Below are 72,089 nucleotides of genomic sequence, written 5' to 3' on the forward strand. Positions count from 1 at the left end.
TTCATGACTTAATAGATACAGGAGCTGACATCATGAAAACTTCCTGCTCTGATTGGCTAAAAGAATGGCCCCTGGTTCCAGCTGCTGGGGTAATTTTAGCCATTGGGAGAGCCACTACCAGCTTCTGGAGTCAAGGTACCATCTGCATCAAGGTCCTGAGGGCACAGTTGCTACAGTAAGATCATTCATCACCCAGGCACCAATAACAATTGGAGATAAAGACCTCTTGTCCCAATGGGGAACAGGGCTAGAGATCCTATCAATACCTCAGCATTTCTAGACGGGGCCACTGAGTAGTGTGCCACCCTTCAGTCAACCTGGAAGACCAACAACCCCATATGGGTGGATCAGTGGCCCCTCCCAGGCAGAAAGTTGAAGGCCCTGCAGTCCCACGTGCAGGAGCAGCTGTCTGTGGGCCACATTGTACCATCTACCAGCCCCAGCAATGCCCCTGTCCTTACCGTATGAAAGCCTGGCAAAGACAAGAGGCGGCTGCTGCAGGACCTCAGGAAAATCAACGAGGTCATTGAGGACATGGGTGCCCTCCAGTCCAGCCTGCCCTCAGCCTCCATGATACCCCGAGACTGGTAGATATGTGTTATACTTCTAAATGACTGCTTTTTTGACTTCTCCTTGCACCCCAATGAAAGCCCCTTGTTTGCTTTTTCCGTCCCCAAATCGACAAGCACCCTAACAGAGGTACCAGTGGACTGTATTGCCTCAAGGGAATGAAGAAGAACCCAACTACATGTCAATGCCTTGCAGCCCAACTTCTTTCGCAAGGCCGGAAAAGATGTCCTAATGCTATCATTTTTCATTACATGGACCATATATTAGTTTGTGCAGAAGCTGTGATCATTTTGGACTTTGCAGTACAGGATGTCATCACTGCGGTACAGCAGAAAGGTTTTGAGATTGCAACAGATAAAGTCCAAAAGACAGCCCCCTGGAAGTATCTCGGCCAAAAATGCTCAGAGAGAACCATCACAGGCTAAAAACTGCACATGAAGGACAACCCAAAACTCTGCATGAATTCCACCAGCTCTGTGGAAGCATCAGTTGGGTATGCTCACTGCTGGGAATCACCACAGAAGATCTAACGCCACTGTTCCTGCTGCTCCTTAAAGGCAGTGAAGGACTCGATTCCCGTGATCACTGACACTGGATGCAAACGCAGCTGTACGAAAGTATCCTGGGCGATTCAAACTAAACAGGTACACAGATACCACACTACTTTTCCTTTCTCCCCGGCAATCCTTGGTGTGAGTCCAAAATTCCATTCAGTATTGTTTCAGGGGGACTCAACTATCTCAGATCCCCAAATACAAATTGAATGTGTCTTCAGAGCACACCAACCTACTACAATGATAACAATCCAACAGAAAGGTATTACACAATTAGTCAGGAAAGCTAGAAAACATCAGTGCTCCCTTGCAGGAAGAGACCTTGTGAATATATACTTACTTCTCACTCCAGAGCACCTCAATTGACTACTTCAAACATCTGAACCACTGCAATACGCCTTAGACAGTCTTTAAACAGGCAAAGATCAGCCACCAATTCTACCATCAAACCATTTCTGTGCTGCACAGGATGTTCAAAATTACCCGAGACCTGGCAAGATCCATTGTAGCCACCGGCCCAAATTGTCAGGAACATGGCCTTGTTCTGTCAGAGCTGCAGTCAATCCAAGAGCACTAGAGCGTCTCCACATGTGGCAATCAGATATCACACACTAAGTCCCTTTCGCCAGATTGAAATACATCCACATCTCAATCGACACCTGTTCCACTGGGATTTTTGCCTATGCCCATGCTGGTGAAAAATCAAAGATGCTATAAAACATTACTTTTTAGTTTTTTCCACCTTAGCAGTTCCACAGGAAATTAAAACTGATAGTGCTCCTGCATATACCTCACACTGATTCCAACAAGTTTCTGTCCACTGGGGTATAAAACATGTCACAGGCATGCCACACTCCACCACACGACAGTCCATTGCCGAAAGGGCCCAATGTTCCATCAAAAGGATCCTTGATCAACTAAGCTGGGGAGTCCAGATATTATCTTCCATTGAGAGACTGGCCAAGGCCTTTTACGTATTCAACTTTTTTAACCAACTCAATTATGGGGCCAACTCCCCCAGTCATCAGGCAGTTTACTAATTCAGGTGCAGCCCAATTAAAAGAACAGCCACCTGTGTTGAGCAAAGACCCTGAATCTAAACAAATTTATGGGCCCTTTCCCATTAAATACTTGGGGAAGAGAAGATGCCCTTGTCTTTACAGCAACACTCCTAGGATCGATCCCAGCAAAATACAGAAAAACTCTTTCTGGGAACGGTGAGGAAAACACCAGAGCCACCATCAGAAGAACAGAATGGAAGCCTAAGAGGGACAGCAGCAGCCTGGAAAAGAACAAGGAGAAGGACAGAAGAAGATCTCCTAAGCAGCGCTGACCACACACACCAAGACCAAGATAGCTCAGACACCACTAACCAGGATCTATGTCTTACATTTGTAAAAATTATATTTTAGCATTGATCCATGATTCTTCTAATAAGCTGTGTTCACACCCTTGGCTTACGGGAGAGAAAGTTTAGTGGCACCAGAACTTAAATTTCATCTCCTGATCACTTTATCTGTTTATGTTTTGGCCACCAATGCCTCCAGATACTAAATTACCAAAGTCAGAGGATGCTGCCGTTGGTTGCCGCTGCAGCAAGAATCTGGATGCTCCTCACTGAGCCACATGCCTTCAGAGGGGTGCTTCCACAGACAAGCCACAATTTCTTGTCCATGGCCATGCCTGTCAGGCATTTGAAGGCATGTGCTTTTTCTACCTGTTCTCACATAGGGAGTCAGTATACCAGGGCATCCAGCTCCTAAAAGATCAAGGAAAAAAGATCCAGATGGAAGGCAACAACGACTGGTTTACTAGACTTTCCAAACAAAGGGGGGATGAAAGGCTGGCTTTCATCTTTAGTTAAGACTCTTGTGTGGACTTTGTTTATTGTATTCATTGTGTTGGTTATTTCGTCCTATTTTGCTAAATGCCTCCAAAATTCTAGGGTAGAAACCTTCTTTATAGACAACAAAAAGAGGGGAGTTGTGAGGGCCCAGGGGCCTACCACTGGAACTGTAATACCTCAGGGCAAAGTGACCAAGGAAAAAGAGAGACACCGCTCTGAATGCAATGGTGCCACCCATGGGCATTTGCAGGCTCCGGATGATACAGCTCGTTTGTTTCGTATTACCGAGTTAAACTGCTGTGTTTTCCTTATATGTAGACCCCCTGGAAGGTTCTCCCCTCTCTTCTACAGTTTTGGTCCTGGCTCACTGCAATGCTACCCTGATTTTTCTCCCATTTTCCATCTGTGTGCCCAGCCCCAATTTGTCACCTTCCTAGGCCCTCTTCAGGGCAATCCACAGTGTTTGCAGTTCCACACAAAGATCCCTCACTCGCCTTGTTCACCAGCAGTTTAAGCAAGTGTGCTCCCAGCTCGGGGAGTGCAGGTCCCTCACAGAGGCTGGCTGTGGGCAGGCGGGAACACAGAAACTGAGTGCACGAGGGAACGTTGCCTCTAATACAAGGCATGAATCCCGTTGCCCACCCCAACCAATGCCTTGCATTTTTCTACATTTTCCGTCTTCTCTCGTCTCACGTGTTATTTCCCCCATTTTCTCTTACTGGGAACTTGGCTTCCCTGTCCTTTCTGCAGGTCCAGCCACATGTGTGACCCTGCAGGAACAGCCTGACCCAGGGAATTAGGAGATGACTCTTGGTCAGGAACTGTAGTGACAGGACAAGGGGGAATGGGATCAAACTGCAAGAGGTAGAGGAGACTTGATGATGGGAAGAAGTTCTTTACTCTCAGGGTGCTTGTCCCTGACACAGGGACCAGTGCAGAGAGGCTGTGGATGCCCCATCCCCAGCAACATCCAAGGCCAGGTGGGACAGGGGCCACAGCAACCTGCTCTGCTGGGAACTTGCTCAGCTTGGAACCAGATCATCTTAAGGGTCCCTTCCAGGCCAAACCATTGAAGGATTTGATCATTCTGCCATCCCCACCTCCCACTGCACAGCGGCCCTGAAACTTCAGTGACATCACAGCTCACAGAGGGTTCCAGGTGGAACGTCCAGGACCCAGAAACGAGCACAGCAGACACTTCACCGGCTGCCAAGGGTCAGTTGCCACTCGCTCTGCGCTCTGACCCTCAGCGCTGAGGTTCTGTTGCTGCCTGGGCTTTCCCTGCCGCCTGATCTGGAGCACCAATCCCAGCAAGACTTGCTCTGCTGTGCCCATGGAGGTACAGTGCCATGCCAGGCAGGGGGCACCTGGCTTGGGCAGGCTGCAGCCATGTGGGAATGGATGGTGTGGGACAGGAAGCCCACTAGGAGATTGTGCTGCCCCTTGCAGGCTGCCAGAGACACTGTGGAGGAGATGGATGTGGACCAGGGGCTGGATGAGCTAGAAATGATGGAGGTGGACTCCTCCTCTACTTCCATGTCCTCCAATGTTGAGGACATGGAAGTAGACGAGGAGGAAACCATCGAGGAGATAGAAGTAGATGAGGAGGATGACAACGAGGACATGGAAGTTGACGAGGAGAACGAGGAGGAGCCCATGGTCCTTGGATGAAGATGCAGCCCCACAGGTAAGACAGGCAGATGCTTCCCACGCCCTGCCCACACACACATCGGGTCCCCTGATGCCAGGCTGGGGCTGGGCTGGATGGCCCCGCTCAGGGACACGGTGCCCGCAGGGGGCCTGGATTGTGCTGCCACAAGCACCAGCCCCGGCCTGCCCTGCGCTTGCCTGGGGCCACGCCAGCCCTGCCAGCCCCGGCCCAGCCCCTGGGGCCCAGCTGCCAGCCCTGCTGGGCCCAGTGCTGCCAGCTGAGTCCAGCTCTGCTGCTTCCTTTCTTCCAGGACTCATGCACATGATGGCACTGCTCCGATGCCTTTGTAAATACGTTTGAGAATTCAGAAGTTGCTTGTAAATATGTTCACGGCGTTGGAAGTTCTTTGTAAATATGTTTCGAAGATTGTTAGCCCATCAGATCCCATGTAAATATGTTCTGTACATTATTCCTGTTGTTGTAATAAAATTGTCACAACTAAACTTCTTCTGTAAATCTGAGATTTGCGGATCTTCGGCAAATAAATCCTGTTTTTTTTTAAAACCTGACTTCTCTTGGCCATTCCTTTGGGCAAAGGCAGCCTTTGCACACTTGTGGGTTCCACTTGTTCCGCGTTCCCAGGGATTCAGGTCCCTGGGGGTGCTGGCACGGCCACCCCGGGGCTGGGGGTCCCTGTGCACAGGGGCTCCCACTGACACCACTCCTGGTACTGGGCACTGCTGCTCTTCCTGGCCTGGGGCACAGCGCTGTCCCCAAGAGCTCAGCTCTCACCAGCTCTCACACAGGGGGCTCTCACAGCACTGGCCCCTGCAGCCATGCCACCAAAGCAGGCAGCAAACCTTCAGCCACCCTTCCTGCTGCAGCCACCGTCACTCCTGCGCCCATAGCCAGCAGCAGGCCACAGCCATGCAAAATCCACCTGCATGCTCTCAAGGCCACCACAGCCTTGGCAACTGGGCCACCTGCATCTGGGCTGCTGCAGGGGCTCATCTGTAAGCCTTGGTGCCTCCAAAGGCCCTGGGCTCTGCTTCCCAGCCTGCTCTGCTGCCCTGAGCCCGCATTGTTCCAGAGACAAAAGTCAGGCCAGGGCATCCTCACCCTGCCCGCATTCCTGCTGCTGCCAGCGGCCACGGGCCCCTGGGCCCCACTCGGCTGACAGCTGCAGGGACAGGGCAGCCTGTGCTGGGCAGGGGGCACGGGGCTTTGGGCCCTGCTGCTGCTGCTGCTGCTGCTGCTGGGGGCCATGGGCCCAACAGGGCCCCGAGCTCAGCCCCGTCCCGGGCAGCTGCCCCCAAAGCCCCACACTCCCCGAGCATCCCCATCACAGCTGCCAGGGGAAAATCCCATGGGCTTCAGGAAAGAAATTCCCCATAGTGACTAAACCAAAGGGTCCAAGGGGAAAGTCAGCAGCAGCTGAGGTTTACAGCACCTTGACAATGGTGGCTGCAGGGCAGGTGAGATCTCCATCGCCTCTGGCAGTGCCTGCTCTGCACGTGAGCCTGTGCGGCTGCTCCCAGGGGGACACAGCACCTAGATCAGGCCAGCCCTCAGCCCCTCACAGCTGATCCCAAGGAACAGGCTCAGAAAGCAGTTTCAGACCACTGCCTGCAGATATTTCAAAGGACTACATGTCATTCATGGAAGCCACATTGTACATTTAGTTTTGGTGTTGTGGCACGAGAAGCCATGAAGTTGCCTCTGAATGTGCACTCAGGGCACTTTTACTGCCATCCCACAGGGATCACAAAGGAAAGGCCTCTGCTTTCAGCACTGCTGAGCTCCTCACTACAATGATATCTCAGTAGGACGCAAGGTTGTGGAGGCCCAGGGGCCTATTACAGGAATTATAATACCACACGACAAAAATGACAAATTACAATAAAGTGAGGCAGCCCTTTGAATGCAATGTTTTATCAGTTTTACCAGGGCTTACTGAATGCAGCGCCGGCACCCTGCAGCAGCAACAGGGTCGGCTCAGCTGGTGAAGCCCAGGGGATATTTTGAAACATCTGCATGCAGCACCACCAGAGCAGTGAATGTGGGGACAGCCACCTGCAGTGCAGGATCCTTGGATGATTTTTTAGTCCTGTGGGTGGGCCACCCTTTACATCAGGGGCAGCTCTGGGTAACAAATTATCCAAAGCTGAGAGGGACATATATGTTGGAGTTAGGGATGTTCTCCTTTCACAGTGGAAGACTTTTACAAAGGAAAGTTGGAAGTCATTTGTTCATTGGCTGTTTACGGAGTTCCCAGACATTTCTGTGTATTCTGTTCATTTTATAGCATTCTGGGACTGAGTTAGGAAAAGTCTCTATTTTTAGAAAACTCAGGGAATGATAAGAGTCGCAACATTTTACCCAATTTTTCATATGATTTATGGAGTTTTCTCAAGGCTTCAAAGTTCTTATATTCAATCCAGTCTTTGCGTTCCACCTCCCCTCATTCCTGAACCGTCTGACACCAATAGGATGAGAGACGGAAACTGCTGTAAAGCACAGACAAGACAGCTGCTGTCTGCCATCTCCCCTCCTTCTCTACTCCCTGCCCAGGTCACACCGGCCTGGATTCTACCCTAACCCATTCTCCAGTACCTCTCCTCACTGGATCCCCCTCAGATAGCTCACAAAATGGAGTCCCTCCTCTGGAAGGGGTTGTCAATATCAAACTCCCTCCCACCCCCAGCTCTCTCATTGGGTCTTCCCCCTGTTTGGGTCCTACCCCTGCATCAGGAACCACCTGCGCATTGCGATCCAGCGCGTCCTTGCCTAATCCCGCTGCCCTACCCCCTCCAACTCAGCCCCTTGCGGATCCCACACTGTCGGAGCCGGAAGCGTGAGGGGCGGTAACCGGAAGGCCGCCATCTTGGCTACCAAAGGCCCACAACACCGGGCCTGGCCAGGCACCCCAAGGCCCCGCTCCTCTGCCAGAGACCAAGTTCCCTCTTCTGGAGAGGAGAGGGAAGGTTCATCCCACCTTCAGCATGAGCCTGAGGCTTCTTAGCAGAGGATGGAAAAGCTGGCAGCTAAAGAGGGGGACTGGGAATTGGTAGCTTAAATACAAGCAGCACCGGTGCAGTACCAGAGCGGGGCTAACACCTGATGGGAAGCTGTAACACACGGGGAGATGAAAGATCTTTGTAAAGCAGCGAAAGACCATGGGAGGTGCTCACCGTACTTTAATAATTTGTTAAATGCCATCTTCACTGCACATGTTATGGTGCCTCACAATCTGCTCCATTTTATGCACATCCTACTTTCTCCCACTGAAATTCTTCGGTGGGAAAAAATGGGGAAAATCTAGTAAAACAATTATTAAAAGACTATACTAGGGAAGACAGGTGGGCACACATAACATTATTCCATCTAGCCAGTAAGGAAGATTTCACTTAGACTCATTCAATAGACCTTCCCTGAGCTCTTTTAGAAGAGGTGAAAGTGCTGCAAAGACAGCTCTCATGCAGACACCCAATGGAGAAACACCTACTCTAGATTTCACAGACATTCTGCAGGGACCTTGGCAATACTTTCTAAAATGTATTGACCACCTCACACAAGCAATAGAGAAACAAGTTGAAAATCCAAAAGCCAGGAAGGTACTCCTTACTAAACTTGATGAAACAAATGCTAATAAAACCTGTAAAGACATTTTACCTTCTCTACCACTCAACCCAAAGCCTACCATTGCACAAATGGTCGAGGCATGCACACTTAGGGCATCCCTACACTGTCACGCCAGCCAAGCTAAGGCTACCAGTCAGGGTGTAGTAGAGGTGCTAGTAGCCTCCCAAGTTATTCCCTGACATATACATAAAAAAAGGACCTGGCTTTAAGAGAAGGGAGATGGGGTATTTTCAACAGAATTGTAAAAATAAAGCCTATTACCGGGGACCTTCTAGCTGTCACAGGCACTGTCCTCACTGCCCCCCTCGTCCACACGCTTTCCAACACCAGCAAAACCGGTGGCCTGCGGGAAACCCCACACAGACACAGAAAGGCCCCGCGGGATGACACCAAACGTGAGGCCGTTCCGCCCCACTCTCCCCAACACTGTGGAGAACCAGCACAGTGACCTTCTCAGATCCAGCGGGACAGCTCGATCACTGCAGAATACTTGACAGGAGACAGCTCTGCCCTGGAACCCAAAGGCAGCATGTAAGCGCCTTTTCAATTCCAATCCACGATATTTATGTTCACCATATTCCAACAGGCAAATACAGGCCTGAAGAACAGGCCAGAGACATTTTGATTTAAACCAACACCAGGGAAGGGATGGAGACACTCACTCTACTACCTGAGGTACTCGCCTTGACGTCTTTGCAGGAGATAACTCTCCAGGCTCTATGCTTAGACTTTCCCCTTTTTAATCCAAAAGGAACAGTTATAGCCAGAGCCGACCTCCTACGGGACATGATCAGCACACCAGTTGATCCAATGGTGATGTGGGCACATACAACATGCAGAAATAGACCCGTTCTAAAGTGTGCTTGGTCATTTAAAGCGAGAAAGAGATGTCTTTCAGGATTATTAGATACAGGAGTTGACATCACCATAATTTCCTGCTCTGATTCCCTAAAAGAAAGGCCCCTGGTCCTAGCTGCTGGGGTAAATATTAGCTAGCAGGGGAGCCACTACCAGCTTCTGGAGTCAAGGTACACTCTGCATGGAAGGTCCTGAGGGCACTCAAGTCACTTCCACTGCCATCCCAAAGGGATCACAAAGGACAGGCATCAGCTTTCAGCACTGCTGAGCTCCTAACCCAGCAATGAAATCTCAGGAAGAGGCAGGAATTATGTGCTCCAGAGATTCTGGACTCCAATAATTGGCATAAATTCCACAGGCTATCTAACCCAATGACCTGCATGTTTCTTTTTCCTCTTTCTCTCATCTCTCATGTCACTGTCCCCAAAACCTACCATTGCACAAATGGCCGAAGCATCAACCTTTAGGATATCCTTACACCATGATGCCAGCCTAGCTACGGCAACATTAGTTTGAGCAGAAGCTCAAATAATTTTGCATGTTGCAGTACAAGATGTCATCACCGCTGTACGGGAGAAAGGTTTTTAGATTGCAGCAGATAAATTCCAAAAGACAGACTCCTGGAAGTAGTTCGGCCTAAAAAGCGCAGAGAGAACCATCACACTCCAAACACAGCAAATCAAGGACAACCCAAAGACTTTGCCAGAACTCCACAGGCTGTGTGGAAACTGTTTTGGTGTCGTGGCCTGAGAAGCCATGAAGTGCTCTGAAAGTGCACTCAGGGCACTTCCACTGCCATCCCAAATGGAACACAAAGGACAGGCCTCTGCTTTCAGCACTGCTGAGCTCCTCACCCAGCAATGAAGTCTCAGGAAGATGCAGGAATTGAGTGTACCAGGGAACCTGGCCTCTAATAAAAGGCATGAATCCCACAGCCCACCCAACCCAAAGCCTTGTATAACTGTACCTTTTTCTTCTTCTCTCTTCTCTCGTGTCACCTTCCCCATATTCTCTGTCCGGGAGTTTGGCTTCTCTCTCTCCTGTCTGCAGGTTCAGCCGCACGTGTGACTCTGCAGGAACAGCCTGACCTGCAAGCAAAGGTCACGTTATTTCAGAGCACTGCACTGTTCCCGCTTGGGGAGGAACTGGGAACTGGAGACATGTGCTCCTCCTTGGGAGCAGCTCCTCCCCATCCTGCACAGTGAGGAGTGGGATATCTACCACTGACCTCCTCCCATGCAGCAGCACCCCTGAAGTGCTGCTTTTCCCTCCCAGAATTGCCACCCTGAGCCACCCAAGGTGTCCCTCCGCTGCCGGGCTGGCTCTGATCCACAGTGGAGGTGGAACCCTGAGCCCAGCAGACACTGATTCCTCCCCTTCTAGCCCAGGTCCTAGCAGAGCACTAAAACTCCACACCAGGAGTGGATTTGGAGGCTACATGGAGAAAGGGGAATTGTGTCTGATTGGGGCAGACAGAATAAAATGCAGCTGCCAAAGGGAAATCAAAGCATCCCAGAGAGTACAGCCAGGTACGCTGCACATCAAGGCTGTGCTGGTGTAGAAATACTGTATTAAAAGGAATTTATGATCACTACTATCTGCCAACAAAAATACACAGAATACATTAAGCTTCAGTTTTAAATGCAGAAAAGATACGAAATTCAGAGTGGTTTTCTCCACAAACACATCTCAATGGCCAGCCCAGCACTGGGGTCAAGGGGAGGCAATATTTTGTTGCTACCTCTTGATGGCATTTCTTCTTCTCCTAATGCAGGAATTCTGCCTGCCCAGGACAGCAAGGATGCAGGTGAACAGCCACAGAGCTGCTCACAGATGGACAGACAGACCAAAGCTTCTCATCTTCACCCTTCTGAGGAGGATTTCTTATTCAGCCTTTCCTTTCTCTCTTCCTTTTACCTAAAAAGATACCTGGGATAGAGTAACAACTTGCAGGAGACAGGGAGCATCTCTTACCAAAGGGAAGTGAAGGTAAGGGTAATTATTTTGTAGAATAAATGCATGTACTCACAGACAAAAAGCTCTGGTCTTGGGAACAACTGGATTGATCCCTCCCTGTTCAAGACCAAAGAGACATTTCCCTGATCAAAGGACCTGGTCCCTCCTGTGTAAGACTGGGATGTTTGTCACAATTCAGACACAAGCATTTCAAAGCCTGTAGTCACCCAATAGGTATAAATGCTTTTAGAAAATGCAGGAAAATCCATCTTGGAGGATTTCCCATTAAAACAAGGTTTGTATTTCTGGTAGACTCTCTTTCTCTCCATCAGTCCTGTCCACTGGAAGCTGCATTGGTTGGATATGTGAGAGGACAGGTGTGCTTATCTCCCCATTTTAGGGGAGGATAGGCTACATGTTCCTCCTCCACACTTGGGATGCTTTCCATGGACAGATCCCAACCTTCTCCTGCTCCTTAAATTTGTGATGCACAGGACCTTTAATCTCTGTCTATCTATGGGAGCATCCTCCCACGCTGAGAAATCGGGCTCTGCAGGAATTTGGTGCCCTCACCAATGTGTGCCCCTTGCTGGTGGTGGAGTGCTGGTCAGAAAGGAGTTTGTAGGATCTCCATGAAAAGGCCAACATCACATCTCCTGTCCCTGGCTCGGGCAACACCAGAACAGGGCTCTGCAAGCAAGGAAAACACAGCCAATGCTGACCTGCTCTAGTGGGAGACGTCCCTGCCCACGGCAGGGAGGTGGAACAAGGTGAGCTGTGAGGTCCCTTCCAGGCCAGGCTCTGAAGGATGAAATGCCATCGCGGGCTGAACGGGAGGCGGGAGGACAATCCCCTCCTCCGCAGACACAGCCAGGGCCCGGCTGCCTCCCCCCAAACCCAAAGCGTTCCTGACCGTGCCACCAGCGCTGGGCAGGCCAGGTCACAGCCCCAGCAGTGGCTGTGGCAGCTCTGGGCTGTCACACAGCCGGGAATGGCCCCTGACAGGGAGCACAGCACAGCTCCAGCTGCATCCAGCCACAGCAGCCTGCCAGGGAGGGGAAGGAGGTGGATGGAATCCCATCGAGGGAATCACCCAAAGGGAAAGCACAGGAGCAGGCTCCAGAAGGGTGGGGGACTGGGGGGTCCAGCCCTCTATTCTCAGTGTGAGAAATGCTACTCACTTCCAAAAAATTTAAAAGGTTTATTAAAATCCTATCAAAAATAAAACAGAAGACTGAATAGAGACAATATTACAGCGCTGGGAGCAGAGGATTTTCCCCACCATGTGCTCACCCACACCAGGGAGGTTTCACCTTTTAACCCTTTAGCCCCCCCAAAGTTCTGTCCATCGACTCCTCCTTCCCTGCCCAGGGGTGGAGATCCCTTCCTGACACCTTGAGTGGGGCTCAGGTGCTGCCACAGGAACGAGTGACCCTCCCAAATGTCCGAAACCCAGGGCATCCCTGATAACAACACAAGGGGGTAAAACACAACTATTAAACTTCTGTTAACATTTCCCTTTTAAATGTGAGAGTCAACCATGGCATTACTCATCTGTCTAATCAGCAAGCAGAAAACAAAACCAAACCCAGGCCTGGTGCTCATGAGCTGCACCCCCAGCACAGTCAAATCCCCGAGGCTGCATCAGCCCAGGCACAAACCCTTCCTGCTCCTCCTTTGCAACACTAAATGGGATTCAACCAGGAGCATCCGAACCCCAGAGCAAAACTCACAGCCCTGATGTGTTTAAGCAGCTCTTGGTGCTCCAGAGATTTCCCCTCCCCATCCAGCACAGCGACTCAGGCTCATGGCACAACAGGACAAATGTGCTGCTTTAATAAATAAACCACGAAAAACATCTCTGTTTTCAATAAAAAGATTGACACTAACACATAAAAATGTTGCAGCTGTTCAAGGAAGGTCTTCTGTCTTATTTAGTTTGGGGTATTTTGAAGTCAAAAGTGTGTTTGAGGGAAGGTTGGCTTGAATAATGTGATTAAAATTGCTGATTTAGACGAGTAAGTTGGAAATCTTGAATTTTAATCATGTTTCAGTATGTAGCTTCTAGACATTTCCCTTAAAAATATTGATTCTCTTTGATTCCTATAATTTGATACTATTCAACAACTGGGAGCACACACTGGAGCAATACATGTGTAAGCAATTACACAGCTTCACATGCTGCTAAAACAGAACCATTTGGTTAATAGCTTTTTCCCAAGAGAAATTAATTTCTTACTTATTGTTTGCATTAAGTTGCATTTGAGAAATGAAACTCAATTGAAAAAATACAAAACCACATTTTCATTTAAGCCATTTCGTAACATTTTTTTTCCTTGACACCTCAGACAAATAAAATATGTGTATCCACAGGTAGGCACTGCATAGATGTGTTACTGAATCGTCCCTCTTCCCTGAGAGCTGCAAATCCTACAGCTGCCAGACCTCATCCCTTGCTCCTCATAAAGGGAAAGAAGAGTTTCCATTCTAGTTAATTTCCCAGCTCTAAATCAACTACCCAGTGAGCAGAAATAGCAGTGAAATCCCCTCCACAAACCTGCAGAAGGGTTCCAGCTGTGGAGAGGGAAGCAGCAAATTCCTGCTTCCACAATTGGGTTGGAACCCTTACCAATTAAAAAATATCCCACTCTTGGGATTTTTTTAACCACAACTAAAATAAATTAAAATCAATTAAAAGAAAGATCACAGACTCACAGAATGGCTTGGGTGGAAAGGAACCTTAAAGCTAATCCAGTGCCATCCCCTGCCATGGCAGGGACACCTCCCACTGTCCCAATGTCCAGCCTGGCCTTGGGCACTGCCAGGGATCCAGGGGCAGCCACAGCTGCTCTGGGCACCCTGTGCCAGGGCCTGCCCACCCTCACAGGGAACAATTCCTCCCCAGTATCCAATCTGAACCTGCTCTCAGTTGGAATAGGTGTTATTGCATTGCCTTGGGATGATGGATCAGGAGAAAGCCCCAGGGTGTGAGCAGAGCTCCCAGTGCCGCTGCTGGGGACGTGCCTCCCACCTGCTCCTCAGTCACTCAGCTGCCTCACAGCCAAAAAGACAGTGTCCAACAGGAAAAGTACTCCCAAAGGATAAAACCCTTGCCACTGCACAAATGACAAGGCCTTTATTGGGAATAAATGTCAAAGCAGAGCAACAGCGTTTATTTTCCAAACAGGAGACACTGATCCTGCGGCGACGCTGCAGGGATGGTGTTATTCCTGCTCCTGATTTAATCCCTTTATCAGCTGCAGAAGCACCAGGACAGGCTTTGATCTCCCATGCCAGCTCTGACTGACACTGCTGTCCCCACGAGCTGTCCCCACCCCTGGGTGCTGCCTCTGCAGCCCAAAGCACCTGGAGGTCCCTCTGAGCACTGGCACTCCTTCATTTGGATGCACTCTGCCCATAAAGATGCTTAAAGAGACGCTGAGGAAGACTTTAATTTATAGCCCCATTCTTTTAATCTTGGTCAGCCAGATTTTTTCAGACATCTGTTTATATCTCCTTATAATATATTGGCTGGAGCAGCAGCACCAGGCAGCAGCTCCCTCGCAGGGGCTCTGCTGGTATTTATAAACCAAAGCGCTTTCTCTCGTGTGCTTTATGTTATCAGCTAAACCTGTCCACTTAAATTATTGCCTTGTAACCAAATCACAACTATCTGTTACTCTGCTCTGTGCACGTTTCCCAGGCTCTATACCAATATCAAGCTTTGCAGAGGCTAAAAACAAGATTATAAATTAATAAACAAATGGAAAACAGGACATGCTTCCACCAGGCTCACAAATGAGGGAGGATCAGGCACGTTGTGCACCGCATTAGTAAAAGCAGAGGGTTGCTGGTGGAATATGCAGCACGCAGTGATAACCAAAGAACCCCATCTCTCTTCTTCTAGAGCAACCAAATGATCAGCTGTGTTTCCTCACTAAAGGAGAAAGGTCTCATCCTGGGCTCCTTTCCAGCACATCATTCTACATTCCACAGGTGGGTTTGTGTTCCAGCATGGGGACAGGGCTGAGCCCCAACTCACTGCACAGCTACAGGCTGGCAAGTTGTACATCACACACTGACCTGCAAACCTCCCACCAAGGTTGTGCAGTAACTCACTGCACTCCTGAGAGTGGCTTCCCATCCCATCCCATCCCATCCCATCCCATCCCATCCCATCCCATCCCATCCCATCCCATCCCATCCCATCCCATCCCATCCCATCCCATCCCATCCCATCCCATCCCATCCCATCCCATCCCATCCCATCCCCACCCCTTGGACAAAGCTGACAGCCACTGACTGCCCATCAAGAGGAGCCCAAGAGGGACAGGAGACTCTCCCCCTGCAGCAGCACCCTGTCCCCTTGGCACAGGAATGTCCCCTGGGAAGGCTAGAGCAAGCGGAACAAAGGTGATCCAGCTCACTGAGGCAGATTCCTGGCTTGTCCCCAAGTGAGCATCCTTGTTTGCCATTGTAAGAGAATTCAAAAATCTATCAAGGGTTTGAAAACAAGCCCCAGTTATGAGTCAGTAAGTGGCCCTGCAGCTCTCAAAAATTACCACGGCGTGTGAGCAAGCCTCAGATAACATCTCCCTTCCTTTACTCTTTGTTTCTCACCACACAGGGAGTGAGGGAAAAGCGACTTTCTTTCTAGTACAGGCAACAAATTGGAATCAATATGTGAATGTTCCAGCAAACCACACCAGCAGTGCTGCAGTACTGAAATAATCACACTGCCACAGCATCCATAATAAGTTATCTGAGGGCGCCACACCTTCTCCCTTAATAAAATATTTATTAAAAACTACCAGGAAACAAATCCCAGCGAGCAGCAGAGCTCCCCACAGCTGCGTCCCCAGCTCCAGGAGCCACCAGTGCCAGGGCTGGGGACCTGGCTGAGGCTGGGGCATCCCGTGCTGGTGGCACATGGGGACACTGTGCCTGACTCCAGCTGTGCCTGGGTGGATGGGATGTCCCACACCAGTGTGGTCAGAGGAAAACAGAGGAGCCAGACCCAGTCTGGGGGCTCAGCTCACACCCTGACCCCAGACTCTGGTTAGAGCTGCTGAGCAAGGAAGCAGCAAAGCCTGCCTCCATTTTTCTTTCCTTTCTTTCCTACAAAGGCAAGTCTACCACTCTCCAGATTGTTTGTTACTTCAAAACAAAACATTTTTACACGCAAAAGGAAGACATGTAACAGACACAGGTAAGAATGAGATGGATTACTGATGAGAAGAAGAGGCCCAGAGCCTGAATCTCATTTTATTTCTTTCTGTCCCTTCTTCACTCAGCCTTTTGCATTAGTTCACTGTCTGGCATTTACTGCTCCTCCCAGTTAAGTGCCACTAGAAAATGTCATTAATATGCTCTATGTCACCTCCTCCTGATAGCTGGTGGGGAGGTTTCACAGCACCAGGCCTGGAAGCTCCCCCAGCAGCTGCCCCTGCACCCCCAGCATTCCCCACCTCAGGCAGGGAGGAAGCTCAGACACCTGTGTGCACATCCCAAGTACAAACTCCTGTGACAAACTCCTCTTCCTGGGGAAGAAATGCTTTACAAATGCACTCCCTGGGCAGCTCCTCCTCCCACAGTACTGCTGGGGAGCCAGAGCTGCCTGCTGAGTGCAGCATCTCCTCAGAGCAGCACCAGCCTGGGCACTGCCTCTCCACTGCTCAGGTAACCAGGGACAGCAGGGGCTCTGCAGGGGATGGGATGCAGGAGGAACCCCTGGGGTGATGCACCATGCCCAGTGCCATGGTGCCACCTCTCCCAGGCGCTGCCCAGCTCGGGCTGGAGGAGCTGGGCTGCCTCTGCCTGCGAGTGACCAGCCCTGGTGCTGCCAGCCTGGTTTCAGCACTGTTCTGTCTGATCATTGCCCAGAGGGCTGACAAGGACAGAAATGTCCTTCTCTTCCTGGGATTGCAGAGGAAACCCTCAGAGAGGAGTTCTGTCCTTACAGCATGAGCAAACAATTGGCACTGCTGCTTCCTTCTGCCTCCCAGGGCACCCCGATGGAGCAACACAGGGGTTTGGATGGTGGGTGCTGCTGCCTATTTCCCAATAAGCATCTCCTTGGAAAAGCTGCTTGGGTGAACATTCAGGGAGAGCAGCCAAGTCCACACACCACACTCACCATGGCCAGTTCAGCCACGAGAGGCAGAAGGGCCTTTTGTATGACAAATTCCAGCAAAGGGTTATTCCAGCACGCCAAAGGGGAATCAGAGACAAAAGAGCTGGCCATGTGGTGTGCACAGGGTTATTTAGGGGTCAGTGGCCAATGGTCCAAAGGCACTGGGGTGGCACAAAGGGCAGGGCAAAGGGCACTGCCCTACAGGGGAGACGCAGAGCCAGCACCAGGGATACCACAACCAATGAGGGAACAGGGAAAGGAGAAACTACCAGAGTTTGGGACATATGGGAAAGGAAATGGGGTGGTTCATAGTGTTGTGCAAGGCTCCATGGGGAAGTTTTCTCTTGCAGCCTAGGTGGAGACCCTATAGCATAATTTAGGGCAAGGCCCTGGGGATTGCCCTGAGGGATTCAAAGGATTCCACACCCAGACATACAGGGAGCAGGCAGGGCCTGATCCCCAAACCACAGACCTTGCAGAGGCTCCTCCAGAAAGGCCTGAATGGGATGAATTGTTGAGAGACTGAATGAAGAGTTCAAAGCACCTGAATAAAACCAAGGAAATCTCATGTAAGAACTTCAGTTGGCTAGTTTATCTGACAAACCTTTCTGTGACATTCCAAGCTATGTTAATAAACATCCTGGAAATCAACCTGTCAGAATGGTGATGTCTAAGTATGACATCTTCTCCAGCATCTGATTTTGTTCTGTGCTGCACTGGAGCAGGGACAGAAGCCATCTGAAATGCTTTCAACCTTGCCAAGGGTGAATCTGTCCCCTGTCCAACATCCAGCACAGCTGCTGGCAGCAAAGGCATTCCTGAGAAAGCCCCAAAGCCACCCTGTTCTGGTACATCCCAACAGCAGGTGTGCTCCTGCCCAGGCTCCTCACAGGTCCCAAAGCAGCAGCTCTGCTTTCTGCTTGAACTCCACTTGAACAGGGGCAGGGAACGAATTATGGAGTGGTTTGGTTGGAAGGGACCTTAAAGATCATCCAGTTCCAGCCCTCCTGCCACAGTGATGCCACCCCAAAAGGGCTGATCCCATTGCAGTTTCTCATTTAGCAAGAGACAAGTGACCCACTGGTGCTTGCTGTGCTGCTGCTCTCCCATGGCTGATGCCACAGAGCTCACTGGTGGACTCAGGGTGTTAAGGGCTCCTCACACCAGGATTACAGGGAGACAACCTCCACAGTAACCCCTGGAAGAACTTTCTTGCACCCAGTGATTTTAATGCCAACCTTGCTGCAGTAACCACATCTTTAAGCACCATCCATCAGGCCTTCAGCTCAAACACTTGTTTGGCTGAAAAGGGTTTTAGAGCCACTCTTTTGTCACAGTGCTGAGAGGTCTTCTCTGTAATTCGTTCCCCTCAGCAAATAGAATGAAAACATTTTTAAAATGATGCCAGAATCCAATCCCTCCTCCCGTGATTCAATCCACAGCTAGCAGAGAACAAAGCCTCACAAGGAAGGGGCTCTCCACTAAGTAACCCTTGATAAGAGATGTGAAAGCACCATTCCATTTGGACACTGGGCTGGACGGCGCTCACAACTGGCCCTTTTCCCTGAGCCAGGGCTCTCCTGTGGCACTGGGATTTATGTTCTCCCAGCTGATCAGTGGGTGCTGAGTGCTCTGAACGCTGCTATTCAAACAGAGGCACTCTGTGGGGGAGGCTGGGCTGGGCTCTCCTCACACCGCCTGCCAAATCCACTTGGCTTCTCCTGCAGCTCCTGCAGCAAGGGGGAAGGAGGGGCAGGCGAGCCCCTGGGACAGGCAGGGCCGTGGGGACAGGCAGGGCCTGGTAGTGCCAGAGCAGGTCCCTGTGACTGCCACCCACCCTCAATGGCAGCCAAGGTGACGATGATGATGGTGGTGGCACACCAGGGGGCCCAGCCTCATGCCCAGAGCTGAGCCTGCTGAACACACACCAAACCTCATCCCTCACGTGCAGGGGAGCCACACGGACAGGAGGGGTGTCTGTCACACACAGGGCACAGCGTGGCCCTCCCATGATGTGCCTGGGCCCCCTGGGAAGTCTGGAAGTGATGGAATTGAAGGTGGAAGCCAGCGAGGAGCCTGGGGAGGAGGGATCTCAGGGAAGGAGGGGTGACAGGAGGGCTCCAGGGGGAAATACAGGGCCTCTGATGGAGGCACTGCTGCAGCATCTGCTGATGTACCTGCTGCTGCTGCTGCTGCTGCTCCTGCAGGAGGGAAATGCTTCCTGTGGCAAAGAGCTCCTCCAACAAGTGCTCCATTCTCCACCTCCTTCCTCGGAGGGCTGCTCTGCCTTGCAGTGCAACAGCAGCAAACACACCAGGAAAAAATAACCACAGGGCAGGAAGAAGAAGGGGTACCCTTTTGTAGAGTGAGGTCAACATGTTTTCACTTTTCCAGCAAACCCTTGTCCCCAGTTTCAAGGCAGGCACTGCAGTGAGTTAGGGTGCAGCAGGAGCCATGTGCTGAGGATTTAATACCAGGCATTTGATTTAGTTTTTCTTCTGATACTGGGCTTGAAGTCTGTGAACTGCAGCAGTTTAGAGAGTTTAATCCCACAAAGGTGCAAGCAGAAGAAAGAGAGAGACCAAAGGTATCCAGCCACACTGATATCTCATCTCTCAAATGGCACACCAGGCTGCAGAGACACTGCAGTGACCTTGGTCTCACCATGTCCCCAAGTCAACATCCATGAGAAGCTTACTTACAAAAGCCAGTTTTAATCCCTTTCCAAATCATTACATTATTTATCCCCAAGCCAATGCTACAATCCTTTAATAATTGTCATTCCTCAGGTCTATTTGTTACTCCAGAAAGACCATCTGGGATGCTGAAGGCTTGGCTATGTTCAGAGAAGATCAATGCAGGATGTAGGCAGAGAAGAACAAGGCAGCTGACCAGGAGAACCTGACAAAAGGAACTGAGGATGATTTTAATTTTGTGGAATTTTAAGCATCTAATACCTTTTGAGAGAGGCTTCTTTACTATGATGGAGGTTAGCACCTCCAGAACATCATCAACCATCGTGTCTCCCACATGTGTCACTCTCAGAGAGCCTCTCCTCCTCTCTCAGCGACTCAGGAGAGGGCCACCAAAGAACCTGGCAATGTGGAGGCACAGAAAGGACACAATAGGGGGGAAATATCCATCAGGACCAACAACAGTGTGAGAACCAGGAGGTTTAAAACAGCCCTGGTTAATCTGTTGTTGGAAACATGGAGTTAAAGGCTAAAAGGGCTCAACTTGAGGAGGGCAAAAGAGCAAAACAGGAAACTATTTTCCAGGGGAGGGCTGGGAAGCTCAAGAAGGGGATTCATGACCAGGCCTCAGCACTCTCTCTTCCTGTCCTCAGGGTCTGAGTCTGTAACTCAGCGCTGAAATTGCAAGGATGAGACACGCACGACACAAACTCCCTTCTCCCAGCTCCAACTCCGAGTGGGAGTGTTTCAGGACACGCTGTGCCTCTGTCAGGGTGTGCGGCTGACTGCCTTGGATCCCCTCTCTGCTCGATGGGTGTCAGCTGCCTCCCCTCAACCAGGCCCCAGCCCCGTCCCAGCAGTGCTGCCCCCTGTGAGAGTCTTTCCGAAAATCCTTCATTTTTGCCTCACAATTGTCATGAAGAGAAAAGACCACTGAAAGGTTAAAAACTGTTGAGCCAGTTGGGAAAGAAAGTCTTACGCTTATTCAGTGTGTTCACAGGGGGTGTTTGCAGAACATGCCATGCTGAACTCGAAGGGGCATGCTGCCCTTTCTGACCAATGGATCTGGACATTCTCCAAACCTCCTGACCTGGCTGGTCTGAGCTCTGGGGTGGTCCCCCCCCCCAAGAGAAGACCCCTCTTGCCTGCCTTCAACCACCATGACAGACAAACAGAGATGAGAATCCCCTCATCAAGGAACCAAGACAAGACAAGAAACCCCCTGGCACCCCCCTGGCACCCCCTGGCATCCTCCTGGCACCCCCCTGGCACCCTCCTGGCACCCCCTTGGCACCCCCTTCCAGAGACTGGGACTTAACAACCCTCCCAGCTCGGGGAAGGTGTGCACGAAGCAGGGAATACTGTCCAGAATAAACGTACCTGCGAGCATTCGGCCATGAAAACAATAGAAATAAACACCCCTTCTCCTGTTCCTATTCTTTTCCCCTCCATGGAAACCTAATTTCAGCCACCCTCCCCCCAACGAAAAACGGTATATTTTTGGGGTGAAATCCGACCGTCCTTTGAGATCTCCCTGAGACGTGCACCAGTGAGCTTCAACGGCTGAACCCCTGAATGACAATGACACATTTCGGTAGCTATACCCTACCTGACACTTCTTTCCTCCCTCTTCCCTTGTCTTACCCTTTTCTTCCCCAGATTCCCTAACCAACGCATATTCAGCTGTGGTTATTTCAATAAAATTGCATTTTGTTGATTTGTTACTGTAAACCCCCTGTGTCTTGTTGGTTATTTTGCACCAAAAAATCATCCGTCACCCGTTCATTCGGGCAGACCTCAACACCCCCGAGCCCAGAGCCTCCCCGGGGCCGAGGGCTCCGCAGGGCTTGGCCAGCACTGCCCAGTCCAGCTCGGGAGGTGCTGCTCCCACCCCTGGCTGCCAGACCAGATGGATGGGCAGAGCTGCCTGCCAGCCCTGCTGCCAAGGCAGAGTGAGAAAAAATTTGGATAATAAAAGCTGGAATAAGGAGATGCCTTGGAGAGGGCGCTGGAATATCGCTTTGCCAAGCTTCAATTTAAAGCCTTGTTTCTATAGCTAACGCAGTCGTAAGGGACATTAGGCTAATTTCTGTCAAGAGAACTTGTCAACACTGCAGTATTTAAGATAGACACTAAAGATGTGTTTTATCTCACAGATAGATCACTGGGAAAGGAAGGAGCTGTGTCACACTTGGTTCACAGGAAAATAAATTGATGTTCTCCCTGGGCCTAATTCGTGGATGCTGTTTTATAACACCACATGCACGAGCAGCCTCCCATTTTATCAGTGTGCAGCTGAGATTGGTGCCAAATCCACTAGAAAGTGGAGTTAGATACAGGAACCCACAGGGACATGCTTCAAATGGGCACCCAAGGACACAGAGCTGGGCATTTTCCAACCACAGAGTATCTGAAACATTGGGCCATGTCCTGAAGGGTCAGGTCCTTCTACTGATGGTGCTCACCAGCTGCGCCATAGTTGGTAGGGGGGCTTTCAGGGCCAAGGGGAGAAAACTGGGGATAGAAGAAAAGAACTGTCTTGGCTTCCTCAGGACCAGCAGCAGGAACTCACCTGGCCTGGTTTTTAGAGATGCTCCATTGTGAGTCAATAGAAAGCAAAGAAAAGAGAGGCTGTACCCTGAAGCTTCAGGAGAAGTGTTGCAAGCTCCTGCTCCCATCATACCCCACTCTGAGGAACTAAAACATTCCCAGGAGTCCGAGTATATTAAGGCTGGCATGGCTCCACATGTCCCACGTGCCAGCCTTGGAGCTGGGTTTGAGACATGCCCAAGATAATGCTGGTGCCACGGCACAAAGTCTTGTCCCAGACTTGCAGCTTCTGCAGTGGAAAGTTGAAAATGCCCTTTTATTTGCAGTTGTTACACGGAAATAACAGCCATGCAACCTTGTCCCAGCCTTGGAACAGAAATCAGCTTGCAGAGGAAGCCTGAGGGAGCGCGACCCTGAGCTGCAGGCTCGAGGGCAGGAGGGTGGCTCTGCTCTGCCATGGATTCTGCCCTTGCAGAAGAACTAAATCACTACATCAGCCAGAAATGTCCCTCGGGAAGGAAATCCTCTCAAAGACAAATCAATAACTCAGTGTAATTTTAGTATGCAGCCAGGAGAATTTACATTGCCAGGAAGGCTGAGAGCTCTGCCACAGTGACAGAGGCAACAGCATCATCAAACAGGCCTGCAGCAGACCCTGCACAGAGCACGGGCTCTGGGTGTTCACTGCCAAGCCACGAGGCTGGGCTCTGCATTTTGGGACCCCACAGACCCAAATCACAGGGACAGCAGCAGGGATGTGGTCCAGCCAAACTCCCTTGGGACAAACCCACCTTTCCCTTTTCTCCTCTGCGGCAGCAAGGCTGCAGTCATGGCAGTGCTGGCAAACACTCCAGATCCTGCAGGGTGAGACACACAAAGCTCAGCTAAACCAGGCTCAGGAGCAGAGGGGGAGTGCTCCAGCCACAGCCCCCATCCCTGGCCAGGGGTTCCCACCAGCCAAGCCACCCACGAAACAGCACAACAAGGATGTGCTGCAGCCCCCAGTGATTAATGAGACTGCAATTTACATAATTATATTAATGCTAAGTACACTTGGAGCAGTAAGTTCAAGGGAAGTGATGACACTGTAGAGGACAGTTCAACACTGAGCAGTAACTCCAGCAGAAAGGGAGAAAAAAAAAGCCCCTAATTATTCAGTAGCTCTTCTCCCAGATTCTCAGGGTCAGCTTGGAGGAGAAGGTGGCCTGAATTATATTTTCATTTCCAGAACATCAACAGAATTGCTAAGTGAGTTCCAGCGGCAGTGTCAGAGCCTGCCCATTGTTATGGGTGCCAGCCCTGTCCCCTCCCTGGCTCGGCAGGGCCAGGCAGGGCTGGGCTGCCGTGTCCCTGCCAGTGCTGCCACCACTGAGCCCTGCTATCCTGGGGACACAGAACCAGCTCCTGTGCCAGTGCCTGTCCTGGTCCCCAGCACGGACAGACAAACTGCAACAACCAATTCCTCAGGAGCCAGGTGTAGCCTCCAGGTCTGAAGGTGCAGGAGCCTGTCCAGGATAAGCCTGAGGAGCAAACAGCCCAGTCCAGCCAGCAGACGTTTGTGCACAGCCAGCCCTCTCCAGAGTGCCTGTTGGCACAGTCACAGCCCCTGGCAGATGTGGAGCCTGTGCCAGGGCATGCAGAGCTGGGAAGGACTGTGCCCACACACACACAGAGCTCTTCCCCTGTACACCCACCTGGAGCCATGGACGCATTTTGGAGCACCCGTGCTGGCCACAGTCCTGTCACTCCTCACAGGTTCCTCTGGTGCCAACAAGCTCTCACACAGATTGTGCCATCAGTGCTGATGTGCTCCAAGAGCCTCAGTCTGCAAATCCAGCTTTACAGCAGTTACCAATGCACACTGGGCTTCTGCATTGCTTCATTGAGACTTGAACCTTTACAGGGGCCTGGAGTGCCAGGACACAGGGAATGGCTTCCACTGCCAGAGGGCAGGGATGGATGGCATATTGGGAATCAGGAATTGTTCCCTGGGAGGGTTGGCAGGCCCTGGCACAGGGTGCCCAGAGCAGCTGGGGCTGCCCCTGGATCCCTGGCAGTGCCCAGGGCCAGGCTGGACACTGGGGCTTGGAGCAGCCTGGGATGGTGGAAGGTGTCCCTGCCATGGCAGGGGATTGGAATTGGATGAGTTCAAGGCTCCCTTCCAACCCAAACCATTCTGGGATCCAATGACTCTGCACCTCTGAAATGCTGAGATCTGCCTGCAGAGCTGCCCCAAGGGCCAAGGTCAGTGCTGGAAGCTAAAGGTGCATTATGACCACCCCACACAAAGCCAGGACAATGACTTGTTTTGCTCCTACAACACATAACACGAAGCTGCCTGAAAAGCCAGGGCAGAAGAACTCTGCAAAGATTACACAAAAGAGGAGACCCCACAAGCCTCATGTGACCCCTGTGTCTGATTGAAAACCAAACTGATTTAAATGAGAAGTCACAAGATTGGTGTCTCAGGATTGCACTCAGAGCTCTCCTGGTGCCTTCCACGCTCAGCAGCCGCATCCAGCAACAGGGAACATGCAGAAGGCAACTCAGTGATGATTAGGAAGACACATATGAAGTTATCCACCACAGAACAACCTGTGTGCACCTACATGTCCTGCAGTACAATCAGAAATCAATAACAAGATGCAGAAACCCTCAACCACTCAGTAAAATATGAAGAACAATTGTAATATTGATTTTAAAAGCACCACTGTAAAGACAGTTGAGAAGAAGCCTGAGAAAGCAAAGCAAAATGCCTGAATTGAAACTTTTTTTTTTTCCCTCAGAAAGACATTTAAAATTGGATTTTAAATGCAAGAAGAAAAACTGAAACCCACACCAGATTGTCCTGGTAATAACAGCTTTCTGCAAAGCACAGCTATTAATGTAACAGGGACGTCCATCAATCAAGCACACAGAAAGTACTTTGAGAGCTAAAAAATGAGCATGCAAACATCTGCATTTGGCAACTTAAATTTTGCCTTTAAGCATAAGGAACATAATAAATTATCAGGAGGTTGGGCTTGAACTTGTTTTCCTCCATCCTGCACCTAAAATGCTGAGGATAAGGATGAAGGTACACAAACATGCTGCTGCTGAGATTTGTCATGACAAAAAGTGGGCGAAAGGAGCACAATTTCATTTGTGTTTTCATTTGAGAACACTGGTGCAAGAGGACACCAAGCAGGGGTGTAGCATCTCCCTGTGTGCAGTTCAGGGAGCTCCTGTGAACCCTTTTCCACCTCCAGCATCCTCAGCACATCCAAGACTGCTGGGGTGGTCCCACAGTGGAGTGACAAATGTGCCAGTGTGCTCCAACATGCCCATGGCTCCCTCCTCGCCCAGCTCCTTCCCTGCTCCCCGTGGAGCTGTGGTGATTTTGGCAGCTCCTCAGTCCCTCAGTGTTCTCTTCAACCATCACATCACACCTGGGGTCCATCCACGCAGCCAAGCACTGCCTGGGGTGTCCCAGCAATCCCAGAAAAGCTGGATTGGCACGAGGGGAATGGCTGCAGAAAGCAGCTGGGGTGTCCCCACGCCTCCAGTGTCTCCCCCCTTGTAAAACACAGCAGGTCAGAGCAAGTGCTGGAGATAATGAACACAATTTATGGATTCCAGCACAGGAGGCTGCAGGCATGGCTGCAACCAAGTCTTAATAAATTCTGAGGAGTGACACCATAAAATGGCATTTTGTAAGGCTGTATTTATTGTCTCCCCATGCTTCCGTCTCCAAGGTGCCACGTTACACTTAATAACAGTTTTCTCCCCAGCTGCCAGTGCTGCAAACCCTGACAGGCTAATGGCTGGGCCAGCCCTCCCCAAACACACACATCTCACCCAGTACACAGCTTCCATGGCAGGAACAGGCAAAAAGGATTAAACCAGTGCTGCCCAGCTGCTGCCCAGCCTGTCCCCTCCGTGCTGGCTCTGCAGGGCTCCCTGCCACGCAGCGGGACAGGAGTTCTGTCCCTGGAAGTGATGCAGAGGAGGAGCAGCTGCTGTTGGGTGGTACCTGCATGCCCAGTGTCCTGCTGGGACAGGAGCATCCCTGCCCTGCCCTGCTGGGAACACCAAGGCCCTGCCAGCAGAGCAGCCCTACCTGAAACTGCTGCCTGCTGACACAGCAAGCTCTGGGCAAGGCACCAGCACAGCCCTGGGGGGAACCATGGGGAACCAGGGATCCTTATGGAGAACCAGAGATCCTCATGGAAGACCATGGAGAGCCAGAGATCCTCGTGGAAAACCATGGAGAACCAGAGATCCTCAAGGAGAACCATAGAAAACCAGAGGACCCCTGGTTCCTGGTGCCAGAAGGGCAGGAAACCTCCCCATTCAGCATTCCCACCTCCCCTACCACTGCAGTGTGCACTTCCATGGTTCCATATTTAGCTTTTGGGCCACGCATACCGTTTTTCTGGAGCATAATCTCCACTGAGTTTCTTGTTCTCTCTGCTGGTGTAGTGTTCTAAGCCTGCAAGAAAATCACTTTGAGCTTCAGGCAGTACCGTAGGTGTGGATGAACACTTGACAAGTATAAAGATGCTGCTGTTCCATCCCTGCCTGTATCACCTGCACTGCAGAAGGCACAAAAAAAATCATGTGAACCATCTTTAGTTCTCTTCAGAATACAAAAAGGTAACAAAAATGCCCAAACTCACATATATCAGTTTATCAAGTACAGCAAGCCGTACAAACAGGAGTGCAGGTGTGTTTGGCACTCGCAGTGGATGGAGCTGAGTGTGAACATCTCCTCACCCAGTGTCCCCCCCTCTGGCCTCCATGTCCCTCCCCTCTTTCCAGCTGACAGCCACCAGCTCTCCTCAGCAGCCTGGCTCTGCTCCTCCTCCAGGACAAGTCCTTTCCCCTTCAGAAAGCAAACCAAAGGTTTAGAGAGGTTTAGAGAGCATCTGAAGAGATCAGTGTGTGGAAGGATGATGAAACAGGAGTCAAGTGAAAGCCCCTTGGCTTCTCTTCCAGCAAAGGCTTTGCCCTCATGGGCCCCCTTCCCTGCAGCCTCTGGCTCCCGGCTCCAGCCCTCTGGACCGCAGCTCCCCAGCAGCTCAGACATTTCCTGCTGCCTCTTTTCAGAGGAGCCCTTTCTGTGCTTGCCCTGCTCAGACTGCAGCTATGTTAGTGGGGCAGCAGTCAGCACCACCACCAGGGCTTGCAGCCCTCTGTGAAGCCCCCGTGAGATTTTCTGTCTCAAAAAAGGCACTGCCAGACAGTCCCAGATAGCTGAGCCTGGAAACACCTCTGGGATCAACCCCTGCTCCAGCAGTGTCCCCTCCAGCCCTAGGGCTGTGCTCAGGTGGGTCTGGGATGTCCCAGGACTCCATCACCTCTCTTGTGGAGATGGCCTGCTCCAGCCACCCTGCAGTAACCATTTTTCTGTGTTTAAGCAGTGTTTTCTGTATGTTTTGCTGCTGGGATGGCAGCACAGCCAGTGGGGCAGCAGCCACTCATCCAGCATTTCCTCAGACAGTCTATAAATACCTGCACTCCACCTGTAAAACCCATCACCATGTGCACCCCCCTTACAGCTCCAGCTAATCCAGATACAGCCAGGGATAACAATTTTTTTGTGTATTATCTGGTGAAGAACAGACAGATAACTGTAATTAGTAGCACCCTGGTTAGGTGAAATGATAGTGTAATTAATGAAGATCAGGTAGGCTTTGTTTCAGATAAGGAAAGCAGCAGATTCTATCAAAATGTAAATGCAGCTCAAAATCCAGCCTCAGTGATCACTTAGAGGTGCTTTTAGAAACACCACCAGCCTGAGATGCAGAGGTTTTGCTTGGGCTGACTGACACATCCTGAAAATAAACCCTGGTCCAGGGCTAACATGTAAGTTGTTGATTAGATCTATTTATTCACACCCCGCAGTGATGGGGGAGACTTGCAGCTCCCTGCTCCTCCTCTGGCTTTGCAGGATCACTGGTACATTCCTGTTATTGCTGCTTGCAAGGACTCTGCAACCCCTGGAGCTCTCCAGCAGCGGAACAGCAGCAATTCCAAGTGACAGGCTGCACACATCAATTCTGTATTCACATAACATCCTGTTGCAAGTGAATGACCCAAGCAAAACTTCCTGCAGTCTGAAGGATCAGGCAGAAAAATCAGGAGAGAGGAGCCTGAGTCTTTTCAATCAGAAATGTTGTCCCTCATTAGAATTTCCAACACCACCACCCTTACTCCTTCCAAAATGTAAACACATAATAAAAAATTAAACGTTAATCTGGCATGGAAGAGTTCTTTCAATAAATGGGAATTAGCTGTACAAAACATCAGGACAGACCCAAGGAGATTACATTTCCTTCCCCAGCTTTTGCTGGTAAAGCAGGGCTGGAAAAACAGAGCCATATTTATTTTTTAGCTAGGAAGCTTCCTCAGGATGCCAAAGGAAGCAGCTTCAGTAAAGCAGAGCCATTTATCTCAGTGTGCGTTCAAGTAAAAACAAATGCAAAACTAGCTTCTAGACCTCAAGGAGCATCAAATACCTTTTTAATTTATGTCCCAAATTCCCTGCAGATTCTGAAATGAACAGAGGGCAGGGTTCAGAGAAAATGCCTCGCTCAGTCAAGACAGCTGGATGGATATTCTGAGTTTTCCTCAGAGGAGAAGGTGCTTTTGCACCAGAATGGAGCAGGCACAGCACACGGCTCTGGAAGGATCTGTGGAAAAAGCAGACCTGTTGCATGTGTGACCCTATAAATAAATGTGTGGAAAACTGAATAACTTAGGAAAGAAAAAGGAGAAAAAAAAAAGAAACTGGAGCCCCATCTGAGCAAGAGGACAATTTGCAGGCAAGAGCTGTGAAGGAGCAAGTGAAATATTCCTCACAGGAGCCATCTGACTGTGCTGACTGCTGAAAACCCTCTGGCCTTGTCCCTGCCCACCCAGAATCAGCTCTGTGGAAGTTTCAGTAAGTCAGGCCTTAACCCATGGGGGAAACTGCAGGGAGGAAGGGCCTGAGCAAGACCATGGAAAACACTCCCTAATTATGGAAAAAGATAATGCTGCAAAACTATAGTTAAGGGATGTGTATGATGCAGACTGAACAGCAAGGAAAAACCAGGGATTAGCCCCTAGAGCCAAGTTCTTTTGTAACAACTGCCACACACATCCCAAGGCCCAAATCCAGCATCTCCTGGAGCATATGGCCACAAGTATCCTGGGAAAAGGGCTCAGAAATGGTCATCCTGGCCACAGGCTCAGACACCTGTGCTCCAGCAAACCTTCAGTCAGGGCAGGGTCTGGGTACAGAGACAGCAATGCCAAAGGGACAGATGTGGAAGGAGGTGGAAAGATGGTGCAACCCCTCAGGGCTGGGGCTGCCTCCTTCACCACCAGCAAATGACAGCAAACACAGGAGAGTGGGCTGAACACACAATGTCTGCAAGATATCTATAGAACAGGGCCGAATTTATGACATTACAGAATAAAGTTGACAAATTTAGGACAAAAAAATCTCTGCAGGAATGCCTGACCCCAGAGCTGCCAGCCTCTCCCAGAGCGTGTGGTCAGTCACATCCTGCAGCAAAAACCAAACACTGCAGTGCCTGCAGTGCCTGTCCCACACAAGATCACACATTTGAAGCCTGAGGCAGTTGCTGTGATTATGTTTGATCAAACCTTCATAACTGTTTCAGTAACCCTGGGACCCAAGTCCCATGTTTTGAAAGCATATTCCCCCAGGAATTTCCCATTTCCCAAGGAAAATGTTGGAGCTTTGGGCCTGCTGTGGCTTGCTGGCTTTGGAAAGAGGAGAGATGCTAGCCAGACTGGAAATTCAAGATAACCAAGGCTGGAGGCACTGCCAAAACATTTCAGAGGAGGGAAAACATTTTTTTTCCAAAGCACTGTTACAAGCTTGAAATAATTGTGCAGACTGTTAGATAAAGAGAGAGATAAAAATAGGTCTGTTATTAAATACCTCTTCTTTAATGAGGTTCATCCTTCTAAACAGCCACTCGAAGGTTATTGGAGCTATTGCAGCAAATCCAGCCTACTTGCACATAAAAACCAGAGCAAGGTATTCCTCATCACCCAGCACACATTTGAGCACCTCTCAGCAGCTCACAGGCTCACGGCATACCCAGCTTGGCAGGGAGGAGATAAAAGCAAGGAATGAGAGATGTCTTCCCTGGGAAACAGTCTCTCTTCCTTCAAAGCACTTTTCCCCCACCAAACAATGTACATTTAACCATGGGAATGGCTCCCACTGCTGATGTCTGCTGCTATTACACCACCAGCAGCCTGAGCATCATTAAAGTGAAGTTTGAAATTATTCTGAAAGCTGCAGCTTAACCTCCTCCTGTTGCACTAAAACCACTGCTTGACTCTCAGCACCTCATCCCCTGGTTTATGGCCACTCCTGACCACCTGGAATACCCTGCAGGGCTCAGAATTCCACAAACCACTAGCAGGAGTCATGGCTTGGCTCATGGAAACACAGCCCTGCACCCTTGTTTTGGCAGTGCCCACAGCCTAGCCCATGGCTCTGTGTTACAGAAGCTCAGATTTTATTCTGGCTGCTCAGAAGCACAGTTAGTTTTTGGCAGAAGGAGCATCCCTGCCAAAGTCTTTTGTAACCAGTTTGAAACCAGAACATCATGGCCAGCAAGGGACAGGACTGACCTGACACACCAAAAACCCACCCCAAGCCCACTCTGCTCCTAAACCTGAGCAAGCATTGTAGGGCTTTTCCTCACCACACCAGTGCTGCCAGGACACTGCCACTTCTGCAAATGACAGAAGTTTTACCTGCATTTGGGGGGCAAAAGCTGGCTCCCAATTAATGGAATTGGGGGTCCCAATTCTGTACAGAAATGCTGAAACCAAGCCGCAGGGCAGGACATTTGTGCTGTGATTCCCTGCCCAGAGCTGGCATCCTTCAAACACATCCTCCTGCTGGAGCAGGGGGCTGGGAACCCCTGTCTGCTCACTGTCCCAGCATCTCCTGAGCCCCAGTCCTGTCCTCTCACCAACAGCTGGAGGGAAACATCACCATCCCTCTTACCCAGACCAGGACCAGGGCATGGAGGGTGTGCTTGGTGAGCCCCATCTGCCTGGCACTGCCCCACACGCCGGGCAGGAGCAGCACCTGGAGCTTCAGCCCTGGCACTTCTGCCAAGGACTTGGAATTAGGCACAAGTGTGGACACTGTGCTGCCTGTGATGTGAGGATGAGGGGCAAAGGGAAGCTCACAAGGGTAGGAAGCTGAGAGAGGAGCCCATGAAGGCAGCTGGCAATAAAAAGGACAGGCAGGAGATAAATTAAGGAGATGGAAAGCCTCCTATGCTAGAAATCAGATTGAAAACAAGTAGAGGGAGAACTACCAGGGACCATAACTCAGCTTCCAAGCACTGAACATTTGCTCTCAAGTCAGCCTGGCCTTTCCTACCTGCTGGAATCATCCTCCAGCTCTCCTGTTGCTGGCCAGACAAGATTATAACAACTCCAGAGTCGAGATTCCTCCCATCTGCACATCACTAACAAGTCGTTTTATAAAGAAACGTGGAGAAGAAGCATTTCATCTAGTATAGATGAGGTTTTTAAAATTCCATTTGCCTTCCCTCTGTATGCAAAACCGTGCTGATCTGATGAGGCTTCTATTTCCTGGATTAGACATGTCAAACTTTGCAAAAACGAGCATACCCTGGTGGTTTCACTCTGTATTTCACAGCCCTCTCTTGACTGTGCTGCCATAAATATTTCAGAGACCTGCCCACCACTGTCTCAGTTAGGTCTGGGTCAGTGAGAAGCCAATGGTTTGGACAGTGATGAATTCAGCAGAGCAATTAGCAAGAGTTGTTGCAGCTTAGGACATCCCAGCGAGCAGCAGGAGCAGACAAGATGTGAGGGGACCCTCAGCAGCAGCCAGGTCACCCCCACGGGCTGTGGCACAGGCCTGGCACAGATCATGCTGCCTCCTGCCTCCCCTGCCTCAGGAACCTCCTGTCAGCCAAATCAGTGCTGCCTCATTTGGCCACTGGAATCCCCTGGAGGACAGACTGGCAGTGAAACTGGGCCGAGGTACTGCCCATCCTCAGCCCTGTCCTTGCACAACAAGCCCTTCAAAGCAGCCCTGAAAACGCCTCCCTGCCGTGGCTGCCTGCAGAACTGGGCTCCCACAGGTGTAAAACCTTGTTTGAGCAGCAAATGAGACGGGAGAAGACCTGTGACAAGCAGGAGCAGCAAAGGCAGCCTGAGGATCCTTGGGAGCTGCAGCCATGGATATTTAAATGCCAAGCAATGTATCACTGGCTCCCTGCTGAACATGAGATGGTTTCATCTTTGCAGAAGCAGCACCAACAGCATGCTCACATCAGCTTCACTCTGGCAGCCTGACCAGCAGCAGCAGCTGTGGCTCCTTGGTTTTTAACTGGGAAATCATTGGGCACTGCAGAAAATTACTCTGGGCAGCACAAACAGTGGGGAGTCACTGCAGGTTCAGCTCTGCAAGGCAGAGCTTTAACCACAGCTGAAGGTGCAGGCCAGCTGAGCTCCCTGCTCTGCCCTGAGACATCCATCCAAAGCCCAGAGAGATCCACGCTGCACCATGCCAGTCACAGTGCCAGGCTCTGCTCCCATCCCTCCAGTCTGCAGGGAGCTGCTCTGCAGCAAAGGCAGCCTCTGTGCCCCACTGCCACCTCTCTGCAGAGCAATCTGTAAATATTTTGATATTTGAGCAGTGGAGGTTCTCACTTGTCCATCTGGATTGGAAACTGGACTCATTAACTCCCAACTGTCAGCTGGAAAAGCTGCCAGAGGGTTTCTGCCACATTAGGGAGCAGCAAAGGACTGCTGCCACGGGGATGGGCAGAGCAGAGCCTTGTGCAGCCCCAGCTCTCCACTTATCACTGCTGGGGGGCGATTAATGCCCTTTTCCTTTCCCAATTAAACCCCTGCCTCTAATATCCTTGCTCTGAATCTTCACAGCAAACTCTCCCCAGAGGCGCCACTGCTGCGTGGAAAATTTCCCACCACTGCTGGGTGGAAAATCTGCTGCTCAGTGATACAACTAGATGGCCAGAGAAATCCAAATTCCAATCATCATTAGGAATGCTGAACAAAATTTTGGGAAATTTGGTGCCCAAATAACAAAAGTAAAATATGTTCCAGCTCCCAAGGGTACTGTCACATGGAGAAAGTATATTCTGAAAGAAAAAAGACTGCAGAGGAAGCACAACTTCAAACAAACTCTGTTACCTGACCATGAGGAGTCAGAGCAGGGGTGTGAACCTTCATTCAGAGGAAACAGCAATCCCACTCACTAAACCCCAAAAAACCTCCAGGTTCCTGTGGACTCCAACCATGGACAGAAGGAAAAGCCCCACAGATGATGCCCAAAAGTCTAAGAGCAGAGGTGCTGGAAGCCTCTCTGGGGCACACATCTCCCTTCAGTTTGAGCCTGCACCTGGTGCATTATTTAGTGCCAAGTGAGAAAGAAGCAATGCCTAACCAAGTGTTAAAGGGCTTTGGGAAGTTTCACCAACCTTTCCAGAGCTGTCAGCTCCGGCTGCCTGGCAGAAGAGACAACTGATCTTGCTTCCAGACTACAGGCAGCACAGCTCTTAGGGCAACTGTCTCTCTGTGTTTGCATCCAGCCACCTCCAGCAGCTTGAAGTGTGCTCATAGCGCAAGGAAGCACTTGATCAAAATCCAGCTCACACTGTAGACAGCGAGGAACCACCGCCCAAAGCATTACAGACACAACAACAATCGAATTTGGGGAGGGATTTGACAGGTTACAGGTTGATGACACTGCTGCAGTCCCGGTGGAAATGTGGATTGATGCAATTAGCAACAGGGAACTGGAAACTCAGCAGAGGAAAACTGGGAACACATCTATAAAAGATGAGCTGCTGCACCATTGTAGAGAAGCACAAAATCCTGCGTGAGCTCAGAACAGGAACAAGTTGAAAGAGGAGTGAGATAGGGGAAACGCAGCTCCAAGCTCCCTCCCAGTGCTCAGAACTGTAGATCCAAATTCTAAATTCAAACACTTGAATTTGCTTCCCCCAGAGAGACTGGCCTAGTTTGCCACAGGCATACAACGGGAGAGGGAGTGGGGGTGTCCTGGAGACATGGGCAGCAGCAGGCAAACCCTGAGCCCAGCCAGGCTCTGCTCAGCTGCCAGTGAGTGCAGCCACATGGAAAACATGGCAAGATGCAGAACCAGTGGGATGGACACTCTGCCGAGTTGCGTGGCTCTGCTGCAGCACCAAAAGGTGAATCCCTGTGCAGCCACAGCAGCAGCTGTGCCAGTCAGCTCCCTGCCAGCCAGAGCTGTGCTCACACTGGGAAAATGTGGCCAGAGGCTACAGGGATGGGCTCATGCTGGCAGGAGGGCCCCAGCCTTGGCTAACACGTGCTGAAGGTGTCAGTGCCAGTCCTCACAGGGATTTCACTGCAGAAGAACCCCAGGAGACAGAAACCCAGGCTGGCAGCAGGAGACCAAGGCCGGCTCCTCTTTGTGCCACGTTCCCAGTGCTGGGGTCTGTAGCAGTCAGAACATGAGGCAGGACACCATTTAAGTCTTTACAAGAGTAACCAAAATTACTCTCCTCTGTGAATACTGACAAGCTCCCCACTTCTACAAGCCCTTCACTGCATGTGCCCAACATGGAATAACTACAAAAATGAAGCGGAATAAGGCACCCGAGCAGTGGAGAAGGTGCTCGTGAACAAACCCTGCAATGAGGTTTCTAATGATTGTACATACATGTTCTGCTCCAGCAAAGCTGGTGGGGATCTGCCAGGCTGAATAATGAGCAGGGACACCACACGCCTTCCATACATAATGGTACAGAAATGGAATATAAGTATATACTGCAGCTCTGTGGAACGCAGGGGCTTTTTTAGCCATTTATGTTATACAAAGATTTACATTTGGAAAAGTCATTCTGCTATATCTGGCAGAAATTTCAAGACAAACGGAACCCATACTTATTCTTTCAATGATAATACTGAGCACAGGATAAAGCTCTTAAATTCAGAGCACATTATAAAAATTAATTACTACTTAGTTCACCCTTGTGAGGTGGGAAGGTATTACACCTGCATATACATGAGGACACCAAAGCACAAGTGGATTAAACAGCTTGTTCAGGATCCCAGAGACAGGCTAATTGTTGAAATATGTATGCACATGTGCATCTGTGTGTGTTTGAATGGGTTTGGCCCCTCCAGAGCCTTCTCAGCACACAGAGGCCAAGCTGCTCTGCTGGGCTCCTCTCACCACAGAGTCCCAGGCATGTCTAATGAAAGACACCAACCCAAAGAAAGGGAAGAGATTTTTTGTGGTTGCACAGATGGAAATAAAAGCTAGCTTTCAAACAGGCGAGGAACAGAAAAGCCATTGTTAAAAAGCTGTGCAGTGCTCCAGTGACAGCTCCTAATCAGCTTGCCACTGAGCAGCGTCACACCAGAGCACAGCAGACCTGGGAATCCACGTGCCAACAAACGTTATAAAACCTGGCCCTTGACAAATGAAGAGAGAAAGGGCTGTGGAGCCAGTGACAGAGACAGCCCCCCACCCACAGGGGGCTGGCAGCCCACTCCTCCTGCTCCAGTGACCTGAAAGCCCTGGAGCAACCTCTCCCCTCCTTGGACGCTTTGCTCACCACCTCCAGTCCCTGCACTGGGTCACGAGTCCTCCTCTCTGTGTGAGCACCAGCAAAAGCACACATTGTCATGGGCACAAACAGCTCTTGGAGCGTCTGCAAGGCTCCTGTCAGTGCTGGCAGGTGGGTTCCAGAGGCATGCTATAATTAGCAGTTACCTGGACGCAGGGTTTGCTACTGATCCGTGGGGTAAAACACTTCCAGGTCTTCAGGATCAGCGTCAGCCTCTGTCCCCAGCTCCTTCCCACTGTCATCTTTTATGTCGCTCTCTTCTATTTTTGTAAGGGCAAACTCCTTTTGGAGAGAAGAGATTCAGCTCATTAGCAATTGGATCTGGGTAATTTAGTGCTGGCTGAGAATACAAAATTTTTTCCCTCACCAGCAGATTTTTTTTTTTTTGACATCTGAGATTCTTTCCACATGGTTAAATTTAGATTTAAAGTATATTAAAGGTTAAACATGCATAACTAGCATGACATTTGTGCTGAACAAAGCAACGCAGCTTATTTCCTATTCCAGAGCAGGTTGCAGGTTTCAAACCAGCTCTCACAGAGCCTTACCTGTATTTCCTCCTGTCAGAGGCAGGAGCCCTGGCTATTATTAGGGCTATATAACATTGTAAGACCCCATTTTCCCTTGCCTAAAAATATGTCAAACTTTTAACTTTTTCAGCTGAAATTTTCCACACAAGTGGAATGCCTCAAGGCTTGTTGGTTGGTTTGGGGTTTGGTGGGTTTTTTTCGGTTTTGTTGGGTTGTTTTTATTTTTTCTTTTTCTTAAATGCACTTATTTCAGGCTTGGAGAAGATTTCAGCTAAAATAGTTCAGCTGTTTCCAAAATAGGACACGGGAAAAAACACACTGAGCTGCCCACATGATACAAATGTGAGGATCCTCTTCTCCACCCTCTTCCAGTGTTCTCCAAGGCTTTTAAAACAATGAGGCAGGGATTAAATCACCACCTCCATGGCAAGCGCAGCACGAGGCTGGCAGAGGTGTGGGAGAGCAGCCAGCACGAGCGGCTCGATGTTACACCAAGGGAAGAACAGCAGGGAAAAAAATCCTTGCTGTGAGGGAAACCTTGGTGTTCAATGGAAAGCCTCCCTAGGGAGCTGGTGGGAGTCACAAAAAACTCTGGAGAGTGCACAGAAATGACCTGTACTCTCACACCTGGCACTGATTCTGGGTCTGGGCTGTTCTGGTTCCAGTAGGAACAGATGAACTGGTCCAGGCTCATCATCCCCACAGCTCAGTGCCTGCTGAAGGGAATATTTTCAGCTTCTGAGATCACCAATTCAGTCACCACTGAGGAATTTGAGTTAACCACCCTACAAGGAACGATTAGTCCTAATTGTTGGCAATTAAGATGGAGTTACAGTTCACTTCATGAAGTGTTTGGTTCTTAATCCTTAGGATGTTTTCACTGGGAAAAATGTAAGTAAATTCAGAGGTTAACTGGGAAATTCTGGGACACATTCTGCCTTCAGTTCTTCCACTCTTTGGGAAAAAATGCATGCACATTTTCTGTCAGAGTTTGGATGCTCTGCATATAAATATCTGTTTCCAGCCTAGAAGAGTCTTTCTGAGCAACAGAAATGTCAACCTGAGCAAAACACGCAGAGTAGCAACAACAGTGTGGATGTGGCACTTGGGGACGTGGGCTGTGGTGGCCTTGGCAGCACTGGGTTAAAGGCTGTACTCAATGATCACAAAGGTCTCTCCCAACCTACACAATTGCACAATTCCATGATTGTGGTAACACACAAAGAAGGCTGACAAACCCATAGAATGTTTTTATTTCAGCTATGGAAAGCGACTGCGATTTCAGAAATGCACGAGGAACCAGATCTTAACTCCTGCTTTTGCTGAGTGCATCAGGGGCTTGGAATTGTTTAAATTGTAACAAATGGTTAAAGCTCAGGAACAATCACAGCCATAAAAGCCCAGGTTCTGCAGATGAAAATCAATGTTACCATTTTCTGAGCCAAGACTCAACAGGACTAAAAAAGAGTGAGTGGAGCAGTTATTACTTAACTGATTTCCACAGCTCTGTGATTATCCAAGAGGGAGTTAGTGATACAGGCTATTGTAAATTTACCACCAGGCCTCCCAGTGCTGGATCTGTTCAAACACATAACGGAGACAGCTGATGTTTACCAGCTCTGCTCAGGAAAAGTGTGGGGTTTAAACGCTCAGTAAGGATAAAAGGATGTGACTTGGTTCATTTAAGTGCTGCTGTCACTGCCTGGCCACAGTTGCTTTGCAATACCCCATTTTCATTAGCATTTCTAGCAAAAACGGGCAGCACCACACAAGCGATTCTTCATTTACACAGAAATCAGCAGAACCCTTTCTGGTTTGTTTTCATAATTCAAGCAGGAGAAAGACATTTCCTAAAGAATAATGGGCATTTCCTTAAAGGCAAAAATCATCTGTGTTTTATCAGTCTGAAGTCAAGTGGAGCAGCCAAAACTTACAGACACTCTCTGTCCCAGGCTGGAGCAGGAGAGGAGCACAGAGCCCAGCAGCAGCAGCAGGCTGACCCTGGAGGTGCTGGAGAGGAGCCTGGCCCAAGGAGACATTGCCACCAGCCTGAAATGCAAAGCAAAACAAACCCAACAGTATTTTTTTTTCCATTTTTGCAGGTTTCAGGACTCTTTACACAACACTTTGCCACACAGCGTGGGATCAGGGGTGTGACATGGCAGGAGGCACAACACCTCGAGGTGTGAGCACAGGGACTCGTGGGGCTCACTGCTAATGGGGTTTGTGACAGGAAATGCCAAGAACTCATACTGACCCCACAGGGGATGATATCTCTCCTGGAAAATATGAGGAGACCTGCAAGACTTGTTTAAAATCTCTGTGTCAGTGCCATGGATGACAACTGGAGGGAAAAATAAAAAGCTGTGCAATCCCTAGGTGAAGGCTTTTTATGCCTGTGCCTCATTTTAAGCACTGAAGTAGCTGCGTTAATTCAAATTAAACAAAACAACCAGCTGTCCAAGGAGCAGGGGTTCATCTAATCCATATGTAGGTTTTTCTTGAGGAAAACAACATTTTGCAGAGGTCAGCAAGGTTTACTCAGTGGTTCCTACAGCACAAGGCTTTCCCTGCTGCTCAGAGCAGAGGCTCAGCCCAGCCATGGGGCCAGGAGCTGGCTCTGACCATGCTCAGGTGTTCCAGGGAGCAGAGCCATGGCACAGACCCACTCTGATGGGGCACAGAGCCACCCTGATGGAGCACAGAGCCACCCTAATGGGGTACAGAGCCACCCTGATGGGTATAGAGTCACCCTGATGGGGTACAGAGCCACCCTGATGGAGCACAGAGCCACCCTGATGGAGGACAGAGCCACCCTAATGGAGCACAGAGCCACCCTGATGGGGCACAGAGCCATCCTGGTGGGGCACAGAGCCACCCTGATGGGGCACAGAACCACCCTGATGGGTACAGACCCACCCTGATGGGTACAGAGCCACCCTGATGGGGCACAGAACCACCCTGATGGGTACAGAGCCACCCTGATGGGTACAGAGCCATGGCACAGACCCACCCTAATGGAGCACAGAGCCACCCTAATGGGGTACAGAGCCACCCTGATGGGTACAGAGCCACCCTGATGGGGCACAGAACCACCCTGATGGGCACAGAGCCACCCTGATGGGTACAGAGCCACTCTGATGGGGCACAGAGCACATCACGGGGAAATGAGGGCTGCTGCTGCTGCTGTGGGTGCCAGTGCCCGGGCACAGAGCAGTTGTGCCCACCCTGCGTGTGAGCACACACACGTGAGCCCCCAGTGCCTCACACGAGGCTCGGGATCCACCTGCAGCCTTCAGCTCTCTGCTGGGCTAGGGAGTGCAGCAGCCTGCCAGCACACAGGCTGCACAAGTATTTCCTGTGATTGGCTCTAAATTTACATGCTGCTAAATTAAACTAAATGAGGTCTTTTGAAAGAAGATAGGACTGATTAGTTCCATTCAAACACTCCTTCATTACTCATCCCTCCATCAAGTCTGCTCCTACTCCTATCCAGGTTTTAAAGAAGTTCCTCCCCTACACACAGTCCAAAATTGCTTTGCTGTCCATCAGGGTGGCACATCAGATAGCAGAGCTCTCCCTCACTGAAGCAACCACTTTGCGTCCCACAAAGCAGAAAACCTGCTCACAGCAGCACCCACCACCAGCTCCTGGCACCAAAGAGCCTCTGCCCCCAGAAGCCTTCAGGGACGTGGAGGGAAGCCTCCTCTCCTTCCACCCTTTCACTGGTACCTTGTCCCTACACTCCACTTTGTTATTTCTTCCTCTCCCTGCTTGGTTTTTGCCAGAAAAGGAAGAGGAAACCAGGAGAGGGACAGAGCAGAGGTAACAGTGCACCTGATGTACTTCTGCAGCCTCCAAAAACTCCTGAGCCAGGGTCTTCCTGAGCAGCAGCCTCTTCCTTTGAGCCACCTCGACCACATCAACTGGATTTTTCTCATTAATTGGTTTTGGAACAGATCTGGATTTCTGACACCCACAGCATGCCTGAGCAATGAGCATCCCCCTGCTTAACTCACACAGTTCAGGAAAGCATCACCTCCCAGTTCCTACTTCAGTGTCTCCTCTTTCCTAAAGGGTCAAAGAATCACCTCAAGGGCCCACAAGCCCTTATTAAACCACAGCTGGAGTAAAAGAAAAGCTCCCTGTTTTCATAAGCCAACCTGTGGCCAGAGCCTCCAGCTCTCTCCTGGGACATGGCCAAGCAAATCCAGGCTACAGCCAACACCCAGGCTCCTGAGCTGGCACACCCAGAGCACAATGCACAGCCTCAAACTCCCTCTGCTCCCAGATCTTGATCCTTGTGCCCTTCTGGACAGTCCCACGGTCCTGACCTCAGTCCAGTGTGACCACAACACACAATTAATTCCCTCTCACCTCAGAACAAACTAAAGCTTTTTACACAGGAACAGGTTTCTTGGTTGGATTGAGGTTTTCCAATTATAAAACAAGCAGCAAAACTGGAATAATGAAAAATAGATGTATCCCTCAAACTTTATCTGCAAGCCTGGAAATAAAAAGAGAAAAAAAAAAAAAAAAAAAAAAAAAAAAAAAAAAGAGAAATTCAACAAAGCAGTGGCTGAAAGCGAACGCACACTCCCAATAAAAATAGAGCTCATGTGTACCGAGGAGGCTGCTAGCAAATGACAGCACAGCCTCTTCCAAGCCTCCAGCCTCCTGCCTGCCTGGCAGATGACATCTGCACAACAATTAGCACTTTGCTCAGTCCCAGGTAGGCAGGAGGAGCCGACATGTGCAACAGGGGCTCTGGAGCTCCTGGAGAGGAGCTTCTGCACAGGCTGACATCTCCTTACAGACAGACACACATAGAGAGCAGGAGAGGATTTCCACACAGAATGTTCTGTGGATACAATGAGAGCAGGAGAGGATTTCCACACAGAATGTTCTGTGGATACAATGACAGCAGGAGAGGATTTCCACACAGAATGTTCTGTGGATACAGTGGATTTCCAGAAACAACTCTCACAGCCTGTGAAGCAGAAAGGGTGGTCGTGGTGACCCCACCTGCACACGGAATGTTTGCTTGGATTTGAGGGCATCTTTGGGGATCCAGCACGTACAGCAGCCAGGCAGCAGCAAAACTGGACTAGGAAGGTCACAAATTCCCCTTGTGCAGAGTGGAGGGGCTGGTTTTTTCTCAATAATCCTTTTTTCAAACAAAATCAGGCACTAGGGAAAGAGCAAAGGGTCAGACTCTGAGAAGTCTCCTCTGCTGGCAGTAACCCTCCTGTCAGAGATGGGGATGTTGCTGGCTGGGAGGTTCTGCTCCACAGCTCCAGAAATCCTGGTCTGCACCAACAGCAGCAGAAACAGCCCAGAGCTGTGCTCCCCATTAGCAGGGACATTCCAGTGAGGGCAGAGCTGTGCACAGGGGGCTGCACAGCCCCGGGAATGCAGCTCCCACAGCCACAGGTGACAGCCCCAAGGCAGCCAGAGAGAGGAGCACATGTCATTGATGCCTCCTGCTGCTGGCAGCACTGCCCCCACAGCCCAGCACAGAGCCCACACTGCCCGTCCTGTGCCACTCCAACAAATCCTCCAGGAGCCTCATCTGAGCCCTGACATGCTGCTCCAGGAGAGCACACAGACATCCCAGAGCCCCTCAGCCCCAGCATCAGCCTCTGGCTTTGCAGCCAGCTGGAAGCAGAATTCCAGAATCACTGAGCTTGGAAGAGACTGCCAGGACCACTGAGTCCAAGTTGTGCCTGATCCCCACCTCGTCCCCTGCCCAGAGCACTCAGTGCCACCTCCAGCCCTTCCTGGGCGCCTCCAGGGATGGGAACTCCAAACCCTCCTGGGCAGCCCCTCCCAATCCCTGAGCCCCCTTTCCATGGGGAAATTCCTGCTGTGCCCACCCTGAGCCTGTAGGCAATTTCCTCTTGTCTTGTCCCTCATTCCCTGGGAGCAGAGCCTGACTCCAACCTGGCTCCTCCCTCCTGGAAAAGGTTCCCCTGAGCCTCCTTTTCTCCAGGCTGAGCCCCTTTCCCAGCTGCTCCTCACCGTTCCATACACTGCTGGGACTCTCCAGCCCCTTCCCAGCTCTGTTCCCTTCCCCGGACATGTTCCAGCCCCTCCATGTTTTTCTTGCCATGAGAGCTCAGAACTGGACACAAGACTGGAGGTCCCTCAGCAGGGCCAGCACAGGGGACAGGCACTGTCCTGCTCCTGCTGCCACCCCAGTGCTGATACAAAAACACCAATTATCTCCAAGAATATGCAATACCAATAAGCTAATCCTTGTTTTCACCTAGGGATGACCTGAGGGAGCAGGACTGGTATTATAGCCTTACAAACTGTCTGCAGGTTAACTCAGGACAGGTTTCTGTCCAGCCAGCCTCACTGAGATGGCAAGGGGAGCACCAGCAGCACACTGTGCCATCCAGCACAAAGCACCAACAGAGCTCCCTCGGTGAGAGCAGGGCAGGGATGGGAACCCCCAGGCACCTCCAGCTGAAGCAGGGCACAAAGCCTGGCGGCACTCACAGCCTCTGAGGCTGAAGGAGAAGTTTCCTGCAACAGCAGCTCAGGGAATGAGCTCCAGCCAGCCGTGCACGGGGGCTGTGGGACTGGAGAGGCTCTCAGGACACAGAGTGCACTCACAGCGAGCTGAGATCCCCTTCACACACAATGTCCTTCCAATGGTGGCATCCAGGGCCGAGCCCCTGTGACAGGCTGAGTGATGTGCAGTGCCACAGACAAAGAGAAGGAAATGCAGCTGACCTGACCTGCAATTTCCCTCCTCTGAGCAAGAGGGTCCCCAGGTCTGTGAGGAGCACTCATGTTTGCTGGTGTGCTACAGACACCTGGGGAGCACCCTGTGGCCAGCTGTCCCTCCTGCTTGCCAACCGCACAGCTACACCAGCAGGAGAAAGAGGAGGCTTGGAGCTGAAATTCAGCCTATGCCTAGGACAGGAAACAGCTGGACGGCAAAGAGAGGATTATTGGGAGGCCACAGAGGATTACTGGGAGGCCACACTCTAATGCCCTTCCCCAGCCACTAGCTGGGTGTGCACAACCCTGTGCTTTCACACAGGACAACCTGCACACACCATCACCCGAGGCCAATGCCCAGGATGATCCCAGCAGCTCTGCTCCTCCAGGCATCCTGTCCTCAGGAAAGCACCCCTGTGCCTCCAGTGGGTGTCCCAGCCCCACTGCAGTGAGAGCCCCCAGCCCTGCCAGAGGGTCCCACCTGGGCACAAAGCCCCAGCCAGGTAGGGCAGCCCAGGGAGCAGCAGTTGTTTTCCAGCCCACTCACACCTCCAGGATCCCAGTGGAGAGGGTGTAGCTGCCACACAGACCATTCCATTCATGTCGCTTATGAAATGGCTTTAAAAAAACATTTATTCTTCTCGCCTGCTCCTCATCATTTACTCCTACTAGGACTCTGCTCTGGCATGTTAAAAACACTCCTACACAAAGGGAAAAGTTGTGGGAACACCTTCTTGCTGCCTACAGAGAACCCACACAGCAAGGAAGCCACACTTTGAGGCTGGTAGGAATAAACTGGGCTGGCTGGGCCCAGCCTGAGCAGGGGCAGCAGGTCCTGCTCCAAACTTGAACTGGCCCACAGGAGGGAATTGTAACACGGGCACAGGATGGCAGGGGCAGGATAACCATGGCACAAACACATGTTTACAGAGCTTGGCATGTACTGAGCACTGATGCAACCTTTGTAACCGCTGCTAACAAATAATAACAATAAATATCAATAACCCCTCCAGGCTACCTGTGCAGCCATCAGCTCACATCAGCCCCTCGAGCAGCAGCTTGGCCATGGCACCACCCAACACAGCTCTGACAGCCCTGCCAGGTGCCAGGAGCAGGACAGGGATGTGTCCAGCAGCAGGAGACAGCCCAGCAGTGCCTGGGCACGGTGGGGGCAGCTCCTGGCACCAGCAGCTTCACCAGCACTGCCACAGCTCCCCCAAGAGCAAGGGAGGCGTTGTTGTGTGTTGGATAAAGCCAGAACCGCCCCTTCTACGCTGCCACAGCAACCCTGACCCTGCTGTTTATACAGCTCGCACAGTTTAACACTAAGCATCGTTTAGTCTATCATTTAAATTGACTTCATTCATTCATTCAGCAAGCTGCATTCACACAAAACGCTGCTCTCCAGAGGGCAGGAGCACAGCTTTGAGCGGGGGTGGTGTGAAGGCTGAGCAAGGCTGCCCTCACCCTCGTTAGCGGCCGTGGCACAGGGGCCACGCTCATTAGTGCTGCTGGCAGAAGGGGCCACGCTCCACCGGGGCTCAGCACGACCCCAATTCCATGAGCTGCCTTCCCCAGACCCTCCACGCCAGAGACAGACTGCTGAGTCCAGCACGGGGAATCTTCTCTGCCAGCATGGAACATGCAGAAGCAGAGCGTGCCTCGGAGATCAGAGGCTGAATTTATCATTTATTATTTATAAGCAGCGCATCTCTCTGAATTTCTGGCAGCTGCTCTCGCAGGGCTCTGCTCTGCCTGCACACCACATGACACTGACTCCTCAGAGCTCTGGGGTTGGCAGGGACCTCTGGGCCCACATCACAGCACTGGTGCTGATTTGCTCCAATTTAGGACTTCAGGACTTGCCTGGAGATGAGAGTGCACAGGGACCTTCAGGACAAACATCTTTCTAAAAGCTGTCACACTGCCTGACCTCCACCACATGAAACAGCTTTTCCCTTCCTCTTCGCCTCCCCACCACCCCGAATCCCAGCCAAAACACCTCTCATCCTACCCATACCTATTCCCTTCTCCCACTCCTTGCTGCAATTTCCCATGCACAGCACAGACAATAAGTGATGTTTTCTCCCCCCCTCAGATCTATCCTTTCCACCAGTTCCTATTTGCAAGGTGACACGTTGCCTCACACTATCCCAGAAACCTCCTGCTGATGTGGAACACTCTGCCCGAGCTTCCCCACATACACTCTGTACTTGATTACCCCACGCTTGCTGGGAGAAGAGGAACAAAATGCACTCCAGAGCCACTTACTGATTCCTGATTTGAATACGACCATGGCAGCAACACCATTTTTCCCTCCCTCTCCAAGGCTGGCACATGCCATGTCCAGTTCCCAGAGACAGGAACCTCACACCCAGCCCTTCTGTTCTGTCACCCTCAGGAGGGCCCATCTGGAGGAGCCATCACACACTAGGTACCAACACATTATTCAAAACTACATGCAGAACTTGCAGAAGCACTTCGATCACCCACGGCTCCTGCTGGAAATTTTCCACAGTGTAAGAGTTTATTTTGTGGGCAGGAAGAGAGCAAGAAAATTAATTAAGGCAGAGTAAGAAGAAAAAACTCCTCCTGAAGTGAGTTAAATACACTAAAGCAGCAGTTGTGAGCAGGCCAAGTCCATTTTAAGGGCTATACATTTTCACTTCCACAGTCTTGAAAAGGAAAATAAAGAGACTTAGTTCTGTATGCATATTGTCCACCATTTGTTATTGTCTGTCTATTGATGCTCAGTTGAAAAACAAAATTCAATTAAACCCCACAGTACTGCATTGCCTGCCTTTGAAATATGCCTGCATTAGTGGATCATTACAGTAAATGAAATACAGCTTCATATCGGATTTTTCAAATGACGTCCTAAAACTGTTACAAATTAAATAATACTCCTGCAGAGAGAAATTAAGAAACAGTGTTTTTAGCAAGGGCAAAGAGATGTTTACAGATGAAGTCTGGAATAAGACATGGAGGCAATGAGGCAGAGTTGCCACAGGGCCCTTCCAGACCTTGTTGGGAGGGTTCTGTGTACCAGAAACTAGAAAGGAAAGAGTGTGCCAGGGGCAGGCACAGAGAAAGGGCAGTGTCCCCAACCCCCCAAGAATGTCTGCATGACCAGAACAGGGTTTTGGGGTGTGCTCAGCCCAGAGAGGTGTTTCTGCATGGGGGAGAACTCACCGCAGCCACACACCCTCCACGTCCTCCCCAAACCCGGCCAAAGCAGCAGCAGCCATGGGAGGTGAAGCCTTGTAACCACTCAAAGCATTGAAAGCCTGGACACTCAGTGGGCAAGGAAAGGGATTCAGGAAGGTACTGTTGTGGCAGGATGACAAATACCTACACAGGGAGGAGAAAAGCAACAGGAGCTTTGTTATCTCAGGGTAAGTAAAAGCACAAGTGGGTCAGTGAGTCAGCATTGGGCACAGCAGCAATGCCTGATGTGGAACACAGCAAAGCAGGTGAATATTGTATGAGCCTTACAGCTCTGGCTTCAAGAGATCTTCTCCTTAATAGCACCTGAGCTGATGCCAAGTGTTCTTTGACAATTTATTTACTCCAAGAAATCATTTTCCCTAAATAAGAGGAGCCCGTTACCGCATCCTTCTTCACGTGAGCCTGGAAAAGGCTGCGCCCTGCAGCTCCTGTGGCCTCATCTCCATGGTGATGCACCAACAAACACACACACACTGACTCCAGCAAGAAGGCAAACCTCCCCAAAGGAAAGGCTGAACCTGCTCAAGGGAGAGGCTGAACAGCCCCCAGGGAAAGGCTGCAGGTGGCAGAGCTCTCAGCAGCACCAGGCCTGGCACAAGGTGTGCTGCAGGTGTTGGCAGGCAGGGCTTCCCTGAGAAGCAGAGCAGGTCAGCCTATCAACAGGCTGGAAATAAAACCTAGCAAGGGCACCTCTGGATCCATTTTATAGGAAAACAGCACATTTCCAGCTGCTGTCCATGCCAGGGAGCAGCAACTGAGAGACAAGTTCCTAAAGCTCTCATCAGCCTGTGAATCAATTATTTATAGGAAGAAGGTTCAGCATATAATCATTGAAAGCTGTCAACTTCCAGCCCACACAGAGCTTCCTCTGTGGAAAGGCTGCTGGTCTGTGAGCCAGGGACTCCTCACCCCTCATGTCACAGGATTAAATGAGCAGCTGTGACACGAGGGGATCCATTACACTACAGCCACAATGAGCACTGGCACCTCAAGGCACTAACAGCACTCAGCAACATCGGGCAAAAACCACAGGAACACAGTAAATGCAGCCCAGCATCCTTCCTAAAGGAAAAATAGTGGTGAAAGGGCATTGGGAGTGATGTAACAGGGCTGGCACATGGAGCAGCTGGGGAAGGAGACTCTGACAAGGCTCTGTGGGGCCAGCCTGTCGAAGGCAAGGCAAGCACAGCACTCAAGCACCAGCCCAGTGCTCTGCTACCCCCACAGCAAAGCCTCTGTAGGGATCAACAACTCTCAGCCACTCACCTGCACACCCCCAGTGCTCTCCATCAGGAGACTCTGGCTTTGTGCTTCCCAGGCTGTGGCAAAGCCACCCCTAATGGTTAAGAGCAGCACAAGCAGCTTGCAGAGAGGATGGAGATTGCTGAGGCTCTGCAGCTTCCGAGGGTGGGAGCAATCCTCGAGTGCCACAATCATCAGGCTGTGGGAGCACGCCAGGAGCAGGGCAGACAGAGGCTGAACACGAGCAGGCTTCACACTCCCAGGTACTGCAGGAAACCTGCTCATCCTCAGCTCACCAGCACTCTTTGAGCACAGCCGAATGAGGTCTGAACATTAAAAACACACCAGAGTGCTGCTCCCAGTCTGCTGGAGGAAATAGAGGGAGGGGGATGTCTGATGGGGAGGAGAGGGCGCAGCACAGGCACCTCTGGAAGAGCCCTGCCTCTGCAGTTCAAGGTTAAACACCTCCTTTGCACTCATCTCTGAATCTGCCTCTCTTTAAAGCTGCGCCAGGTAATTAGAATCATTATAACTATTATTAGACCATAATATTATTATAGCATTTTTGCTACACTTGACATCTGTTGGCTGATAGATTTAACTGGTACATAAGAAATAACTGTGCAGAGATTTCTTGAAAATGAGCACCAACACGGAAGACATTAAAGCATTCTGCATTCAAAAAGTTAATTTTATGGAAGGACACTTGAAATAAAAATTCTAAAATTAGGTTAAACCTTTAAAACCTGCCGTTAAACGAATTATTTGGGCTTTAAGTAGGCAACCATTTAAAAAATTCTGACTTTTATTTAGATGCTGGAAGACATATATGTGGCTTGGTATCTCCTTCAGATCAACATATGCATCTTTTTCCCATCTACTCCAGAGATTTCTAAATCATCCTTCCATCTTCCTTTCCCTCTCTCTGCAGCAGGCACTTGAATTATTTGGGCAGAGTCTGACTGCACAGGGAACCAGTATAATCAGGGCTTTTACAACCTGCTGTCTGCAAATCCTATAGAATTATCAGCAAACACACATCCAGAATAAAATACAGCTTCCTGCAGCCCATGAAGCCCAAAGGGCTTTGCAAACTAGACTTGGGATGCAATTTATCCACCACTGAGATTCAGCTATAATCCAGAGTGGAACACAACCTTTCCATCCATATTTAACTACAGCACACAGCCCCCTGGAGAAAAGTGAGGAAGAATCCAACAGAAGCCATAGGAAGGTTTTAGGGAGACTGAATTTTCTGCCCTGGAACTGAAATTAGGTCAGGGCATCCACCAAGTTGGACACAATGATGCTTGTAGGTGCCTTCCATCTCAGAATATTCCATGATTCCATGACCTCTACCATCAGCCACAGACCAATAGAAAGAGGGCACAGCATCTCCATCCTGTTGATGGTGTCCCTGAAGCACAGCTGGATTGAACAGCTGGGTACCACAAGTTACCAGCCTGGAGAGGAGGAAGACATGAACACCCTGTGTTGTCCTTAAATTCAGTGGGGCCCAAATTTCACCCCACAGTTACACTCATGTGCAAAGAAAGATGGAATAGCACTTCAGAAAAGGACCAATTCTTGAACCTCAGGCAGCTGAGCCCAGCAGCTCAGTACTCACAGAACTCAGGGAGGGTAGAGCTAGGCAGAGATGTTTGCTCCAGTGAAATCTATTTCAGCTCTTCCTTCAGCAGTTGGCACTGAGGTGACAGCAGAGGCCTGGTGCAGTGAGGTGTCCTGCAACCACATCCACCATGACACACTATTTAGGAATAAAAATGAGTGTCATTAATTTCTCCAGAGCAGGTAGTTTTATCTTTTCCAGAGAAGAGCAACCACACAAGGAACTTGGAATTGCTTGAGGAGAAAAATGCATTTTTGCTACCTTAGCCACATATAGACAAGCCCAACTCTCACTGAGGAGAGACTTATAGAGAGAAAAGGGGAGCAGGAGATGCTGGACACAACTTCCCCCATGCACAGCCCACTGCTGAGGCAGCTCTGAACGGGAAGCGGGGCTGAGGATTGTCCCAGAGCTGTGACAGCCCCAGCAAGCATCAGCAAGAAGCCCCAGGTGAACAAAGTTTATGAAAGCTCTTAAAAATCACCTCAGCCTTCCGAAGGAGAGCACAACACAGTCCTCCCCTACAGAGACCTGCCCATCACACCTGTGACCAGCACAAAGCAGGTTTTTCACTCTATCCATCTGATGCTTTCAATAGCCAGAGGAGCTGGGTCTGGGCAAGCTCACCTTCATGAGGCCCAGTGCTCATTAATAAGAAAAAAAAAGACCAACCAAAGCAACTCAACCCCACACACTTGAGGGGTAGCCATCAGCAATTCCCTGTCACCACAAGAGAAATCCTTGTGTATGAGCCCTGGGAGCTCAGCCCAGGTCTGCTTCTGTTCAACCTTTCCATTAATAGTTTGAACAAAGAAGAGAAAGCACTTTTATAAAACCTGAAAGGATGCCCAGGAGTTAAGAGCTGGAGGCACTCTGGAGGTCATGATCGGAATTGATAAACTGAAGAAAAGTTCCCAAAACACCAACAAATCAATAGAAAGAAAAGCTAAGAAAACAATGCAAAGAAGTGTACTTGGAAACAGCACAAACAGAGATCAAGCACACAAACAGAGTCCAGGGGAAAGTTCTCCAGACAGAGGGAACCTAGGGAAAACTGGGGACCAGACTAAATGTGCCAGCACTGTGACACCACAGCTCCAAAGAGCTGAACTCCCCTCTGTGATCCAGAAACATAAAATACCCAGTTCTGGGCTCTGTGCTGGTATCAGCTCTGAGGTACACACAAACCAGAGGGTCTGGGCAGCCAGCAGAGCAGTCAGCAGTATAAAACATGCTGCCCTACACCAGCTGTGGAGGGGTTTCTCCATCCCTGCTCCCTCCAGGGCCAGTCCCAGCTCTCAGATTTTAACAGGGTTTACTCACAAGGAAAACCAGCCACAGGACTCCCCACTCTATGAAGGCAAGACACAAACTGGCTGCTCAGTTTGCTGCAAGGACAAGTTAGATGGGCTGTCAGGCTCTGAGAGTGGGATTCCATCAAGGCCCAGAGGGAACTGGGCCCTGTCCAGATCTGCACTACCATCCACCGCTGCCCAGCCTGGAGCCAAGCATCTCTCACCTGGCTCAGGACAGGGGCATGGACAAGGAGGCTGTTCCAGCCCTGTATTTCCTTTTAGCATCCTCCATCTGGCTACTCCTACAGCAGTGACAAAGCCACATGAACAGCCTTCTCTTCCCCAAAATACAACAGAGCTCCTCATCCTGCTGAGGGGCACCCACACAACACAGAGCCAGCACTGCTGTGGCCGTTTCCATTCACGCCTCCCTTATCCCTCACTAACAGAGCTCATCAAGCTTCATTTGCCACCTGCTGCTGCAGCAGAGAAGCCAGCAGGGAGTGGGATGCTGCCCTGGGGGAGGGCATGGTTTCCTAGCTTCCCTCCTCCCTTCCACCCCACTGACCTCTGCAATGCCTGAAGCCCACAGGGGCCATCACCCAGCCCTGCCCACCCCAGACACCTTAATTTGAGGGGACAGTTGTTAAAAGCCATTGCCACAAGGTGTTACAAAGCAGGTGACACCAGAACACAGCTGCACCAAACCCAACCAGCAGCTTGGGAGAAACCCAGCGAGGGGGCAAAAGCTACAAATCTCATGCAAAAGCAGGGCTTAGCTCTCAGGAACGTTTCACATTTCCCAAAGACTCAGAGGGATTTGGGGTTTTGCTGAGCTGCCTCGTGAACCACAGCCAGAATGGATCTCACGGTGAACAGGCGCCGTCTCCCTTGGCAGGGCTGCTTCCCGGAGATCGCCAGCCTTGTGTCACTTCCCACTGCAGGTGCTAAGAATATCTGCGTGCTCATAAAAAATAGCAACCAGCTATTGAGAACTTATCAACAAAGTGCTCAACAAATCTTAATTAAAGCTGATTCACCTCCCTCACGAGCCCGAGTGGAGCGTTATTTCTCAGAGGAGAACGCTGGGTGTAAGAGCTGAGGTGGGTTACAAAAGCCACGGAGGGAGTCAGTAGCACAGAGGATTAGCACATGGAAAGGCTGACTATTATCCCTAAATTTATCCAAATTATCCACTGCCTCACAAATTCTCAAGGTATGGCTGCTGTGCATTCAACCCCATCTGCTCAACCCAAGCAGAAGCAGAGACAGGTGTGGGGGTGCTGGAGTTTGCCAGGTGTTTTATTGCTCAGGCTAAAGGAATTCTCCACTGTAAAAATGAAGAAGGTGGTGGCAGTAGCACCAGCCCTGCTCTTGTGCTGCTTCAGGACACAGGGACAACACTGTGGGTTCAAAGGCTGTTCTGACAGTTCACCAGGAATTGTTTCCAGCTGATTTCTTACCAAGAATCATATTTGTATCCTTTCAAATTTAGTAAATACATGGTCACACAGACTGCAGCCTCCACGAACTCGCAACACTGCTCTCCCACCTCTGGTAGCTGGACTCCTACACTGAAGTTTCTGGGACAGCATTTTGGATACTTCCACCACAGAAATACCCTAGAGGCTGCTGAAAAACCAAGTGGATCAGGCTGGATCATTTTAAGGCAGGATTGGGGGAAAGAAAAGACAGAAACTTAGAAGTGCATCCCTTAACAGTGCTACTCCCAGAGAACAAATGAATTCAAATGATCACAGGGTGCAGGAGCACTGCGGCAGCAGGTTGGGTAAATGACAGGGCATGTCACCATCTTCTAACATCCTCTGGACACTTATCTGCACTTAAAAGGCTCCTGCCAGGCTGTGCACAGACCAGCCTCTTCCACAGACAGCTCCACCACAGAAATGCCTCTGCTGATCACCCTCCTTTGGCAGGCACACTGAGCAGCACCAGCGCAGGCAGCTCTGCCTCTGCGCTGCACTCAGACAGGGTTAGTTCTAGCAAAGAAACACTGCAGAATAAATAACTTAAGAAATTGTGTCTATAGAGCTTGGTGTAAACCCAGACCCTCCTGAAGGTGGGCAGCATCAGAGCTCTGTCAAAGCTCACTCCTAATGCAAGTGTTAGTCAACCACTGAACTTAAACATTTTAAGGCAACATTGCAAACAGTGTTTATATACAAAGTCCCGTTTGCTCAGCGTTCTCCTTCCTGGCCTTGTGGAATGCATCGTTTCACCAGTTCCCCTGCCAGAAAACCATATGCGGGCTTGTACCAAAACAATTAAACCAGTTTTAAAATTCATACCTCCTGTTACAGAGCGCACACCCTGAAGAAACATTTATTTTAATATCCCAGAGCTACTTCAATTTTTCCAGCACGTTTTTATTCCACAGCAGCCTGGGCACACAGCAGGCCAGAGGTCACGCAGCCTCGTGCTCCAGGTGTTGGAAAAGAAATGAAATTTAGCAAAATATTTAATTATAGTGAGTTGTGTGTGAACTGGTTTGTTAAAAAAGCAGTTTTGTAGCCGTTGAAAAGTGTGTTGAGTTTTGTGTGTAACCTAGCAGGTAGTCTTAGGGATTTAATAAATAATTAAACTAGTGCAAGAAAGTAAGAATGCTAACCTGTCTAGAGGCAGCATACAATGCTCTTAGAATAAGATAAGCAGAGGATTAATGATCTTGTTTGTGAACCAAGGAATGTATCACAAGGGGTCTGTGACCAGGCAAGGGGAACGGGGAACTGTTTCTTGGAGGCTAGGCAAGGGGAACGGGGAAACTGTTCCTTGGAGACTTTGTTTTGAATCGCATGTATAAGAGGGAAGCACCCATACGTGAATTTGGGGGCTCGGACTTTAGGGACGTGAGTCCCCCAGTTCCCCGGGCCCTTAATAAAGCACCCACAAAACTTATCCGAGTTTTGTGTCATTTATCAATCGGGCAACAGTTTTCTGGCGACCGCGGCAGGACTCCGAGGGCTGCTGGGGCGGTTCGCGTCCCGATCCACTCCAAGCCGGCACCGAGCACTTCTCGGGGAGTCATCGGTCGTGCCCGACCCCCCGCGCCTGTCGGACAAACTGCATTAAGGTAAGCCCGAAGGTGCTTTATATTGGAAAAAAGGTGATAATTGGATTTGGTGGTTGGTAAAAAGCCTAGGCTCCAGCCATAAGACGTCTAAGGACGCAGGACCGGAACTCGCCTCCTGTTTTGTTTTAGGGAAGGACGGCGAGAAGGTATATTGGTTTAAGGTATATTGGTTTATTGGGATTAATAGTGGAATTAAAGGTTGTAATATGATGTCTTTTAAAACTTTTAAAACCTTAGTGCAAGCCAATGGTAAAATACCTGGAAATACACCATTAGGTTGTATATTGAAACGGTGGAAAAGTGAGGGGTATTATCAAGAATTGGATAAAAGTAAAATGATAGATTATTGTAATCATTGGTGGCCTGAATATGAGATTGGGGAAGCGGGATGGCCGGTGAATGGTACACTGGAATTGGGGATAATGGAATCTTTGATGCAATTTTTAAGGAGGAATGAGAAATGGGATGAAATACCATATTTGGATTTGTTTTTCGTTTTATATCGGAAAGAGGAATGGCAAAAGGAATGCGGTATTTTTGTTTTAGAAGTGAATGATGAAAGGGAGTGTGTGGGATGTAAAGAAAGAAAGGAGCGTAATTTGTATCCTTCAATCGAGGAAGATTTGTCTTATTGTATAGCACCTCCGAGGGTTCCGGTTGCTCCTAATGTGCCCCCTGCTCCCTCTGCGGATATAGCTATAAAAACGGGATCTAGTGAGAGTGATAGTGATGGTGGTGATGGTGAAAAGAAGGTATAAAACAACAGGGAAAAAGAAACTGCAAAAAGACAACAAGCTAGTATTCTGGCTGTAATGCAACAGACAGGGGCAGGAGGAAGACCCATTAGGGGTCGAGGTCGGGGAGGAGCTAATCGCGGACAGAGGGGGTTGGCAAGAGGTCGGGGAGGATTTGGGTTTGCACCTAACATGGGGAGGTTGGATCCAAACCAGTGTGCGTTTTGCCGACAATTGGGACACTGGAAAAATGAATGCCCGGTTAGAGGAGGTATGGGCATGGGAAACATGGGATTAAGGACAGCCCCAGTGGGAAATGCCCCTGTGGGAGAATTCACGGGAGGACCAGCAGAAGTCGCTCAAGCACTAGTTTTGGGAAACTATCAGAATCAAAGCTGACTAGAAAAGGATTTAAGGGTAGTTTTAGAAATAGATGGAAAAGATCAGGAATTTATGGTAGACACTGGAGCTACTTATTCTGTACTCAATAGACGATTGGGACCTTTGAGTGACACAACGGTACAGGTGGTGGGGGCAACAGGGAAACTAGAGGAACAACCATTTTTACAACCTTTAAATCTTAGGTTTGGGGGGAAGGAATTAGATCACCAATTTTTGTATATGCCAAACTGCCCCACACCCCTTCTTGGCAGAGATCTGTTGTCCCGACTTAATGTGAAAATAATATTTGAAGGGGGAAGGGTGAAATTGGAAATACCTGAGGAACAAATAGCAGGCATTTTTGTAATCAAGGAAGTGGATGCCTCTCCTATTCCAGAAGAAATTGAGCAGGCTGTAGTACCCTGGGTATGGGAGTCAGGGGTCCCCGGAAAATCTAAAGCTGCGCAGCCAGTAAAGGTGGAACTAAAGGAAGGGGCCCGACCAGTGAGGATAAAGCAATACCCCTTGAAGCTTGAGGCAAGGAGGGGAGTAGCCCCGTTAATTAAACAATTTTTGGCTCAAGGAATATTACAGGAATGTGAATCAGAGTATAATACTCCAATTTTTCCAGTAAAGAAACCTAATGGTAAGTACCGTTTGGTACAGGACTTAAGGGCTATTAATGAAAGAGTGAAAGACATACATCCAGTTGTTGCTAATCCTTATACTTTGTTAACATCTGTATCAGAGGAGTTTAAATGGTTCTCAGTGATTGACCTTAAAGATGCCTTCTTCTGCATCCCACTGGCAGTAGAGAGTAGGAAATATTTTGCCTTCGAGTGGGAGAGTCCTGATTTTTGGGAGAAAGAAGCAGCTTATGTGGACGAGACTCCCACAGGGATTTAAATGCTCCCCTACTATTTTTGGAAACCAACTGGCCAAGGAGCTGGAGGAATGGAAGATAACCCAGGTAACAATATCCCCATCCTTGTATGTAGTCTTGCAGTATGTGGACGACATTTTTCTGGCTACTAAGGAAAGGGAAATGTGCGTGGAATTAACAATTAAATTACTCAACATGCTTGGCCAAGCAGGGTATCGGGTTTCTAAGGAAAAAGCTCAATTGGTCAAAAATAGCGTTATTTACCTCGGTTGTGAGATCACACAAGGGCAGAGATGTTTGGGAGTAAACCGAATAGAGGCAATATGTGCTATTCCTTTGCCTCGTAACCATCAGGAATTGAGATCTTTTCTAGGAATGGTGGGATGGTGTCGACTGTGGATCATGAATTTCGGTCTCCTAGCCAAGCCACTATATGAGGCCTTGAAGCAGCATCGGTTGGAGTGGACGACACAGCAAAAGAAGGCCTTCCAGGAATTGAAGCAGGCACTAAAGGAGGCCCCAGCCCTAGGACTCCCTGACGTGACCAAGGAATTCCAGTTGTACGTGAATGAGAGGCAAAAACTGGCATTGGGGGTCCTCACCCAGAAGGTGGGATCCTGGAAGAGGCCAGTGGGATACTTTTCTAAACAACTGGATTCGGTAAGTTCCGGGTGGCCCTCGTGTTTACGAGCCATGGCGGCAACAATAATTCTTATTCAAGAGGCCCGGAAATTGACTTTGGGGCAAAAAAGAAAGTGTTTGTTCCCCATATGGTCATGGCCGTTTTGGAGCAAAAGGGGGGTCACTGGCTATCATCCAGTCGAATGTTGCAATACCAGGCCATCCTGAGAGAACAGGATGATATTGAAATAAGGACTACTAATCATGTTAATCCAGCAGAGTTTTTACGCAGTGACCAGGAAGCTGGGGGACTGGTGCACGATTGCGTAGAGGTAATTGAACAAGTATATGCCAGCAGACTCGACCTAAAGGATGAACCATTGGAAGAACCTGAATGGGAACTATACACTGATGGATCCAGTTTTGTCGAGAATGGGACTCGCTATGCCGGGTATGCAGTGGTAACATTGGATCAGGTAATAGAGGCAAAGGCTTTGTTACCTGGAACTTCGGCCCAGAAGGCAGAGGTGATTGGACTCACCAGAGCCCTGTATTTGAGCAAGGACAAAAGGGTTAATATCTGGACAGATTCTAAATATGCCTTTGGTGTGGTTCATGTACATGGGGCGTTATGGAAGGAAAGGGGGCTTTTGAATTCACAGGGAACCAACATCAAGCACCGGGAAGAAGTGCTACAGCTACTGGATGCGGTACACAGTCCCAAAGCAGTTGCAGTAATGCATGGGACATCAGACTGCGGAAGGAGACGTTTACAGAGGAAATCGATTTGCTGATGTTACAGCTCGGCAAGTGGCACGGGAAGTATGGACTCAAATGGCATTGGTACCGGTAAGAACAAATCCGGCTACCCCATACCTGAATCAGGAGCCCAAATATTCAATAGAAGATGGAAAACTAATAAACTTGCTAGGGGCACAGAAGAATCAACTTGGGTGGTACGTTACACCAATGGGACAAATAGTGGTACCTACGCGCATAATGAAATTTATTTTGGAATCAGAACATAATAAATGTCATTGGGGGGCAGAAGTATTGGTAAAATTTTTGAAGAATGAGATAATCTCTAATCAGATGTTAACAATGGCAAAAAGAGTTAATGCAATGTGCCCGGTATGTTTGAAAAATAATCCAGTAGTTAGGAGACAAATACAAATGGGAAAGTTGCAAGTCGAGCCACAACCAGGAGATTACTGGCAAGTTGATTTTTCTGAATTGCCTAGGGCACAGGGATACAGATACTTGTTAGTGTACGTATGTACGTTCTCAGGGTGGCCGGAAGCTTTTCCATGTAGAACTAATCAGGCTAAGGAGGTGGTAAAAACCTTGTTAAAAGAAATAATACCAAGATTTGGAGTACCTTTAGGATTGTCATCAGATAGGGGTCCGCATTTTATAGCCGGGGTAGTGCAGGAATTAGCACGAATGTTAGATATAACCTGGAATTTGCATACCCCCTGGAGACCTCAGTCTAGTGGGCAGGTGGAAAGGATGAATCAAACCCTGAAAGGACAAATCAAAAAGATTTGCCAGGAAGCTAAACTGCACTGGCCTCAAGCTTTGCCTTTGGCCCTACTCAGGATTCAAATTAAACCAAGGGAAAAGGTAGGTGTAAGTCCATATGAGATATTATATGGCAAACCATATAATGCAACTGTATTAAAAGGGGAGGTACATGTGAGTGGGGACCAGGCGATTGCAGAGTATGTTATGTCACTTAATAAGATCTTGAATTCTTTAAGAAATACGTTACAGTGGAATAGACCGCTCACGCTAGAGAATTCTGTCCACGACATCCAGCCTGGGGACGAGGTGTACGTCAAGAAGTGGATCACGGATCCGCTACGGGAATCATGGAGCGGACCCCACCAGGTGATGATGACGACCTACACGGCGGTGAAGGTCCAGGGGATGGATGCTTGGATCCATTACACCAGGGTAAAGAAGGCACCGTTCCAATGGGAAACCCAGATAGTGTCTCCAACCCGGATGATCTTCCGCGCAAAGCCGCCTTCTTAATTATATTACTGCTAGTGATCATGAGACTAGTACCCGTTCAAGGGTCTACTCTAGTACAGGTTGAAGAAACAAAGGTTACAGTCATGGAAGGGATGGATGTTCAATTAACTTGTGTTATCTTTGACAGCCAGAGAGTTGAGGCCGGTGAAGTTATTGCAATATGGCAACGGGGGGCTGAAAGAAGCCGAGGCAAGATAGGAGTCGGTTGGGATCAGGATAAACAACAAGGAAACACGGTACTGAATCTTACCAAGGTAACCACAAACGACACGGGAGAATATACATGTTTGGTCAAAATACAGGATAGTTTTGATTACAAAAGAGTGAGTATGAGGGTTTTGCCATGGACAGGGGATCGTGCTGAAAACATAAAGGTTAATCCAGTATCAATGGCAGTGGACATATGGGATGGGCCACCTCTCAGAATAAATTGTTCCTTCCTAGTAAGATCAAGATATCAAAGGAACCTTTGGGTCAAATAGTGGAAGCAAAATAGGGAACTGACCTGGGACAGAATAGAGGACGAGACCAATTGGTGGGGGAAGGAAGGCAAAGGTTGTGGGTGGTCGAGTGTCACTAATCCTAGAATAGGAAATGCATGGTGGAGGCATGACAGAATGATGTTATCCTTACAGAGACACGGTAGGAGTAGACCGGAGGTTAATGATACAATAGAACAAAATACTGAGCAGGAAAATTTAGTGGTAGGATTAATCAGAGATTTTGGGATCATGCAGAATGTGACTAAAATAACAGCTTGCCTGCCATTACCACAGGCTGCAGGTGAACCAATTCCCTGGGGAATAATACCAGTAACCAAAATGCCTGAAACATTCAAGAATGTTTCATGGTCCTGCCAGTCAGTTCCCAAACCAGTAGATGTATGGAGGGATTTGTTGATGACCATTTGGGCCATGACTAGAGAGGAATGTGAAAAGAAATCCAATCATTATGGTTAGATTCAAAATACCAGGAGGTGTTTAATTGCAACCCCAATAGATGAGCCATGCAATACAGTACGAATAAGAACGAAATCCCAACGAAATGAGATGAGTTGTCAGAATGTCACACAGAATTTTGACACCTGGAATAGTTGGAAGACATTATGGGGACCTAGTGTTTTGGAACACTATAATGACCTTGGGGAAGTACAATGGTGCATCCAATGGTCAGGAGTAAAGAATCAGTCACATTATAGGGCCCTTATCACGTCTACATCTTCCCGAGAGTTCAGACCGCAGAAAGAGGATTGGAATTGTACTGAGGTTTTTACATGTGATACACCGGAAGACCGAATCGGATTGGTACCGGTGAAAATGGCATTAAAGTGGGGATGCGAGTGTAGGGGGTATGATCACGGTTAGCAGAGAGTCCATGGATGGGCCTATAGATTGCAGATATACTACTGTGCATAGCCCTGGAAATCTAGTCTGGGTGTTGGGACACGGACAGTGGACCACACATTTACCTCTAGATGGATCAGTAACACAAATCACCCTAGGGGTTCCCACATTGTGTCCATACTGGAAACAGAACAGGTTGATCCAAAGGAAAGGACTCAGAAAGAGGGAAGAATCCCTAGAGGAGCAGTGGCATGAACCTGGCTCAGGAGTGCAATTTGGATGGATATTGGAGTCATTATTCCCTCCGGTAGCGACATATTGAAACAGGGAAATGCTCAACAATTTGTTAGGACAGACAGAAAGGTTGGCAGCAGCTACTAAGAAGGGATTTAAGGATCTAAATTTGCAATTGCAAGCTACATCAAGAATGACCCTCCAAAACAGAATGGCATTGGATTTGCTACTGTTAAAGGAACATGGAGTTTGTGGTTACCTGAGTAGAAGAATAGATCATTGCTGTGTACACATTCCAAATGTTACACTTGAAGTTGAGAAAGATATTTCTCAACTGGCAGAAGTGGAAACAAAAACCAAGGAAATTGAAAGGGAAGCACAGCATAATTGGATAGGAGCAGTATTTGATTCTTTGGGGCTTCACCTGTCTGGCTGGATTACGTCTGCTATACAGTATGTACTAATGTTTTTAGTATTTTTAGTGACTATATGGATTGTATATAGATGCCTCTTGGGTGTGATTGAAAAGGAAAAGAGGCGATCTCTCCGGTTGCTGAAGGCGATGACCCGCGGGCGGCAGAATGAAGAACACTCCCCCCCTCGTTATGAAGATGTTACTGTCAATACTGTTGATTGAGCATCCTTGCAGCAGGACTGAAGGATGCTCAAAAGGGGGGAAATGTTGGAAAAGAAATGAAATTTAGCAAAATATTTAATTATAGTGAGTTGTGTGTGAACTGGTTTGTTAAAAAAGCAGTTTTGTAGCCGTTGAAAAGTGTGTTGAGTTTTGTGTGTAACCTAGCAGGTAGTCTTAGGGATTTAATAAATAATTAAACTAGTGCAAGAAAGTAAGAATGCTAACCTGTCTAGAGGCAGCATACAATGCTCTTAGAATAAGATAAGCAGAGGATTAATGATCTTGTTTGTGAACCAAGGAATGTATCACAAGGGGTCTGTGACCAGGCAAGGGGAACGGGGAACTGTTTCTTGGAGGCTAGGCAAGGGGAACGGGGAAACTGTTCCTTGGAGACTTTGTTGTGAATCGCATGTATAAGAGGGAAGCACCCATACGTGAATTTGGGGGCTCGGACTTTAGGGACGTGAGTCCCCCAGTTCCCCGGGCCCTTAATAAAGCACCCACAAAACTTATCCGAGTTTTGTGTCATTTATCAATCGGGCAACACAGGCAGGATCCAAACTGTGCCCGTTGGGGGAAACTCACGTGTAAGATTTTTGTTTAAAAGCCCTGAGTGTAAGGGACCCCTGCCCTGCTCCGACTGTGTGCCTAAGTGCCCTTCACAGGGCACGCGTTTGCTGCAGCACTCCAGCCGCACAGGCTGCCCGTCCTGCCGGGGCTGCCGAGCCTCCGGGGCCGCACACACAACGTCCCCAACGGCCCGGCCACAGCCAATGAGGGGAACCGGGCCGGCGGGCAGCCTCCACCCGGCAAGGCCTTACCGCCGGGTCCGCTCGCGCGAGGGCAAAGCAGGGAGGCAGCAGTGGGTACCCCCGAACCGGGACCAGGGCTCCGTCCCGGATCGCAGATCCCCGACCCGGAGCTGCGCCCCGGCTCTCACGGGCCGCCAGCACCACGGCCCCCTGCTACCCCCCCACCCCGACTCACCGCTCCGCACTGCGCACGCGCCGCCCGGCCCCAGCCGCCCCGCCCCGGCCCCGCTCTAGCCAATCAGCGCCGTCCCTGCACGAGCTCCTGCCATTGGCCCCGCCCCTGGCCCCGCCCTACTCACTCAGCACGGCCCCACTCTTGGCCACACCCCCTGACCCGTGCCTGTCTGTCACCACCGCTCTTGGTCCCGTCCCCTGGTCCTGGCCCCGCCCCCTGATCCTGGCCCCGCCTGTGCCCTGTGAGGCGGCGGTGGCGGCGCTGTCTGGGCCCCGCCGTGTCCCGGATTGGATTCGCCGGCCTGAGCCTGAGCCTGAGCCGTGTCCCGGGCCGATCTGAGCCATGTCCCGGGCTGAGCCTGAGCCTGAGCCTGAGCCGTGTCCCGGGCTGAGCCTGAGCCGTGTCCCGGGCCGATCTGAGCCATGTCCCGGGCTGAGCCTGAGCCTGAGCCGTGTCCCGGGCTGAGCCTGAGCCGTGTCCCGGGCCGATCTGAGCCATGTCCCGGGCTGAGCCTGAGCCTGAGCCGTGTCCCGGGCCGATCTGAGCCGTGTCCCGGGCTGGGTTAGCCGGGCTGAGCTGTGTCCGCTGCCCTGGGCTGCGGGAGCCTCCCTGGCTGTGGGAGCGGCGTGTCCCGGGCAGCAACCCCATCCTGGAGGATCTGTCCCTCAGGAGTGAATGCCTGCTTTGGCGCGCCTCTGTGCATCGTGTTTAGTTGGACTAATGGAGGAATTTCTCAGTGGAAAGGGTGGTCCGGCCTTGGCAGGGGCTGCCCAGGGAGGTGTTGGAGTCTCCTGCCCTGCACATGTCCAAGGAAGGGCTGGAGGTGGCGCCCAGTGCTCTGGGCTGGTGACAAGGTGGGAATATCTGGGATGGATGCCTGGGATCAGGAGGGAATAATTGCAATGATCTTGCAATTATTGATATATTGGCTTTACACATCACATCATCCCTGCCACAGGCTACTTCAGCACCCCCTTTATTTTTCACAGGTTTTGAGGAAAGTAGTGAGGTTTCAGGTAAATACAAGGGTGTAAATTCTCAGTCTTGGCACCCCTGGTTGATGCTGAAATGAGGTGAGAAAGTCAGAGAAGGCACAGGGAGCTCACTGGTCCCCTCACCTCATTCACTCAAAGCCCTCTGCTGATTAAAATCATGCCAAAGCATTTCCCACCCCTCTCCCAACTGCAACTGAGTGATGGCATTGCAGAGATGATGGAAAATCAGCCACGAGCTGTGCAGCCCTCCCAGGTAAGGGCTGGGCTGTGGCTGAGGAACAGGCCATGGGATCCACTGCACAGCAGCCAAAACCAACGTGCCAGCCCCAAAATTAAACCTGCAATGCTTAATCATCTAGTGAAAGATGCTCAGTGACATCAGGGGACCTGTCCCTGGGCCACTGTCCCCACGGCTCTGCTCACCCATGCTGTGTTTCACTGCTGGCACCCACAGAGATCCTGGAGGCAGGAGATTGACTGTAAGCAAATCTCAGCTCTCCTTGCCAGTAATTGAATATTTTCAATCTTTCCACGTTGGTTGTAAACATCTCAAAAACATAATCTGGAATCAAATCCCTCAAAGCCTGTCAGGAGTGCACCAGAGCTTTATAGATGTTTATGATTTTTGTTGAGGTTTATAGTTTCTCAGGCAGCTATGTGATTGCTGCCTGGGTGTAACTCCTGGCTTTTGGATGGGGTAAGTACTGCTGTACATCATCCTCTTCCTTCTCCTTTTGGGCTCCACACACCAAGCCAAGGCTGGCAGCCAGGCAGGACTGGTCTCTCTGCTTGCAGCCCAGGAGCCAAATGTCAGCTGGGGCACTGAGAAGGGGATTTTCCCCCTGCTTGTCTCAGGCTGCTGCACACCAGGCACTTTGGGAAGCCTCACTGAGATGCTCAGTCCATCCAGAGAGGAGCACTGCTGCATCCCTGGGCAATCCCAACCAAATCCCACATCTGAAACTGCTCCCACATCTAAGAGATAAGAAAATACACTCTGCATGTATTACCTTCTGCATCTGGAGTTCCTCTCTCTGGTCTGATGGGATGAAGGGCTTTTTCAAAAGGTATTAGAGAAGATGGGTGTGAGAGAGTAATTTGGGACTGGGAGTAATTTTTCATCAGTATACTTAAAGGCAGTCACAGCACTAGGAGGGAGGCCTAATTGTGGAGTTGTGTAATTAGTTTTTATGTCACTGCAATTATTCTGTTGGCTACATATAAAGAACATGGGAAAATGCAGCACTTAATTTTAAATCAAGACTTGATTCTCTTTTAGTAGGTAATTGATGTTGATCACATCACTTAGCAGCAACTATAAAATGTGCTATTTAGATTGTAAAAGGATGGAGAAAAGGACTGAGCAGATAGGTAATTGATGAATCGCGGCAGCGTTGGTGGGAGGCAGCAGGAATCCCTCAGCTGCCTCTGCCTGCAGCTGCTCCTGGGCTTCCTTAGTGCCCAGGGCTTTAACAGGCACTGAGCCCCTGTCCCAATCCCACAGCATTGCTCTGTCCTGGACAGCAGTGGAACAGGGCAGCTGCTTTTCATGGAATTGATCCCTCCTGGGAAAACCCCTTCCTTTAAGAAATCCAGATCTTCTTCCTGGAATTGATCCCTCCTGGTAAAACCCCTTCCTTTAAGCAATCCAAGTTTTCTTAATGGATTTGATCCCTCCTGGTTAAACCCCTTCCTTTAAGGAATCCAGATTTTCTTCATGGAGTTGATCCTTCCTGGTTAAACCCCTTCCTTTAAGCAATCCAAGTTTTCCTTGTGGAATTGATCCCTCCTGGTTAAACCCCTTCCTTTAAGGAATCCAGATTTTCTTCATGGAGTTGATGCTTCCTGGCTAAACCCCTTCCTTTAAGGAATCCAGATGTTCCTCTGGCAAAGGCGTGTGAGTTTGTTCCCAGGACTGCCATATGCTCATCTGGAGCCACCAGGCTCCTCTCCTCTCAAGGCTGTTTGGCTTCTCCAGTGACTCAGTTGTGGCAATGTGTCCCAAATTTGGTCACAACAGCTAAACACTCCCAGATACATAACTGGACATTTAAGTCCACAAGCAAAATTAAGTCCCAAGGTGCCAATGCTGTGAAGCCTCACAGTGCTGCCCTTGACAGGTAACTTAGTTTTTGGTGATGGGTTCATACTAAAAGTACCTGCAAGTAGTTTTGGTTGGGGGAAGACCCAGAGACACGGCCCACAGCAAGGCACAGACATCCAGAGGGTTCAGTTGCCCTTTTCTCTCTGGAAGGATGCCAGGATGAGCATGAGAGGTGTCTCTTCTGGGTACAAAGCAAACTCCACAGGCTACAGGAGACTCTTGAGGTCACATTTCCAGGTGGCAGGTCCAGGCTTTGCACTTGCACCAAAACAGATGGATTTGTGGCCAGACAAGCCACTGCATAGAGTCCTACCAGGATTTTTAAGTGAAACACTTTTCCCCTTCAGCCTTTCCTTCCCCTGAACCTTTTTTGTGTGCTGTAGCAAAATATGAGATGGAATTTGGGCTCCAGTGGGTGTAATTGCTGAACAGCCTGCCCTTGCCAGCCTCACCGCTGCCAGAGCGCTGCCCACAGCCACTTTCCTGCTGTCACAATGAAATGCATTTTTACAGCCCAAGACATGAGTCATGACCCAGCCTAAATTCAGAGCAGAGCATTTTTTAAGTACTTGTGACTCCAAAGAGGCCAGAGCGGAACCCTGGGCTTGAGATAGGATAGCATCATAACTGCAGAGTTTCCCCAGTCACTTTTAAAAATGCTTTTTCTCACCCATTTTGTGTGCTGGGACATGAACACTATTGTAGGACCTGTTCTGCCATGTCAGCATCAGCCTCTCTGAATTGCTGTGAGGATCAGATGAGTCCATCTTGCAGTCTCTTATCACCAGCAGCACAAATCCTATTTCATTCACTGCCAAAATAAGAGACTCATCCAAAGGCTTTTGCCATCAGTCCCTCGGGGGCTCTGGAGCCATAAGTGGGATGCAATGAGCCCGGGGCCATCCCTGCTCTAGAAGGGCTCTGCCGGCGGGGATGCAGCTCGGGGTTCGCGGGTGAGCTGCTGCCCATGCAGCCCTGGTACAGCTCGGGGTCAGGCCTGCCGGGTGACAGCCCCTGAAAGTCCCTGTGCCATGTCCCCAGGAGTGATCTGTCCTGGCACTGAGGGCTCAGCACCCGCTGGGTGACAGCCCCTGACAGTCCCTGTGCCATGTCCCCAGGACAGCTCTGTCCTGGCACAGCTTGGGGTCAGTCCCGCTGGGTGACAGCCCCTGACAGTCCCTGTGCCATGTCCCCAGGACAGCTCTGTCCTGGCACTAAGGGCTCAGTGCCCGCTGGGTGACAGCCCCTGACGGTCCCTGTGCCGTGTCCGCAGCACAGCTCTGTCCTGGCACTGAGGGCTCAGCCCCCACCGGGTGACAGCTCCTGACAGTGCCTGTGCCGTGTCCCCAGGACAGCTCTGTCCCCGTGGGAGCTGTGCCAGAGTGAGAGGGGCGATGCCGGGGGGCTGCCGCCTTTCACCCCCGTTATTAACAGCACCGCTCGGCACCGACGGGTTCTTCACAGCATGCCGGGCCCGCGGGCTGCCCTCGCTCGCTCCCTCGCCTGGTTAAATTTGGATTAAATCAGCGAAGCCAACACAGTGATCAATTCCCAGTGCTCTCCTCCGGAGCCGGGCACAAATGAGGGGAAAGCAGGGAGGAGAATAAAGCCCAGAGTGAGGGCACAGGGACCTGCAGGTACAGGAGGGATGTGAATGGAAACTCAAGTTTTCAGTGCCACCAGCTCAGCTGTGACTAGGCAGGGACAGCGACCCTAGGGACGCTTTTCTAGAAGCCATCATGCCAGATGATCTGGGCAGGGGCCTTTATGGGTGCTCAAGCCAGGATTTAGGTGAAAAATTGGCCAGCACAGAGGGCCATGCAGGCAGCAAGGGGACAATTCAATCCCCTGCCTCCTCCCCATGGAACAGAGCCCAGTCACAGACACACAGTCCTGGTTATCCCCCAGCAAAGTCAGACTCCCTTAGTCTGGAGCAGTCACTCCCTCCCAGGGCTGAAGGTTTCAGATCACTGGACAGCTGTGGGCAGCACCATCCCTGCCTCTCTGGCTGCCTCCCCCAGGAGCCACATCCTGGCTGCCACCTCCTTGTCACTGCATTTGAAGCACGTCCACATCACAGCACACACGGGCTCAGGAGCAAGGCCAGGGACAATTAATAAAACGCCTCCCCTAAGGTGGAAATGAGACCACCCATCTCAGCAGTGTCACACCACTAAAGGAGAGGGGATGGTTATGAGCCATTATTCCCTGCACAAATGGGCTTTAAATCATCATCCATCACCAGCACCCAGCACTGGATGTTCCAAAGGTGTCCAGCAAAGCCTTTGTGGCTCCTTTCCACCATGGCATGGGTGACCACAGTGCCGATCACCTGGAGATCCTCACGGAGCCTCCACACCCACACTCTGCTGCTGCTCTGGGAAGAAATCAGCCCTGCCAAACATCAGCAAGACCAAACGTGCTGCTTTGGGGTCTCAGGTCTATCTCCCTGGGGTGGGATCATAGGAGGGCAGGGTTCCTCAGCTGCCCCACTCCTCCTGGCCTGGCAGGGGAATTGGGTTGTTATAGAGCAGCAGTGAAAGCCTTTTTCCTTCTGGAAGCCCTTGAGGCTGCCAGTCTCAGCTGAGCCGCCACTTGCCAACAGTTTTTAATTTCTTCTCTGTTTCATCTAAACTTTCCAGTGGGTTCCTCATCCATCTGAGCTGCAATGATAAATATGGAAATAAAGAGGCATTTACAGCCCCTCTCTTGGGCTGATTCTGTGTATAAACAAGCTGTGCTCACAGCATCCTCCTCTCCACAGTGCTGATTCAGGAGCAGCAGGGTCTGCCCAGGACTCAGTGGGCACAAGGATTTGGGGGAAATCCCTGGGTCACTGTGGGGAGAAAACTGCAGCAAAAGGAATGGGGCAAGCAAGGCCCACAGGGACTTCTGTAAAGGACTAGAAGGGAAAGAACAACAGCTGAAGAGCTGGATGTGCAAAGCATGAAGAAAGGCTTTAATTTGCACAGAATCTCTTAATCCATTAATCACAGGGACATATGTGTATGAAAACCTCCCTCTCGTTTAATACTATCTCAAGTTTGTCCAAGAAGGTCATAACTGTTTGGCAGGGGAGTGGGAGGGGCGAGGTGGGACAGGCAAAGGCCATGGGCTTGTTTCCAGGGAGAGATCAGCCATTAACAGCGTGGAGCCAGCCCAGGGATGAGCAGGCATGAAAAGCACTGGACATGGCAGTCCAGGAGTCACAGTGGCACTGGGGACACCAGTCCCCTGAAAGAGGATGTCCCAGTGCCTCTTGGCTCTCTGGAGGTTGCCTGCAAAGGCTGGATAAACTTGCCTGGGTGCCTGGAATAGAGGGTTTGGGGGTTTAAGAGCAGACTCTGACATCTTCCCTTCCCCTCCACCACAGTCATTTCCTCTTCATTCGCTGCTCCAGTGTTCCTTTCCTCACCCTACAGAGCTGGATTGTGAGGATCATCCTGGAGGCAGGGGGAAGCTCTGGCAGCATAGCATGGACTGATCCATCCCCTGATCTTCACCTGATGCTTCTCTCAGGTTTAACCTGTTCTGCTTTAATCCCACATTCTTTCTCAGCAAATCCAGCCTTGCACCAGACCAGCCAAAGTCTCCTTGTGTCCCATGATGGTCCCACAGACCTCAGAATTCCCTGTCAGCCAGTGGGTAAACATAATATCTACAAACCCAGCTGCCTTCCTGGAGCTGTTACCTGTGTTCCTCAAGGGAGGAAAACAGGAAAAATTAGTATGCGGCTTCTTCCTTGAGAAATCAATGCGATCTCAACTCACTGTGAAGTTCCCTGACTGTTAGAGATGCTGCACTGGTAAAATCTAACCCTCAGAGGAGAAAGGGTGGGAAAAAAGAAAGAAAAATAAATTCCAGTGACTAGACAAGTCTAAAATGTTGCAGAAGGCTAAACTGCCAGGGCTGGGGCTTGTTTGGAAGTCCCAGAGTGGAGAGGGCTGTGCAGTCCAGCTGTTTATCACCCCACCAAGAATCAGCTGTAATTTTTAATTCTAATTAGAACTGTTGGATAAAAATGTAATCAAGAGTTTCCATTAGGAAAAAAAAAAGACATTTCATCTAAATTAAAAATTTTGTTTTTTAAGAAAGGGGGTAAACATTGAAAATTTTGTAACAACTCATTTCAGCATTTTCAAGATGAAAAGGGATGTATTTTTGCCGTGAAATGCATCATCAATTCAAATTCTTTTATCTTACAGTCTGAAGAGCAAAAAATAGTTTTCAAATCAAAGCAAAAATGGTATTTTTAGGCATTTTCTTTAAAAAAGCCTATCTGGAGGTTTCTGTCCTAATTAAGAATGATTATTGGTTTTCTTTTTTTCTTAATGGAATAAGCTGTTCCTAGTTAGCTCTGCTCTAAAACATTGGGTTGATGTTGACGTGCCCACCCATCTGCCCCAGCACCTGACCCCAGGGCTGTGCTCACACCACCCCACTCTGCGTGTCAGCACTGCCTGAAATCCCTGGGGTTTGAGTCAGGCTTTATAAAACTCACAGAACTAAAGCAAATTCCTTGCTGCCAGGAGACCTGGTGGGGCACTGGAAGGACACAGGTGTGTTTGGTGGGCCTTGTGCAGGTCTCAATTCATGAGGCAGGCTGATTGTGGTGCCCACACTCGGGCAAGGCAGCTGCAACCCCCCCTTGTACGTTTGACCCTGTGGCTGATGCCATGGAATTGCCACAGATCCCAGCAGGGGTTTGCATCCTGGGGGATCCTCTCCACACGATTAGCAGATCACCTTTATCACACTGAGACAGTGGCTTGGGATCTGGTAGATGAATAGCAGAGCTTGTGGTTTGTGATCTGTCCTCTGGCCAAGGAGAAGCTCAGAAGGAGGAGAGGAGGGTGGAAGAGGAAGGGAGCAAAGCTCAAGGGCTCTGCCAGAGATGAAATGGAAAAAGGAGTTGCTGTGCAGCAGTTTCAGCCCAGAACAGAGGGAACTGCACGGGCTCCTCGAGCTGCCCGAGGGCATTTTGAACAACAAAACCAGCAAGCTCTGACAGGGCCAGGAGACCCAGGCAAGACTGAATGGACAGAGAGGCTGCAGGGTCCCACAGGCAGGGTCCCACAGGCAGGGCACGCTCCTGCCCAGCCACATCCAGAGTGGCACTGCCCTTGCTGCTGCTGCACCGCCCCTCTGGCAGCCTGATCGGGGTTATGTAACCTTTCCTGACTGCTCTTTCCCCCGATCAAGTGAGGTTGCTGCTCCAGCTCCCTGCAAGGAACAGCTGGAGCAGCCTTTCCTGAGCTGCCCAGAGGGACACAGCCAGCCCCAGCCTTCGAGGCAGCTGAGCAGCAGATCCTGCCCCACTGCCACCCCCGGGGAGCTGTGCTGGCAGAGCTGGCACCCAGGACATGGCACCAAGCCCCGGTGGGAGGCTGCAGGCCCTTGGCCAGGGAAGGAGATGGTTGGATCATGGGTTCTTCCTGCAGGGAGCAACTGGTGGGTAAAGCCTGGAGCACCCACTCACACGTGGGAGCAGACACAGGGGATAACACACTGCACTAGTGCTTTATGCACCTAACTCAAAATAAGATTTCTTTTTAAAAAACATATCTAAGAAGAATGATTTTTCTCTCTCTTTTTTTTTTTTTTTGTTATTATTTTGAAGTTATAAATTATTGAAACAAATTATTCTCACTACTCTCCCAAATCATTCTGAGGCAAAGAAAAGGCAGCTCTACCTTCAACACCTTCAACACTGCTTTGTAACAAAATGAGTCAGATTCGTTTTGCTCATGATTTGCCCTTGGCTCCCTTTGTCCATGTCTTAAACTACATCCTGGCTCGGTCTGATGAGCAGCGTGTCCTCGGAGGCAGAGGAGGCCCTGCAAGAGGCCGAGGTATTGCAGGTCAAGATTAAAGTGCTCTGCATGACATACACTGTCAAAGCTGTAACTGGCTTAACTCAGTGCAATTAGATGGCTCAGAGGTTACACAGTAACGGCAGCAGTGTTTCAGTGCAGCTGATTAAGGCACAGCCCTGGAGTTAAAGGATGTGATTAAAAGGCAGTGTCAGGGCTGAGACCTGGCAGAAGAGCTCAGCAGGCAGGGTTAAATCCACAGCTTCTTCTGGGGTTGGACACCCCAGGGCCTGGAAAAGATCTCCAAGTATCAGCTGAGCCAGCTCAGCTTTTAGGTCTGGAATGCCATCTTGTGATGGCAGTGGGGAGGTGGAAATGGCCCCTCTGTGGAGGCAGAGGAGATGATGGAATTACAGAATGGGTTGGGTCAGAAGAGACCATAAAAATAATTTTATTCCTCCCCCTGCCATGGCAGGGACACTTCCCACTGTCCCAGGCTGCTCCCAGCCCCACTGTCCAGCCTGGCCATGGGCACTGCCAGGGATCCAGGGGCAGCCACAGCTGCTCTGGGCACCCTGTGCCAGGGCCTGCCCACCCTCACAGGGAACAATTCCTGATTCCCAATATCCCATCCATCCCTGCCCTCTGGCAGTGGGAGCCATTCCCTGTGTCCTGTCCCTCCATCCCTTGTCCCCAGTCCCTCTCCAGCTCTCCTGGAGCCCTTTAGGCCCTGGAAGGGGCTCTGAGCTCTCCCTGGAGCCTTCTTTTGTTCAGGTGAGCACCCCCAGCTCTCCCAGCCTGGCTCCATGGCAGAGGGGCTCCAATCCTGGGAGCATCTCCATGGCCTCTCTGGACTTGCTCCAACAGCTCCAGGTCCTCCTGATGCTGGAGCAGCTCTGCAGGGGTATCTCACAAGGGCAGAATAGAGGGGGACATCCTCCCCTCACCTGCTGCCCACTCCTCTGTGGGTGCAGCCCAGCACAGGGGAGTTTCTGGGCTGCCACTGTTGGTTCATGTCCAGCTTTTCATCCATTATATCCTCCAAGTCCTTCTTTGCTGGTCAATGAGCTCTTCTCCCAGTCTGTGCTCATGTGTGGGGTATCCCTGACCTGGGTGCAGCACCTCAAAGAGGAAAAGGCACCATCGAGGCCATGGCTGCCCTGCCTTCTGCTGTGTGGGAGCCAAGCAAGGCTGGTGTCACTCACAGGGCTGTGCAAGCACCAACACCCATGAGGTGTCATCATCACGGGCCCCAGCCATGACAGACACCAGGGGGATAAAAGTTCTTCTCACCAAAGCCTGAACGTGCTTGGCTGTGGGGCTGGAGGTGACCACCATGGTAAATGATGATGTACATCCACAGATCTTTTCTTCCATAGGTTTACTGAATTTTCTTCCTCTTCCCACGGTACTACTCTCTTTTTCTCCAGTGACTGACAGTGTGGCCAAATGGTGTTGAGCCAAAATCTGATTGGT

General features: G+C 50.2%; 1 long non-coding RNA gene across 1 annotated transcript; it reads right to left on the bottom strand.

Moving 5' to 3' along the window:
• Nucleotides 1-10,093: 10,093 nt before the first annotated feature.
• LOC134420449 (uncharacterized) lies at nucleotides 10,094-38,647 on the bottom strand. The gene is made up of 3 exons (XR_010028355.1): nucleotides 38,561-38,647; nucleotides 36,243-36,378; nucleotides 10,094-10,209 (listed from the first exon to the last, which is right to left on the bottom strand). It is a non-coding gene; the product is annotated as an uncharacterized LOC134420449 (long non-coding RNA).
• Between the last annotated feature and the right edge of the window lie 33,442 nt (nucleotides 38,648-72,089).

The sequence above is a fragment of the Melospiza melodia genome, chromosome 7, assembly GCF_035770615.1.
Source record: "Melospiza melodia melodia isolate bMelMel2 chromosome 7, bMelMel2.pri, whole genome shotgun sequence".
Taxonomy (NCBI): Eukaryota; Metazoa; Chordata; class Aves; order Passeriformes; family Passerellidae; genus Melospiza; species Melospiza melodia.